The sequence below is a fragment of the Staurois parvus genome, unplaced genomic scaffold, assembly GCF_062004578.1.
Source record: "Staurois parvus isolate SC_StPar_1 unplaced genomic scaffold, SC_StPar_1.0 ptg001221l, whole genome shotgun sequence".
Taxonomy (NCBI): domain Eukaryota; kingdom Metazoa; phylum Chordata; class Amphibia; order Anura; family Ranidae; genus Staurois; species Staurois parvus.
This window is the reverse complement of record NW_028319017.1, coordinates 398,223-469,020: the sequence shown is the minus strand read 5'-3', so window position 1 is coordinate 469,020 and position 70,798 is coordinate 398,223. Positions and strand designations below refer to the sequence as shown.

At 46.9% G+C, this 70,798-nt stretch overlaps 1 protein-coding gene across 1 annotated transcript; it reads left to right on the top strand.

Moving 5' to 3' along the window:
* Positions 1-42,143: 42,143 nt before the first annotated feature.
* Positions 42,144-66,796, top strand: CUNH1orf210 (chromosome unknown C1orf210 homolog). Its single transcript, XM_089660279.1, has 5 exons — positions 42,144-42,275; positions 48,667-48,746; positions 52,144-52,618; positions 60,788-60,931; positions 63,790-66,796. The coding sequence occupies exons 2-5, from the start codon at positions 48,678-48,680 to the stop codon at positions 64,104-64,106; spliced, it is 1,005 nt and encodes a 334-aa protein (XP_089516405.1). The 5' UTR covers positions 42,144-42,275; positions 48,667-48,677; the 3' UTR covers positions 64,107-66,796.
* The last annotated feature ends 4,002 nt before the right edge of the window (positions 66,797-70,798 follow it).

Below are 70,798 nucleotides of genomic sequence, written 5' to 3'. Positions count from 1 at the left end.
ACGCTCCTAAAACGCCACTAACAGCTTTTTTTTTTAGCTTTTCCTTTTTTTTTCCTACATGCACTGTAAAAATGCTAATAAAACATCAATGCTCCTAAACGCTCCGAACCGCTTTTTTTTGCAGCTTTTTCTTTTTTCTACATGTACTGTAAAAATGCCAATAAACCGCTACCGCTCCTAAAATGCTATGAACAGCTTTTTTTGTAGCTTTTTCTTTTTTTTTTCCCTACATGCGCTGTAAAAACGCTAATAAAATGCTAATGCTGCTAAAAAAACAAATTTTTTCCATCATTTTCTTTTTTAACTTAAAAACCGCTAGCGTGGGCGGAGCCTCGGCAGAGTGCGATGGGATGTTATTTCGGATGCACGGCACCGCAGCACCCCAATGCGACAAACGCGTTTTTGGGGGTTTTTTGCACGTTGGGAATCTCCGTTGGAGTCCTCCGGCTCGTCGGGGGTTAAGTCTCCCCTCCATCGTCTCCTTTGTCTCGAGATGTTTTCCTGTTATTGTTTGCAGGACGATGAAGTTGGCGGGACATCCTGACAGGCCGAGCTCGGTGGGCACTCATTGGCTGGCCCGGGGCGGCCCCACGACTGAGGATGTCACCGCTTTGTCAAGGGATTTGATCGGCAGCCAATGGCGCGCCCTCTGCTTCCTGCACCCAGTGCGCGGAGTGGTGATCCGGCAGCTGGATCGGCGGGCAGAGGTCAGCGACGGGATGTGTTATTATTCCCAGATCTCAAGTGGATTCCGCGGGAAGACGCGCGTCGTACCGCCATCTCATCTGCAGTTCACACCTGTGCATTGCGCGTCGGACGCATGTTATCGCGCATTCTGTGGGCATTAGGTTGAGAAGCCCATTCCTTATGAATGGACCGCAATGCGCCAAAGATGACGCACTTTTCTCGACAAGATGCACAGATCGCTCACACCTGCGCGCAGACGGTGGCGTGTTGTAGTGCGTGCTGTTAAGCTGTCATTGCTGCCCCTCCTGAAAAACGATATGCGGTTAATCGCTTTTGAGAGGCGGCGAGGAGACGATGCACGCGGTTAGGAGGCGATGCAAATGGTTAGGAGGCGATGCACGCGGTTAGGAGGCGATACACACTGTTAGGAGGCGATGCACGTGGTTAGGAGGCGGTGCACGCGGTTAGGAGGCGATGCACGCGGTTAGGAGGAGATTCACGCGGTTAGGAGGAGATGCACGCGGTTAGGAGGCGATGCACACGGTTAGGAGGCGATGCACACGGTTAGGAGGCGATGCACGCGGTTAGAAGGAGATGCACGCGGTTAGGAGGCGATGCACGCGGTTAGGAGGCGATGCAAACGATTAGGAGGAGATGCACGCGGTTAGGAGGCGGTGCACGCGGTTAGGAGGCGATGCACGCGGTTAGGAGGAGATGCACGCGGTTAGGAGACGATGCACACGGTTAGGAGGCAATGCACGCGGTTAGGAGGAGATGCACACGGTTAGGAGGCGATGCACGCTGTAAGGAGGAGATGCGCGCGGTTAGGAGGCGATGCACGCGGTTAGGAGGAGATGCACGCGGTTAGGAAGTGATGCACGCGGTTAGGAGGCGATGCACGCGGTTAGGAGGCGATGCACGCGGTTAGGAGGAGATGCACGCGGTTAGGAGGAGATGCACGCGATTAGGAGGAGATGCACGCGGTTAGGAGGAGATGCACGCGGTTAGGAAGAGATGCACGCGATTAGGAGGTGATGCACGCGGTTAGGAGGCAATGCACGCGGTTAGGAGGAGATGCACGCAGTTGCGTCATGGTGGGTTAAAACAGGCAATGGGGAGGCAACGTCTCCTCCTTACCACTCGTTTTGACCCTGAAAATGCCAACCTGCAATGGCGCAGCGGCGTGCATCGCATGTGGTGGTGCTGCAGACCCATTCATTGGAATGGGTCACCTCGGGGAGCAGTACTACCTGCCAAATTGCAAGAAATCATTGAAAAACTTCACAAGTGGCAATAAAGTCATCAGAAATCGCGCCTGAAATTGCATAGAAATCTCGTGATTGCAAATCGCAGCGGTGTGACTGGTGACTTATGCAGGCCATAGACGGTTCGAAAACCGGCCGTTTATGAAAAAAAAAAATCAGTCGTTCAATAGGCTGACGTTACCACCAACGGTAAAAAAATTGGCCGATTTTCGTCCCGCCTACGGCCGGCCTTTTTACTTCTGTCCCTGCAGAGAGCTCCGCTATTATATTTGGCAAGAAAAAGTATAGCGGTTGCAACATCGTATCTATTTGTATCCATTTCGGATACAGATGTTTTTATTCGGATACAAATAGATACATTGTTGCAACCGCAAGACTTTTTCTTGTCAAATATAATAGCGAACTGGAATTCTTTTTCTTCCTTCTCTCTCTTCTTCTTTTTCTTCTTCCTGCAGGTCACGGCTCATGCACAGATTTTTTACCAGTAAAACGATCGGCCGATTTGCCCATCATTGCCGGGAAAATCAGCCGATTGTTTTCCAACTTTACCGATAAAAAAATGTGCCAAAACCCTGAAAAACGGCCGACCAATTAACCCACTAACGGTGCGAAAATCGGCCAATTTCTTTTTCGGCTGAAAAATCGGCCGATTTTTGACCCGTCTATGGCCTGCATTAGTCCATGGTCACACTGGCTGCACCAAACCCAACTTTGAAACTGTGCGATTTACAGTGAAGTCGCATGATTTCAAATTCGGATGGTGTGCCGATTTCAGGTGCAATTTGCAAGATATCTGACACAGCCAGGGGCGGACTGACAACTCATGGGGCCCCCGGCAATAGGGAATCATGGGGCCCCTGTGTCCTCGTCCACACTCAAACCACACCCAAAAAAGCCTATGAAAGGTACCAGGGGCATCTCATGGGGCCCCCTACTGACCCCGGGCCCTCGGGCAATGCCTAAGTGCCTAAATGGTCAGTCTGCCCCTGGATACAGATGTCTATGCAAAATCGCACCCAGAAGTGCATGCACTACTTTAGAAATTGGTGCCAAGTTGGAACCGCGCCGATATGACCGCTGTAATTGCGAATAGGGATGCAACTTGCCATGCGAGTTGCAAGTTGTATGGCGTGCAAATCGCATGGCAAGCCGCACCCTATTGTCCGCAATTACAGCAGTCATATCGGCGCGGTTCCAACTTGGCACCAATTTCTAAAGTAGTGCATGCACTTCTGGGTGCGATTTTGCATAGACATCTGTATCCAGGGGCAGACTGACCATTTAGGCACTTGAGGGCCCGGAGTCAGCAGGGGGCCCCATGAGATGCCCCTGGTACCTTTCATAGGCTTTTTTGGGTGTGGTTTGAGTGTGGGTGAGGACACAAGAGCCCCATGATTTCCTATCACCCGGGGGCCCCATGAGTTGTCTGTGTCAGATGTCTTGCAAATCGCACCTGAAATCGGCACGCCACCCGAATTTAAAATCATGTGACTTCACTGTAAATCGCACGATTTCAGAGTTGGGTTTGGTGTGACCGGGGTGTTATGCAGGCAATAGATAGTTTGTTTATCGGCCGAATTTTCGTCCAAAAGAATAATCGGTCGATTTTCGCGATTCCTCCTCATTTCTTTTATCAGTCATGCTGGAAAATTTACGAAAAACGGCCGATTTTGGTAACCATTGGTGGCAACAGAACGACCGATTTTTCATTTTTCGGCCGAAAATTCGGCCGATAAACGAACTGTCTATGGTCTGCATTAGGCTCCATGAACGCTAGCGTTTTTTGGTGCCACTGTGGGTTAAAACAGGCAATGGGGAGGCAACGTCTCCGCCTTACCACCCGTTTTAACCCCAAAAATGCCAACCCACCATGGCGCACCTGCGTGCATCGCATGTGGAGTCGTTGCAGGCCCGTTCACTTGAATGGGTCGCCTCTGGGAGCAGTACTGCCTGCCGAATGCAACAGGCAGTTTTATTCCATCATGTGCATCTCCTTGTTCAGGTGGGGGAGCGTTAAAACCACGGCTCAACATCTGCTTTTTACTGGCTCCCCAGGCTGTCCATGTGAACAAGCCCTTGGCGTGTTGGTGTGATATTCAAGATGGATGGCAATGCAACCCACCACACTGCGAGGCACATATTGCTGTGCATTTGTGACATGCATGATGAGGTGGGAGGGCCCCCAGCACCCATGCGTTGTGCTAATGCGCCGTAGAAGATGCAATCTGTGCAATGCATTAAGAAAAGTCTGGCATGCAGCATCTCTGGTGCATTGAGGCACATTGAAAATGAATGGGCTTCCCATACGGGCTTTCCCCTTTTCCCCATCTAATAAACCCGACTACCTAAAATAAAACATTCTTCTAACCAAAACTACAAAAAGTCAGCAGTACTTACCTGCTTCCTCCTCCCATGGATTCCCAGGTTTCAGCGCTTGTGCGCCCCCCACCCTGGGCCACCATTGAAGTAAAAAAAAGTCCAATACGATGCATGATGTCATCATTAGGCCCAGAGAGGAGGAAGAATCTGTTGGTGACATCATGAGTCTCATCTCAGGCGTGCGCCCCCCAAGATTTTAGTTGTGCCCCCCAGGCCTCTAGCAGTGCATCCATTGATCCATGAGGTGCTATATAAATACTGTATAATAATGAGGCACTCTGATGGGGACAATTGATGTAAGGGGCAGGGGCGGACTGACCATTCGAGCACTCGGCACTGCCCGAGGGCCCGGGGTCAGTAGGGGGCCCCATGAAATGCCCCTGGAACCTTTTATAGGCTTTTTTTGAGTGTGGGCAAGGAAACAGGGGCCCCATGATCCCCTGTTGCCCGGGGGCCCCATGAGTTGTCAGTCCACCCCTGGTAAGGGGGCACTCTGATGGGGACAAATCATGTAAGGGGGCACTCTGATGGGGACATTTGATGCAAGGGGGCACTTTGATGGAGAACTTTGATGTAAGGGGGCACTCTGATGGGGAAAATTGATGTAATGGGACACTCTGATGGAGACAGTTGATGTAAGGCGGCACACTGATGGAGACAAATCATGTAGGGGGGCACTCTGATAGAGAAATTTGATGTAAGGGGCACTCTGATGGGGACATTTGATGTAAGGGGCACTATGATGGGGACATTTGATGTAAGGGGACACTCTGATGGAGACATTTGATGTAAGGGGCACTCTGATGGGAACATTTGATGTAAGGGGGCACTCTGATTGGGACATTTGATGTAAGGGGACACTCTGATGGAGACATTTGATATAAGGGGCACTCTGATAGAGAAATTTGATGTAAGGGGCACTCTGATGGAGACAGTTGATGTAAGGGGCACTCTGATGGGGACATTTGATGTAAGGGGCACTCTGATGGAGACATTTGATGTAAGGGGCACTCTGATGGGGACATTTGATGTAAGGGGGCACTCTGATGGAGACATTTGATGTAAGGGGCACTCTGATGGGGACATTTGATGTAAGGGGGCACTCTGATGGAGACATTTGATGTAAGGGGACACTCTGATGGAGACATTTGATGTAAGGGGCAGGGGCGGACTGACCATTCGAGCACTCGGGCACTGCCCCATGAAATGCCCCTGGTACCTTTTATAGGCTTTTTTTGAGTGTGGGCAAGGAAACAGGGGCCCCATGATCCCCTGTTGCCCGGGGGCCCCATGAGTTGTCAGTCCACCCCTGGTAAGGAGGCACTCTGATGGGGACAATTGATGTAAGGGGGCACTCAGATTGGGACAAATCATGTAAGGGGGCACTCTGATGGGGACATTTGATTTAAGAGGGCACTCAGATGGGGACAATTGATGTAAGGGGGCACTCTGATGGGAACATTTGATTTAAGAGGGCACTGTGATGGGGACAAGTCATGTAAGGGGGCACTCTGACGGGGACAAGTCATGTAAGGGGGCACTCTGACGGGGACAAGTCATGTAAGGGGGCGCTGTGTTGGGGACATTTGATTTAAGAAGGCATTCTGATGGAGACCGTTGATGTATGGAGGCCCAGGTCCTGTTTACTCATCTAATCTAATGACAGCAGTCTAATAGATATGAGGGCTCCTTGCTCACTCCTTCTGCACTATCTTTCAGATGTCATTTCCAGGATGTGACTCTTGGTAGAGGAATGAAAGGAATTCCAGTCCCCTGCTTCTCTTTCACACTGTTGACATTGTGCCCCCGACTTTTTATACTGTACCCCCAGATCAGATAGCCTAGATCCAGCCCTGGTGCTATGCTGCCCTACCTTAATAGAGGGAGAAAAAGACCCCCCCCCCCCCCCACAAGGTGATTTCTCATCAGCATGCAGAGCTGCACAATGATGTGAATGTTATCGAAAGATGGGAAAGGTCCACATTTTGGCTCCTTTAGCTCCTTTTACCACAATCTCCTGGGCACCCGTAAGCCCCTGGACCCTTAGACACGCCCAGGAGATAGAAGTTTCCCTTTTTCCGCCCCTGGAGTGTTCACACCTGACAAGGCAGAAGTGGTCAGGAGTGTGACCTGCCACCAGGTGTTAGGTCCTCCACTTTTAGTCCTGGTGCATGTCATGCAAGTCCAGTAGCCAGGGCAGCCATCAGAAATCTTACACAGCTTTAGGCCTGGCCCCCCCCCCCCCCCCCCCCTGACCAGGCCTGACCACCAACATTCCCCAAGGCCCACCGAATCCACCCATAATATACACTGATTTGGATAGTAAATACATTTTATTTTTTAAATTTTTGGTCTTTTTACGTTTAGGTAGGGTGACACCCCCCCCTTTTCCATGCCCATTTTACCTCTCCTTCTTTTACATGCCCATTTCACAATGAAATGGGCATGTAAAGGAAAGGTGGAGGATGAAATGGGCATGTAAAGGAAAGGGGTGGTGAGAAATGGGCATGTAAAGGGGGGGGGTAAAATTTTCACACTACCTTTCTTTACATGCCCATTCATTCCCCTTACTACTTCCTTCACATGGCCATTTCATTCTAATCCAGCAAACTTCCCCATAAATCTAGCAAAGGGACATCCCCATATAATCTAGCAAGGAGACAGCCCCATATAATCCGGCAAAGAGACATCCCCATACAATCCAGTAAAGAGACTGCTTCATGCATCAAAGAGATGACCCCATCCAGCAAAGAGACATCTACATCCAGCAAAGAGACAGTCCCAATCCAGCAAAGAGACATCTCCATCCAGCAAAGAGATAGACCAATCCAGCAAAGAAATGTACATTCAATGGGCAGGCTAGCAATCCGCGAAAGCTGCCCCAGACACTCCTTACCCCTCACCGCCATGGCGTTAGCAACCAACTAAGTTCCCTGAGCACACACTACCACTCTGCTTGCCTCTCTGTCTTTTTCTTCCAGCCTCATTTTGAGTGTATCATGCTCTCTCCAACTGGTTATGTGATGACCAACACAATGCCCACCTGCCAGCCAAACAAAGGAAACTGCAGTTGAGAGGAGGAGTCTGTCCATTGAGCTAAGTTCTCCCCTCTGAAAAAAAACACAGTGGACCTGGCAGCCCGGGAGGCTGGGTCCCTGGGGGCGGCCGGGCCTTGGGCATTGGACTCCTAAGGATAGCCCCCTACATGTCCCCCCCGATGGCAGCCCTACCAGTAGCACACGACTTCTATGGAAGACCCAACCTGTGCAGAGAGCACTGTTACAATTGTTTCCAGAGTACTGTTCCCCAAATGGGGTGGTCTTGTGCCTACAGCCATTTTGCTATGTTTCCAGCCCAGAGATGCCTCCAGCCACTCGCCTGTGGAACCAGTCCTGAAATCCCTCCATTCACCTGTATCTATGTACCTTATAGTCATTCACATAGAGGGGGGGTGGGATCTGGGGGCCCCCTTGTTAAATTCAGATTCCAATAAGCCCTCTGCCCACAGACCCCCACAACCACCAGCCACGGTTGTGGGGAAGATGCGCCTGTAGCCATCAACATGGGAACAAGGTGCTTTGGGGGGAGCAACCTCCATGTTGAGGGCATATGGCCTGGTAAGGTTCTGGGGGGCTCGCTCTTCCCTCCCCTTTCCTGACCTGCTGGGCTGCATGCTCAGATAAGAGTCTGGTATGGATTTTGGGGGGGGGGGACCCCACGCCATTTTTTTTTACATTTTGACATTGGGGTTCACCTCAAAATCCATACCAGATTTAGTAATATAACTCATGCCATATTTTAGTAGCTGAGCGGCATGTTCGAAGTTCGCCGTCTAACTTTCGGTAGGTTTCAATGTTCAACTGCGAACTAAACGGGGGGGGGGGGGGGGTATAGCTACCTAACCTGTTTAACATTGTTCTATATTGAATGCATACTCCTTGCCCTTCTGATCCTGTTTGTATTTTTAACCCTTCTCTTCACCTACTCATCTACTCTTCACCTACTCATCTACTCTTCACCTACTCATCTACTCTTCACCTATTCATCTACTCATCTACTCTTCACCTACTCATCTACTCTTCACCTATTCATCTACTCATCTACTCTTCACCTACTCATCTACTCTTCACCTACTCATCTACTCTTCACCTATTCATCTACTCATCTACTCTTCACCTACTCATCTACTCTTCACCTATTCATCTACTCATCTACTCTTCACCTACTCATCTACTCTTCACCTACTCATCTACTCTTCACCTACTCATCTACTCTTCATCTACTCATCTGCTCTTTACCTACTCATCTACTCTTCATCTACTCATCTACTCTTCATCTACTCATCTGCTCTTTACCTACTAACCTACTCTTCACCTACTCATCTACTCTTCACCTACTCACCTACTCTTCACCTACGCATCTACTCTTCACCTACTCATCTACTCTTCACCTACTCACCTGCTCTTCACCTACTCATCTACTCTTCACCTACTCTTCACCTACTCACCTACTCTTCACCTACTCATCTACTCTTCACCTACTCACCTACTCTTCACCTACTCATCTACACTTCACCTACTCATCTGCTCTTCATCTACTCATCTACTCTTCACCTACTCATCTACTCTTCATCTACTCATCTACTCTTCACCTACTCATCTACTCTTTACCTACTCATCTGCTCTTCACCTACTCATCTAATCTACTCTTCACCTACTCATCTACGCTTCACCTACTCATCTACTCTTCACCTACTCACCGTCTCTTCACCTACTCATCTACTCTTCATCTACTCATCTACTCTTCACCTACTCATCTACTCTTCACCTACTCACCTGCTCTTCACCTACTCATCTACTCTTCACCTACTCTTCACCTACTCACCTACTCTTCACCTACTCATCTACTCTTCACCTACTCATCTGCTCTTCATCTACTCATCTACTCTTCACCTACTCATCTACTCTTCATCTACTCATCTACTCTTCACCTACTCATCTACTCTTTACCTACTCATCTGCTCTTCACCTACTCATCTAATCTACTCTTCACCTACTCATCTACGCTTCACCTACTCATCTACTCTTCACCTACTCACCGTCTCTTCACCTACTCATCTACTCTTCATCTACTCATCTACTCTTCATCTACTCATCTACTCTTCACCTACTCATCTGCTCTTCACCTACTCATCTGCTCTTCACCTACTCATCTACTCTTCACCTACTCACCTACTCTTCATCTACTCTTCACCTACTCATCTACTCTTCACCTACTCACCTACACTTCATCTACTCTTCACCTACTCACCTACTCTTCACCTAGGCATCTGCTCTTCACCTACTCATCTACTCTTCACCTACTCATCTACTCTTCACCTACTCCTCTACTCTTCCCCTATTCATCTACTCATCTGCTCTTCACCTACTCATCTACTCTTCACCTACTCATCTGCTCTTCACCTACTCACCTACTCTTCATCTACTCATCTATTCATCACCTACTCACCTACTCTTCATCCACTCATCTACTCTTCATCTACTCTTCACCTACTCATCTACTCTTCACCTACTTATCTACTCTTCCTCTACTCATCTCTTCATCTACGCATCTACTCTTCATCTACTCAGCTACTCTTCACCTACTCACCTACTATTCACCTACTCATCTACTCTTCACCTACTCTTCGCCTACTCATCTACTCTTCACCCACTCTTCATCTACCCATCTACTCTTCACCTACTCATCTATTCTTTATCTACTCATCTACTCTTCATCTGCTCTAGTCCTCATCTACTCTTCACCTACTCACCTACTGTTTATATACTCATCTACTTATCACCTACTCACCTACTCTTCATCTACTCATCTACTCATCACCTGCTCACCTACTCTTTATCCACTCATCTACTCTTCATCTACTCAGCTACTCTTCACCTACTCACCTACTATTCACCTACTCATCTACTGTTCACCTACTCTTCACCTACTCGTCTACTCTTCACCTACTCTTCATCACTCATCTACTCTTCACCTACTCATCTACTCTTCATTTACTCATCTTCACCTACTCATCTACTCTTCACCTACTCATCTACTCTTCCTCTACTCATCTCTTCACCTACGCATCTACTCTTCATCTACTCAGCTACTCTTCACCTACTCACCTACTATTCACCTACTCATCTACTCTTCACGTACTCATCTACTCTTCACCCACTCTTAATCTACTCATCTACTCTTCACCTACTCATCTACTCTTTACCTACTCATCTACTCTTCATCTACTCATCTACTCCTTATCTACTCTTCACCTACTCACCTACTCTTCATCTACTCATCACCTACTCACCTACTCTTTATCCACTTATCTACTCTTCACCTACTCATCTACTCTTCACCTACTCATCTACTCTTCATCTACTCATCTCTTCACCTACGCATCTACTCTTCATCTACTCAGCTACTCTTTACCTACTATTCACCTACTCATCTACTGTTCACCTACTCACCTACTCTTCACCCACTCTTCATATACTCATCCACTCTTCACCTACTCATCTACTCTTCCTTTACTCATCTACCGTTCACCTACTCTTCACCTACTCATCTATTCTTCACCTACTCTTCATTTACTCATCTACTCTTCACCTATTCATCTACTCTTCATCTTCTCATCTACTCTTCACCTACTCACCTACTCTTCACCCACTCATCTACTCTTCATCTACTCATCTACTGTTCGCCTACTCTTCACCTACTCATCTACTCTTCAACTACTCTTCATCTACTCTTCACCTACTCATCTACTCTTCATCTACTCATCTACTCTTCACCTACTCATCTACTGTTCACCTACTCTTCACCTACTCACCTACTCTTCACCTACTCATCTACTCTTCACCTACTCATCTACTCCTTATCTACTCACCTACTCTTCACCTACTCATCTACTGTTCACCTACTCACCTACTCTTCATCTACTCTTCACCCACTCTTCATCTACTCATCTACTCTTCACCTACTCATCTACTCTTCCTTTACTCATCTACCGTTCACCTACTCTTCACCTACTCTTCATTTACTCACCTACTCTTCACCTACTCACCTACTCTTCATCTACTCACCTATTCTCCACCTACTCATCTACTCTTCACCTACTCACCTACTCTTCACCTACTCATCTACTCTTCACCTACTCACCTACTCTTCACCTACTCACCTACTCTTCACCTACTCATCTACTGTTCACCTACTCTTCACCTACTCATCTACTGTTCACCTACTCACCTACTGTTCACCTACTCATCTACTGTTCACCTACTCACCTACTGTTCACCTACTCACTTACTCTTCACCTACTCATCTACTGTTCACCTACTCACCTACTCTTCACCTACTCTTCACCTACTCACCTACTCTTCACCTACTCTTCACCTACTCATCTACTCTTCACCTACTCACCTACTCTTCACCTACTCTTCACCTACTCTTCACCTACTCATCTACTGTTCACCTACTCATCTACTGTTCACCTACTCACCTACTCTTCACCTACTCATCTACTGTTCACCTACTCACCTACTCTTCACCTACTCTTCACCTACTCATCTACTCTTCACCTACTCATCTACTCTTCACCTACTCATCTACTCTTCACCTACTCACCTACTCTTCACCTATTCATCTACTGTTCACCTACTCACCTACTGTTCACCTACTCATCTACTGTTCACCTACTCACCTACTCTTCACCTACTCTTCACCTACTCATCTACTCTTCACCTACTCACCTACTCTTCACCTACTCTTCACCTACTCATCTACTCTTCATCTACTGTTCTACTAGGTCAGTGACAGCGGGTGTCCTGATGACAGGAGGGTGTCCTTGTGACAGGCGGATGTCCTGATGACAGACAGATGTCCTAGTGACAGGCGGGTGTCCTGATATCAAGGGCACTCTGTGCCCAGGCTCGCACTTTCCTTCCATAACTCTTCCTCTGCACAGGAGGGTGTCCTGATGACAGGAGGGTGTCCTAGTGACAGGAGGGTGTCCTGATGCCAGGAGGATGTTCTAGTAACAGGCGGGTGTCCTAGTGACAGGCGGGTGTCCTGATGACAGGAGGGTGTCCTAGTAACAGGAGGGTGTCCTAGTGACAGGCGGGTGTCCTGATGACAGGAGGGTGTCCTGATGACAGGAGGGTGTCCTAGTGACAGGCGGGTGTCCTGATGACAGGCGGGTGTCTTAGTGAAAGGCGGATGTCCTGATGACAGGAGGGTGTCCTAGTGACAGGCGGGTGTCCTGATGACAGGCGGGTGTCCTAGTGACAGGCGGGTGTCCTGATGACAGGCGGGTGTCCTAGTGACAGGTGGATGTCCTGATGACAGATAGGTCTCCTAGTGACAGGCGGGTGTCCTAGTGACAGGCGGGTGTCCTGATGACAGGAGGGTGTCCTAGTGACAGGCGGGTGTCCTGATGACAGAAGGGTGTCCTATTGACAGGCGGGTTTCCTAGTGACAGGCGGGTTTCCTAGTAACAGGCGGGTGTCGTGATGACAGGCGGGTGTCCTAGTGACAGGCGGGTTTCCTAGTAACAGGTGGGTGTCGTGATGACAGGCGGGTGTCCTAGTGACAGGCGGGTGTCCTAGTAACAGGCGGGCGTCATGATGACAGGTGGGTGTCCTAGTGACAGGTGGGTGTCCTAGTAACAGGCGGGTGTTGTGATGACAGGCGGGTGTCCTAGTGACAGGCGAGTGTCCTAGTGACAGGCGGATGTCCTGATGACAGGAGGGTGTCCTGATGACAAGTGCACTCTGTGCCCAGGCTCTCACTTTGCTCCCATATCTCTTCCTCTGCACAGCTGGGTTGCGGAGTCCATGCGGTGGGAAGGCTTGGTGCCGGAATGCCGGGGTCAGGACGGTGGAGAGGTCTCCGCGCAGCAGAATGAAGATAACGAGACAAAGGAAATAGGAGGATGTGCACATTATTCTGAAGATTGATAACTGCACTCCACCTATCGGGCGCTCCGCTTAAAATAGAATATTCAGCAAACAACAAAAGAGCTATAAACAGACAATTCAGCGTATGAGTTATCTAAAATATGTGCTCAGCCAAAACCTTCTTTTTTTTTTTTTTTTTTTTTCTAGATTGGGGAACATGTCACAGGGACAACAGACACCAGATGGGACCGGAGGGAAAGTCTTCAAAGAATGAGACAGAGTGGGAGAAGGCTGGAACCACTGGCAGATTCTCATTGCTTTCTGTGTCCCTGTTGCAGATTTTTCTTCACTTCCTGTCTGGTGAAACCGTTGTCACCCATTCAGGAAGTGAGGAGAAATCACAGAGCTCCACATAGATAGATATTCAACAGAGGTCCTAATTATCCAAAACAAAAAAAAAATTTTTTTCCAAATCCTTGCCACCTAATATCCATAGGTGACCTTGCAGTGTACCCAGGGCTGTGGATAGGTGGGTATCACCAGTCCTCCTGTATGGGACCAAGGCCAACAGGGGGGGCCAGGCAGCTGTGTGTCCCCACCCCCACAATGCTGATGGCTCCCCTCTTTTTTTCTTCCCACCTGAAGCTGCAAGCACACTTCAGGATGGAGAGTGGGGGAAATGTCTGGTAAATATGTCACATTTTCCAGCACCTTCCTTTCCTGAATGAACACAATGAGTGATCGGTACTGATCACTCACTGTGTTCATTCATAACCAAAGCCTAGTAAACTTTTGTGGGTTTTTTTTTTTTTAGGGGGTCCTGTCAGGTTGGCTGTATGGGGCCCCATGGTTTCTAACAGCAGCCCCGAGTTTACTCACGCTGGAAACTCAATACATAACGTTTGGGGTCGGCTTCTATTGGCGACCTCAGTGTGGTACTCTCTTGGATGGCTGGGGGTCCCATCACATTGTTGACGGACAATGACAGGCCGTTTTTAACTTGCATCATGGCTACACTTGTTACACTTTTGTACAATTAGAATGAATCTCTTTATTGCCATCCTGCTCTGTTTTATACCCCTGAGGAAAGAGAATTGCCTGAAACGCGTCTGATTTCCAACGGGTGAATGTCCAGTGAAACAACAATACCAGGTTCACTTTTTATCAGTTAACGCTTCTTCATTCTCTTCCAATGCAGCCATTACATTGTGATTTTTATGGAGCTGACAAATTTGTAGTATTTTATTGTATTAGAATAAAGCTTTTTGTATTTTACCTCAGTATTTCATCTGTTGCCCTTAAAGTCCCGTGTCTAAATATTGGGGGTCTTCTGATCTCTCCAAAAGAAGATCAGTGTCCCCTATCAGTGCCAGTCAGTGCCGCCTATCAGTGCCAGTCAGTGCCGCCTAACAGTGCCAGTCAGTGCCGCCTATCAGTGCTATATATCAGTGCCATATATCAGTGTTATGTATCAGTGCTGCCTTTCAGTGCCCATCAGTGATGCTTGTCGATGCCCATCAGTGCCACCTATCAGTGCCTCCTCATCAGTGCCCATCAGTGCCACCTATCAGTGTCCATCAGTGCAGCCTATCAGTGCCCATCACTGCAGCCTCATTAGCGCACATCGGTGAAGGAGAAAAATCACTAATTTACAAAATTGTATAACAAAAACTAAGAAAAAACTTTTTTTTTCAAAATTTTCAGTGGTTTTTGGTTTGTTTAAGAAAAAATAAAAATCCCAGAGGTGATTAAATACCACCAAACGAAAGCTCTATCTGTCACAAAAAAATGATAAAAATTTCATATGGGTACAGTGTTGCATGACTGCGCAATTGTCATTCAAAATGTGACAGCGCTGAAAGCTGGAAATTGGCCTGGTAAGGAAGGGGGTAGAAGTGCCCGGTAGGCGAGGGGCAGGAAGGGGGTAGAAGTGCCCTGTAGGCGAGGGGCAGGAAGGGGGTAGAAGTGCCCTGTAGGCGAGGGGCAGGAAGGGGGTAGAAGTGCCCTGTAGGCGAGGGGCAGGAAGGGGGTAGAAGTGCCCTGTAGGCGAGGGGTTAAAGAGAATACATAAAAATAATAGTAATATTTTCGCCATGTAGAACAAGTGCATTTGTGTGTTGAGCAGTAGGAGGCGCTGTGCTCCTTATCAACTACAGTCATTGACGTATGAAATAAATAGGGAGTAGTTTTGACTATTTTGATTATAAATACAGTCATGGCCGAAATTGTTGGCACCCTTGATATTTCTCCAGGAAATCATGTATTTCTCACGAAACGTATTGCATTAACACATGTTTTGCTATACACATGTTTATTCCCTTTGTGTGTATTGGGACAAAACAAAAAAAGGGAGGAAAGAAAGCAAATTCGACATAATGTCACACAAACCTCCAAAAATGGGCTGGACAAAAGTATTGGCACCCTTTCACAACTGCGGATAAATAAGAATGTTACAAGCATGTGATGCTCCTGTAAACTCACCTGGGGCAAGTAACAGGTGTGGGCAATATAGAAATCACACCTGAAAGCAGATAAAAAGGAGAGACGTTCACTTAACCTTTGCATTGTGTGTCTGTCTGTGCCACACTAAGCATGGACAACAGAAAGAGGAGACGAGAACTGTCTGAGGACCTGAGAACCAAAATTGTGGCAAAATATCAACAATCTCAAGGTTACAAGTCCATCTCCAGAGAACTAGATTTGCCTTTGTCCACAGTGCGCAACATTATCAAGAAGTTTGCAACCCATGGCACTGTAGCTAATCTCCCTGGTCGTGGACGGATGAGGAAAATTGATGAAAGATTGCAACGCAGAATAGTCCGGATGGTGGATAAGCAGCCCCAAACATGTTCCAAAGACATTCAAGCTGTCCTGCAGGCTCAGGGAGCATCAGTGTCAGCGCGAACTATCCGTCGACATTTAAATGAAATGAAACGCTATGGCAGGAGACCCAGGAGGACCCCACTGCTGACACAGAGACATAAAAAAGCAAGACTACAGTTTGCCAAAATGTACTTGAGTAAGCCAAAAGCCTTCTGGGAAAACGTCTTGTGGACAGATGAGACCAAGATAGAGCTTTTCGGTAAAGCACATCATTCTACTGTTTACCGAAAACGGAATGAGGCCTACAAAGAACAAAACACAGTACCTACGGTAAAATATGGTGGAGGTTCAATGATGTTTTGGGGTTGTTTTGCTGCCTCTGGCACTGGGTGCCTTGACTGTGTGCAAGGCATCATGAAATCTGAGGATTACCAAAGGATTTTGGGTCGCACTGTAGGGCCCAGTGTCAGAAAGCTGGGTTTGCGTCCAAGATCCTGGGTCTTCCAGCAGGACAATGACCCCAAACATACGTCAAAAAGCACTCAGAAATGGATGGCAAAGAAGCGCTGGAGAGTTCTGAAGTGGCCAGCAATGAGCCCAGATCTAAATCCCATTGAACACCTGTGGAGAGATCTTAAAATTGCTGTTGGGAAAAGGTGTCCTTCCAATAAGAGAGACCTGGAGCTGTTTGCAAAGGAAGAGTGGTCCAAAATTCCGGGTGAGAGGTGTCAGAAGCTTATTGATGGTTATAGGAAGCGACTGATTTCAGTTATGTTTTCCAAAGGGTGTGCAACCAAATATTAAGTTAAGGGTGCCAATACTTTTGTCCAGCCCATTTTTGGGGTTTTGTGTGACATTATGTCATATTTGCTTTTCTGCCTCTGTTTTATATTTGTTCCAATACATACAAAGGGAATAAACATGTGTATAGCAAAACATGTGTTAATGCAATACCTTTTTTGTGTGAAATACTTGATTTTCAGGAAAAATATCAAGGGTGCCAACAATTTCGGCCATGACTGTATGTACTATGGTAGATCACAGGCTTCATAATGTCAGCAACGCCAAGCTGCGGGTTCTAAAGAGGCATGGAGGAGATCAGCTATGAGGAAAGATTAGAGGAACTGAATTTATTCTCTCGAGAAGAGGAGATTAAGGGGGGATATGATCTCCATGTATAATACATAAGGGGGGATATGATTTCCATGTATAATACATAAGGGGGATATGATCTCCATGTACAATACATAAGGGGGGATATGATCTCCATGTATAATACATAAGGGGGGATATGATCTCCATGTATAATACATAAGGGGGGATATGATCTCCATGTATAATACATAAGGGGGATATGATCTCCATGTATAATACATAAGGGGGGATATGATCTCTATGTATAATACATAAGGGGGATATGATCTCCATGTATAATACATAAGGGGGGATATGATCACCATGTATAATACATAAGGGGGGATATGATCTCCATGTATAATACATAAGGGGGGGGTATGATCTCCATGTATAATATATAAGGGGGGATATGATCTCAATGTATAATACATAAGGGGGGATATGATCTCCATGTATAATACATAAGGGGGGATATGATCTCCATGTATAATACATAAGGGGGGATATGATCTCCATGTATAATACATAAGGGGGGATATGATCTCCATGTATAATACATAAAGGGGATATGATCTCCATGTATAATACATAAGGGGGGATATGATCACCATGTATAATACATAAGGGGGGGAAATGATCAACATGTATAATACATAAGGGGGATATGATCTCCATGTATAATACATAAGGGGGATATGATCTCCATGTATAATACATAAGGGGGGTATGATCAACATGTATAATACATAAGCGGGGATATGATCACCATGTATAATACATCAGGGGGGATATGATCTCCATGTATAATACATAAGGGGGGATATGATCTCCATGTATAATACATAAGGGGGGAAATGATCACCAAGTATAATACATAAGGGGGGATATGATCTCCATGTATAATACATAAGGGGGGATATGATCTCCATGTATAATACATAGGGGGGGATATGATATCCATGTATAATACATAAGGGAGGATATGATCTCCATGTATAATACATAAGGGGGGATATGATCTCCATGTATAATACATAAGGGGGGATATGATCTCCATGTATAATACATAAGGGGGGAAATGATCACCAAGTATAATACATAAGGGGGGATATGATCTCCATGTATAATACATAAGGAAGGATATGATCTCCATGTATAATACATAAGGGGGGATATGATCTCCATGTATAATACATGAGGGGGGATATGATCTCCATGTATAATACATAAGGGGGGATATGATCTCCATGTATAATACATAAGGGGGGATATGATCTCCATGTATAATACATAAGGGGGGATATGATCTCCATGTATAATACATAAGGGGGGATATGATCTCCATGTATAATACATAAGGGGGGATATGATCTCCATGTATAATACATAAGGGGAGATATGATCTCCATGTATAATACATAAGGGGGGATATGATCTCCATGTATAATACATAAGGGGGGATATGATATCCATGTATAATACATAAGGGGGGATATGATCACCATGTATAATACATAAGGGGGATATGATCTCCATGTATAATACATAAGGGGGGATATGATCTCCATGTATAATACATAAGGGGGATATGATCTCCATGTATAATACATAAGGGGGGATATGATCTCCATGTATAATACATAAGGGAGGACATGATCTCCATGTATAATACATAAGGGGGGATATGATCTCCATGTATAATACATAAGGGGGATATGATCTCCATGTATAATACATAAGGGGGATATGATATCCATGTATAATACATAAGGGGGATATGATCTCCATGTATAATACATAAGGGGGATATGATCTCCATGTATAATACATAAGGGGGATATGATCTCCATGTATAATACATAAGGGGGATATGATCTCCATGTATAATACATAAGGGAGGATATGATCTCCATGTATAATACATAAGGGGGGATATGATCATCATGTATAATACATAAGGGGAGATATGATCTCCATGTATAATAAATAAGGAGGGATATGATCTCCATGTATAATACATAAGGGGGAAATGATCTCCATGTATAATACATAAGGGGGGATATGATCACCATGTATAATACATAAGAGGGAGATATGATCTCCATGTATAATACATAAGGGGGGATATGATCTCCATGTATAATACATAAGGGGGGATATGATATCCATGTATAATACATAAGGGGGGATATGATATCCATGTATAATACATAAGGGGGGGATATGATCACCATGTATAATACATAAGGGGGATATGATCTCCATGTATAATACATAAGGGGGGATATGATATCCATGTATAATACATAAGGGGGGATATGATCTCCATGTATAATACATAAGGGGGGATATGATCTCCATGTATAATACATAAGGGGGGATATGATCTCCATGTATAATACATAAGGGGGGATATGATCTCCATGTATAATACATAGGGGGGGATATGATATCCATGTATAATACATAAGGGAGGATATGATCTCCATGTATAATACATAAGGGGGGATATGATATCCATGTATAATACATAAGGGGGGATATGATCTCCATGTATAATATATAAGGGGGGATATGATCTCCATGTATAATACATAAGGGGGATATGATCTCCATGTATAATACATAAGGGGGGATATGATCTCCATGTATGATACATAAGGGGGGATATGATCTCCATGTATAATACATTAGGGGGGATATGATCTCCATGTATAATACATAAGGGAGGATATGATCTCCATGTATAATACATAAGGGGGGATATGATCTCCATGTATAATACATAAGGGAGGATATGATCTCTATGTATAATACATAAGGGGGGATATGATCTCCATGTATAATACATAAGGGAGGATATGATCTCCATGTATAATACATAAGGGGGGATATGATATCCATGTATAATACATAAGGGAGGATATGATCTCCATGTATAATACATAAGGGGGGATATGATCTCCATGTATAATACATAAGGGGGGATATGATCTCCATGTATAATACAAAAGGGGGGATATGATCTCCATGTATAATACATAAGGGGGGATATGATATCCATGTATAATACATAAGGGAGGATATGATCTCCATGTATAATACATAAGGGGGGATATGATCTCCATGTATAATACATAAGAGGGGATATGATCTCCATGTATAATACATAAGGGAGGATATGATCATCATGTATAATACATAAGGGGGATATGATCTCCATGTATAATACATAAGGGAGGATATGATCTCCATGTATAATACATAAGGGGGGGATATGATCTCCATGTATAATACATAAGGGGGATATGATCTCCATGTATAATAGATAAGGGGAGATATGATCTCCATGTATAATACATAAGGGGGGATATGATCTCCATGTATAATGCATAAAGGGGAAATGATCTCCATGTATAATACATAAGGGGGGATATGATCATCATGTATAATACATAAGGGGAGATATGATCTCCATGTATAATACATAAGGGGGGATATGATCTCCATGTATAATACATAAGGGGGGATATGATCACCATGTATAATACATAAGGGGGAGATATGATCTCCATGTATAATACATAAGGGGGGATATGATCTCCATGTATAATACATAAGGGGGATATGATATCCATGATAATACATAAGGGAGGATATGATCTCCATGTATAATACATAAGGGGGGATATGATCTCCATGTATAATACATAAGGGGGGATATGATCTCCATGTATAATACATAAGGGGGGATATGATCTCCATGTATAATACATAGGGGGGGATATGATCATCATGTATAATACATAAGGGGAGATATGATCTCCATGTATAATACATAAGGGGGGATATGATCTCCATGTATAATACATAAGGGGGAAATGATCTCCATGTATGATACATAAGGGGGGATATGATATCCATGTATAATACATAAGGGGGGATATGATATCCATGTATAATACATAAGGGGGGGATATGATCACCATGTATAATACATAAGGGGGGATATGATCTCCATGTATAATACATAAGGGGGGATATGATCTCCATGTATAATACATAAGGGGGGATATGATCTCCATGTATAATACATAAGGGGGGATATGATCTCCATGTATAATACATTAGGGGGGATATGATCTCCATGTATAATACATAAGGGGGGATATGATCTCCATGTATAATACATAAGGGGGATATGATATCCATGTATAATACATAAGGGGGGATATGATCTCTATGTATAATACATAAGGGGGGGTATGATCTCCATGTATAATACATAAGGGGGATGTGATCTCCATGTATAATATTGATCCAGGGAATATCTGATTGCCTCTCGGGGGTTCAGGATGGAATTTTATTCCCCTGCAGGAGCAAATTGGATCGTGTTTTGCTGGGTTTTTTTGCCTTCCTCTGGATCAGCTGTGGGTGTAGGGTTATAACTTTTTTTTTTGGTTGAACTGGATGGTCTTTTGTCTTTTTTTCATCCAGACTAACAATGTCACTATGTAACTATATTTCCAATCCCTTTAATTAGTTAGTATATCTAAGCTCTGACAATGTTGATGTGATTATATAATAATAATTTATAAATTAGTTATATAAATTAATATTAGCTATAATAATAACAATAAACACAATGCTCAAAGAAGCAAACTTCTTATATATAAACAAAGAAAGTAAAGCACTAACACAGACATCTAAAAGAATATTATATAGCATATAGAAATAAAGGGGCAGAGATGATACGTTAGTTAAGTCCTGCCCGAAAGTTCAGTATCATGGCCGGGGTCCAGGAAGAAAGAGAGGAGACCATGGCTGGCCATGCATCTCATACCGCTCACACACAACACCCATTCAATGCCCTCTGCCCATCCTATATCATCCTCTGCCCATCCTGTATCATCCTCTGCCCATGCTATATGTCCTCTGCCCGTCCTATATCATCCTCTGCCCATCCTATATCATCCTCTGCCCATCCTATATCATCCTCTGCCCATCCTATATCGTCCTCTGCTCGTCCTATATCGTCCTCTGCCCATCCTATACCGTCCTCTGCTCGTCCTATATCATCCTCTGCCCATCCTATATCGTCCTCTGCCCATCCTATACCGTCCTCTGCCCATCCTATATCATCCTCTGCCCGTCCTATACCGTCCTCTGTCCGTCCTTATATCATCCTCTGCCCATCCTATATGTCCTCTGCCAGTCCTATATCATCCTCTGCCTGTCCTATATGCCCTCTGCCCGTCCTATATCATCCTCTGCCCATCCTATATCATCCTCTGCCCGTCCTATATCATCCTCTGCCTGTCCTATATCGTCCTCTGCCCGTCCTATATTATCCTCTGCCCATCCTTTATCATCCTCTGCCCATCCTATATCATCCTCTGCCCGTCCTATATTGTCCTCTGCCCGTCCTATATTATCCTCTGCCCATCCTTTATCATCCTCTGCCCATCCTATATCATCCTCTGCCCATCCTATATCATCCTCTGCCCGTCCTATATCGTCCTCTGCCCATCCTATATTATCCTCTGCCCGTCCTATATTGTCCTCTGCCCGTCCTATATCATCCTCTGCCCATTCTATATCGTCCTCTGCCAATCCTATACCGTCCTCTGCCCATCCTATATCGTCCTCTGCCCATCCTATATTATCCTCTGCCCGTCCTATATTGTCCTCTGCCCGTCCTATATCATCCTCTGCCCATTCTATATCGTCCTCTGCCCATCCTATACCGTCCTCTGCCCATCCTATATCGTCCTCTGCCCATCCTATATCATCCTCTGCCCATTCTATATCGTCCTCTGCCCATCCTATACCGTCCTCTGCCCATCCTATATCGTCCTCTGCCCATCCTATATCGTCCTCTGCCCATCCTATATGTCCTCTGCCCATCCTATATCATCCTCTGCCCATCCTATATCGTCGTCTGCCCATCCTATATCATCCTCTGCCCAATGAACAAACATCCATAACTTATAAGGAGCTGTCTTCATAAGTACGGTGCTCCCTGAGAGTATAGTGCTTTCCTCCACCAGATGGGACTATTACATTACAGGCAAATGCTTCAGCCCAGGCCAGCATTTTAGCAATTTCTAGTCCTTTGATGTTTGGTTGAAAATGAGGCAATTTGGCAGTTTAAACTTCACATCACCAGGAGGTCTGAGTCCATGTTCTCTCCTTCCCATTCCCTTCCGCCATGGCGTATGTGTGATGTAAAATCCAGATTTGCGCTCTTCTGCTATACACACCCTGCTATATAATCTAGTTTTACTAGCATTCCAAGACCTCCAGTAGACCAGATGGCTTAGGTATGTAGCACTACCCCCTTCGGAGTTACTGAAGTTTTGGGTCCCCCCTATAGTCCTGCACAGCCAGGCAACACGCAAGCTTCCAGGAGTCAAAAACCAGTCCTTGAGCTTGTTTTGATGTTTTATTAGGGGATTTTAGAACTTGAATGGGGTAAGGGGTGTAGGGGATACAGCAACAGTCTCTTTTGGAGAGCTAGACAACGTCTCCTGTAGTACCACCCCAGACCCCAGATGCTCCTCTATCTGGCTGCTTGGAGGAATTCCTGAGTAAGGGAACCAGTGCCTGTGCTCCTTCCCCTATCTGGCCCAAGGGGTGCAGGTCTACTCACTCAGTCCTTCTCCTGTGTTTCTGATGAGTTAGTGGCTGCTACCAGGCCTTCTAACTGGGCTGCTCCTTCCCTGCCTCACAGGTGGTCCTCTCTCAGGGGGCCCGTGAAGTCCCAAACTTTCCTCCTTCCAAGGTCCTCTGCCTGTAGGTGAGCTCCTCTCTATCTGGGCCCCCTCACAGGCTCCTTCCTCCAGCCTTACATCTCCCTCCACTCTCTTCCAACTCCTCTCTGCCTCTCCTGCAGCTGAGCAGGCTCAGTTACTCTTAAAGGCTGTCCTGGCCCCTTGCCAAGCCTCCTGCTAGGGAATGGCCAGGATCCGCTATGAGTACACACCAGCCATTCCTCACCTCTGCTCACTGCTTCTAGACCTTTATCCAAAGTTCTAGAGCAGGGGGAAATTCCAGAAGGCTGGTCTGCAGAGCCTCTCAGCCTTGACCCAAATTTGACCCCTGCTAGCTATCACACCCAGGCTACCCTCCTGGCTAACAGTGAAACTAGAGCTCCCCCTAGCTAACAAGGAGGGCTCTACAGGTATAACCTGATCTCAACAGCTCAGCAATTTCTGATATAGAGTACATTATTAAAAAACAAATGTTGTCTTCCAACCCAAATAATAGAAAACTTGTTACAATTTGCAACAATTTTGCACTTAATTTCCCTGTTGCAATTTCTCTCTGTTCTACCAGTACTTTACTGGGACCAATATATATTCTGTGATCGGGCTGTTACCTCTGCCATCAAGTGAAAGTGGTCACGCTGCAAATAAGAGTCATGTGTTAGGCTTGCAATGCAGTAGGTTTGCAATGTGGTATTCCCTTTCAGAAATTCAGTAGGTTTGCAATTCAGTAGGGTTGCGATGTGGCATTCCCATTCTGAAATGCAGTAGGTTTGTGATGTGGTAGGATTGCGATTCGGTATTCCCAATCACAAATGTAGTGGGGTTGCAATGCTGTAATCCCACTCAGAAATGCAGCAGGTTTGTGATGTGGAAGGGTTGCGATTTGGTATTCCCATTCAGAAATGCGTTAGGGTTGCAATGTGGTAGGGCAGCGATGCAGTATTCCCTTTCTGAAATGTAGTTTGTGATGCAGTAGGGTTGTGATGTGGTATTCCTGTTTAGAAATATGTGATGTGGTAGGGTTGCTATTCAGTATTCCCATTCATAGGGCAGTGATGTGGTATTCCCATTCTGAAATGTGGTAGGTTTGTGATGCTGTAGGGTTGCTATTCAGTATTCCCATTCATAGGGCAGTGATGTGGTATTCCCATTCAGAAATGCTGTAGCTTTGCGATGCTCTAGGGTTGTGATGTGGTATTCCCAGTCAGAAATACGGTAGGATGGGATGTGGTAGGGTTGAGATTTGATATTGCCATTCAGAAATGCGGTAGGTTGTGATGTGGTAGGGTTGCAATGCGGTCTTCCCATTCAGAAATGTGGTAGGATTGTGATACGGTAGGGTTATTATTATTATACAGTATTTATAAAGCACCAATAGTTCGCTCAGCGCTGTACATTACAAAGGGGGACAGAACATGCGACAGTACGATAACAATACAATGTGATACACGAGGGCTTCGAGGGCCCTGCTCTTTCAAGCTTCCAATCTAGGAGGGAGGGGATATTGGCACAGGAGGGAATGGCTGTGGGGGATGGAGTGGTAGGAAGAGTGGAGGAGGTCAGCAATTAGCAGGGGGTGGGGTAGGCTTCCCTGAAGAGGTGGGTTTTCAGGGTGCGCCTAAGGGAGAGGAGAGTAGGTGATAGTCTGATGGATTGGGGTAGGGAGTTCCAGAGGATGGGTGACGCCCTGGAGAAGTCCTGGAGGCGGGCATGGGAGGAGGAGACCAGGGAACTAGAGAGAAGGAGGTCTTGTGAGGAGCGGAGTGTGCGTGTTGGGTGGTATTTAGATATTAGGTCGGTGATGTAGTTTGGGGCAGTGTTATGGACAGCTTTGTACGTCAGTGTTAGGATTTTGAATTTGATCCATTGGGCAATCAGAAGCCAGTGGAGAGATTGGCAGAGGGGGGTGGCGGAAACGGTTGGTAAGGTGAATGAGTCTGGCTGCCGTATTCAGGATGGACTGAAGCGGGGATAGCCAGCGGCGAGGCAGGCCAGTGAGGAGGGAGTTGCAGTAGTCGAGTCGTGATATGATGAGGGAGTGGATGAGCTGCTTAGTGGTTTCTGGGGTTAGGAACGTGCGGATTTTGGCGATGTTGTGGAGGTGGAGTCTGCATGAGTTTGTTAGTGATTGGACCTGGGGCTGGAAGGATAGATTGGAATCAAGTATGACCCCAAGTACTCTGGCTTGTGGGGCGGGCCTGATGGTGGCATTGTTGGGCGTGATGGAGAAGTCAGTGGGGGGTGGTGTCTGGGCTGGGGGGAAGACGAGGAGCTCGGTTTTGGAGAGGTTCAGATTAAGGAAGTGGAGTGACATCCAGTCTGATATGTCGCTCAGTAGGCTTGTGATTCGGGCGGAGACTGAGGGGGTGAGGTGAGGGGTGGAGAGATAGATTTGCATGTCGTCGACATAGAGGTGATAGTAGAAGCCATGACAGTGTATGAGTTGGCCAAGGAAGGAGGTGTAGATGGAGAAGAGAAGGGGCCCAAGGACAGAGCCTTGAGGGACCCCAACAGAGAGGGGGAGTGAGGGGGAGGTGGTAGCATTATAGGTAACACTGAAGGAGCGTTGTGATAGGTAGGACGAGAGCCAGGAGAGAGCGGAGTCTCTGAGGCCAGGGAGTGTCGTTTTTTGAGGAGGAGGGGGTGGTCGACTGTGTCGAAGGCCACGGAGAGGTCGAGGAGTAAGAGGACTGAGTAGTGGCCATTAGCTTTGGCAGTTAGCAGGTCTTTGGATAGTTTGAGTAAGGAAGTTTCGGTGGAGTGTAGGGGACGGAAGCCAGACTGTAGGGGATCGAGGAGGTTGTTGTGGTTGAGCTGGGAGCTTAGGCGATTGTAGACTAAGGAGTTTGGATGTAAATGGCAGCAGGGAGATGGGTCTAAGGTTGTTCGGGTTGCGATGCGGTATTCCCATTCAGAAATGGAAGAGGGGTGCATGTGGTTATCAGGGGGAGCAGATGAAGAAAAATCACAGATGCCACTTGCTTTATCTTTTTCTTCAGCACCTACATAGAGCACCTATAGAGCACTTACATAGAGAACCTACATAGAGAACCTATAGAGCACTTAGAGCACCTACATGGAGAACCTATAGATCACTTACATAGAGAACCTATAGAGCACCTTTATAGAGCACCTACATAGGGAACCTATATATAACCTACATAGAGCATCTAAAGAGCACCTACACAGTGCACCCATAGAGCATCTATAGAGCGCCTGTAGAACACCTACATAGAAAACCTTTAGAGCACCTACATAGATCACGCACAGAGCACCTACATAGACCACCCATAGAGCACCTACATAAAGCAACTATAGAGCACCTACACAGAGCACCTACACAGAGCACCCATAGAGCACCTACATAGAGCACCCACACAGTGCACCCATAGAGCACCTACATAGAGCAACCATAGAGCTCCTACACAGAGCACCTATAGAGCACCTATAGAACATCTACATAGAGAACCCATAGAGCACCTACAAAGATCACGCACAGAGCACCTACATAAAGCAACTATAGAGTACCTGCATATAACACCTACACAGGCCACCCATGGAGCACCTATATAGAGCACCTACACAGAGCACCCATAGAGCACCTACACAGATCACGCACAGAGTACCTACATAGAGCACCCATAGAGCACCTACATAAAGCAACTATAGAGCACCTGCATAGAGCAACTATACAGAGCACCTACACAGAGCACCCATAGAGCACCTACAAAGATCACCCACAGAGCACCTACATAGAGCACCCACACAGAGCACCCATAGAGCACCTACATACATCACCCACAGAGCACCTACATAGAGCACCCACACAGAGCACCCATAGAGCACCTACATAGAGCAACCATAGAGCACCTACATAGAGCAACCATAGAGCACCTACACAGAGCACCTATAGAACATCTACATAAAGAACCCATAGAGCACCTACAAAGATCACGCACAGAGCACCTACGTAAAGCAACTATAGAGTACCTGCATATAACACCTACACAGAGCACCTATGGAGCACCTACATAGAGCACCTACACAGAGCACCTACAGAGCATCTATAGAACACCTACATATAAAACCTATAGAGTACCTACCTAGAGCACCCATAGAGCACCTACATAAAGCAATTATAGAGCACCTGAATAGAGCACCTACAGAGCACCTACACAGAGCACTCATAGAGCACCTACATAGAGCAACTATAGAGCACCTACTGTACATAGAGCACCTACATAGAGCACCCATAGAGCACCTACATAGAGCAACTATAGAGCACCTACATAGAGCACCTACATACATCACCCACAGAGCACCTACATAGAGCACCTACACAGAGCACTCATAGAGCACCTACATAGAGCACCCATAGAGCACCTACATAGAGCAAATATAGAGCACCTACATAGAGCACCTACATAGAGCATCTACATGGAGCACCCATAGATCACCTACACAGAGCACCCAGAGAGCACCTACATAGAGCACCTACATGGAGCACCCATAGATCACCTACACAGAGCACCCAGAGAGCACATACATAGAGCACCTACATAGAGCACCCACAGGAGCACCTACAGAACAGATAAGGTTTTATTTTCTGTTTCATAAAAAGCCAGAAACTAATTTAGTAAAATTTACCTGATAAGTCAGAACATTTCGATATTGTGAGCATTATATCTCTCAGGCCATAACACCATTTCCTAGAGAACCCATATAATAAATAATGGAGAGACACTGAAATATGGAGGAGAAAAACTATGTGCACAGTCTGTGTACCAAGTGTCTGCAGAGTATCCTCTCTACAATGCTGCCATCTTCTGGGATCCCTCTGAAATGCAGCGTTCATTCTATTCTATTCTATTATATATTATTTTATTGCTGGATATGTTGTTTATGACATATGATATATTCAGCAGCAGTTCAGGTGGATTATTTTACCTTTTCCATCTCTGCACCACAGGAGTTTACATTCAATTTTCTCATTGCATTGTATACATTTACAGTATATAGCTCTGACATATACCGCAGTGCTGTACAGAGAACACTGAGCCAGTCACATTAGTCTCTATACCAGAGGAGCTGACACTCTAATGTCCCAACACAGTCACACACTATTATTATTTATATAGCTCTGACATATACCGCAGTGCTGTACTTTGCCCTCGAAGCCAGTCACATCGATCTCTGCACCACAACAGCTGACACTCTAATGTCCCCTCCCCCACAGTCTCACACTATTATTATTATACATGTATATAGCTCTGACATATACCGCAGTGCTGTACAGAGAACACTGAGCCAATCACATTAGTCTCTGTACCAAAGGAGCTTACACTCTAATGTCCCCTCCCCCCACAGTCACACACTATTATTATACATTTATATAGCTCTGACATATACCGCAGCGCTGTACAGAGATTACTGAGCCAATCACATCAGTCTCTGAAGCAGATGAGCTTACACTCTAATGTCCCCTCCCCCGCAGTCACACACTATTATTATTATACATTTATATAGCTCTGACATATACCACAGCGCTGTACAGAGAACACTGAGCCAATCACATCAGTCTCTGAACCAGAAGAGCTTACACTCAAATGTCCCCTCCCCCACAGTCACATCAGTCTCTGTACCAGAGGAGCTTACACTCTAATGCCCCCTCCCCCACAGTCACATCAGTCTCTGTACCAGAGGAGCTTACACTCTAATGTCCCCTCCCCCACAGTCACATCAGTCTCTGTACAGAGGAGCTTACACTCTAATGTCCCCTCCCCCACAGTCACATCAGTCTCTGTACCAGAGGAGCTTACACTCTAATGCCCCCTCCCCCACAGTCACATCAGTCTCTGTACCAGAGGAGCTTACACTCTAATGTCCCCTCCCCCACAGTCACATCAGTCTCTGTACCAGAGGAGCTTACACTCTAATGCCCCCTCCCCCACAGTCACATCAGTCTCTGTACCAGAGGAGCTTACACTTTAATGTCCCCTCCCCCACAGTCACACACTATTATTATTATACATGTATATAGCTCTGACATATACTGCAGCGCTGTACAGAGAACACTGAGCCAATCACATCGGTTTGTGTACCAGAGGAGCTTACGCTCTAATGTCCCCTCCCCCACAATCACATCAGTCTCTGTACCAGAGGAGCTTACACTCTGCACCAGAGAGGTTGTGCTGCAGGTGCTCTCCCTCTCCAGACACTAGGGGGCCAGGCCTGCTCGCCTGGCCCCAGAAACATGGCCTCTTCTGGGCTAGGCTCAGACCATGCTCCCCCTGAGGGACCCAGCTTGCCTTCCCATACTTCACCAGCACCTGAAGACCTTGGCTGTGGCCCTAAAAGTGGGGAATCCCTCCCTGTCTTCAGAGAGCGGGTTGCTGATTATCTGGTGAGAATCGCAAAGGAGGAGGAAAAGTTGGTGAGTCTGAAAACTGACTACAAGAAAAAGAAAGTTCTCCATGACAAGTCATGGAGCAGCAAGAGGCAGAGTATGAAGCCGGAGATGAAGGGTTTGGAGGTCGCCATTAAGAAGCAGCAGAATCTGGTAAAGACGCTGAAGGAGAAGAGCGGAGCTTTCAGAGAAAAGTTCCGGAATGAGGAAAGGTTCAGGAAGATGAAGGGAGACTCCGGTAAGGATCCAGCATCGGCGGTGGCAGTACGGGTGGAGAGTGAGGAGGGGGTCCTGGATGCTGCCCCTGCTATCCCATCCACCTCAGGATCTGCTTCCCTGGAGGAAATGTCAGCCTCTGCTTCCCTCCCTCCACAGCAAGCTGGAGGAACAGCACAGGAGGTAGAGGAATATGGCGGAGGACTGCTAAAATACATTGAGGAATTGGAGTCTTCCCTAATTGGAAGAACTTTCCGCTTTTCTGAGGACTCTGAGGATGAAGATGACGGTGAGGACTCTGTACCTGGTCCTGTAAAGGAGAAAAAAACAGAAAAGCCGCGCTTTATTAAAAGTGCCATTTTGGACTCCAGTGTGGACAGCCATGTGCACTGCAGTGTTTTGGAGGGAAATCCTCCTGTGTGTGCACAGAGCTCTGCGGGGAAGATGGCTGCTGTGCCTGCAGGACTGCACTCTGCTGGGACTGAGGACTCTGATACCAGGAACCCTGTGACTGTGGACTCTGCTGGGGGGAAGGTAAAGGGGGGATCTGACACACTTGCTGGACAATCCCTGCTGATGGCTGCAAATGCAGCAGAAAATGGTGGGAGGGAAATTGTCAGCAGCACTCTGAAAGGTGTTGCTGAAACCCAGGGGAGAGTGACCAGGAGTGGAAGGCTTTTGCCTAAGAGGAGTATGTTGGGGGAGGGGGAGACAGGAGCATCTGGTGTGAGTGAGTCTGCTGGGAGCAGTAGTGCCACGAGTGAAAGGAAACATATGGATGATAAGAGTGCTTGCAATGCTGGAAAGGGGAATGCCTGTGTGTTGGTGGATGGAGTGACTGCTGCTGCCTCTGATGGTGGTTTGCAGAGCGGGGGCTCTGAGGTTCCTGCAACCAATGGGCAGGGTGCAGCTTTAAGGTCCACTACAACTAATGCTGCAAATAAGACCTATGCTGGGGCTCTGGCTGGGAGGAGGGGGTCACATCATGCTGTCAGCTCTGGGGGGAGATCTGCTGCAGGCCTGCCATCTGCACCCCTGTCCTTCAGGAGGAGGAATTTGGTGCAGCTCAGATGGGAGGGTGGGGGTGCTCCCCCGGTCAGGATGTCGGTGGTGGACAGGATTTTGGAGATGGGGTTTAGGGCGGATGACATCTTCGCCTTGATCAGCCCTGTAGGATCCTATGACTATGATCTGTCCTTTGTGCGCCCCGAGTCTCTGGATATATTCTGGGAGAAGTATGAACACATGTATAAGGGTCTGCCGGAGTGGAGGGGACTCGTCCCAAAGGTGGTCTCACGCCAACCTCTAGTGAAGACGGTCACCATTCTAGTACGGAATGAGTCCATTCCTTCGGCTGACTTGGCTGTCTGGCTGAGGAGATTTGGGGAGCTACTTGCACCCCTGAGGAAGATTGTGGATGAGAGAGGGATATGGACTGGTGGGTGGTCGGTGCAGATGAGGTTGTATGTGTGTGGGAATGTGGTCCAGCATCTGCCCTCCTCAGCCTTCATTGGGAAGGACAGGATTGTGGTGTTCTACCCTGGACAGCCCAAGCTCTGCAATAAGTGCGGTTCTCGGGGTCACTTCGCCTCCTCATGTCCAGAGATGAAGTGCTCCCTATGTCAGGATCTGGGGCACCTGGCTAAGGATTGTAATATCATCAGGTGCAATCTGTGTGATAAGGTTGGCCATTCGTACAACCGGTGCCCTGAGGCCATGCACAACCAGTCAGCTTTGGTGGAAGAGTTTTTTTCGTCTGGACATGGAGGAGGCAGAGGAGAGGGGGGCTGGGCCAGGGGTCCCCAATGTCTCTGTCCCTGTGGTCCCAGTGTCTGATGGTCCCTCTAATGTGTCATCTCCTTGTGTTGTGCCCCCTGAGTCAGTGTCCGTGGATGTTGTGTCTGATCCTCCTGTGTCAGTTTCCCCAGAGGTAGTGGGGGCTGTGGAGGGAACTGGACCAATGTGTATGGTTGCACCGACCCCCCCTCCCCGGCGTCGGAGGGTCAGAGCGCGTGAGGCGCTGGGGGGTGGAGTGAATGATGGTGGGGGTATTGGGGTGAAGGTTGGGGGGACTGCTGTGGTGAGTGGAGAGAGTGGGGTGGATGATGTTGTTGGTGATGGTGGAAGGGAAGGGGAGGGGGCTTTGTGGTCCGGTTTATCAAATGATGATATGGAGTGGTTGGAGGCAAAAAGGAAGTCTGGGAAGAAGCGGAAGAAGGATGTGCTTGTACCTGACCCTGGGAGGGTGGAGGTGTCAAATACATTTGATGTGTTATCTGAGGTGGAGGATGAGGGATCTTCAGGGGATGAGTCTCTGGTTTCCATGGAGGAGGAAACACAGAGGACTATGAAGCGTGTAGGGTCTCCAAGTAGGGAGGGGGGTAAGCAGGCTAAGAAACGTGTACCTCGATCATCCTGATGGCGGTTCCCACTCCTTTGAAGGTGGCGACCATTAATGTCGCCAGCATAAAATCAGTAAGCGCTCGTAACATGGCCTTATTTTTGCTCAGCAGGTTTGATGCTGACATTTTCTTTTTGCAGGAGACCAGGTTGTCCAGTTTGGGGGATGTTCATATGGCGAAGAAGGAGTGGAGGCGCGGCCCCTCCTTCTGGTCTCTTGCGGCCGAGCCTTACACTGGAGTTGCGGTACTTTTTTCCGGCATGGTAACCTGTCGGCGGATTATTGAGGTAGAAATGGGGAGATGCATGGTCTTAGACGTCTCCATGGGGGGGCAGGACCTGCGCCTGATTAACATCTATGGGCCCCAGACAAAATGGGACAGGAAATGCCTCTTCATGAAGATCAAGCCTTTCCTTTTTACAGCCCAGCAAGTTGTCTTCGGTGGTGACTTTAACACCGTCACTAGGACTAAGGACAGGAGAGGGACCGGAGTCAGGCTGGACTGTGACGGGTTTTTTTTAAACAAAATAGCTAGAGAGGCAGGTCTGGTTGATGTGCACATTCATTGCTGCCCAGACGACACGGGATTCACTTTTCAGCGAGGTTCTAGTCAGAGTAGAATAGATAGGTTTTTTTTAAAGGGGAACTCCGCCTTCTCGGCACCAGTGTGTCAGGCGGTGGAGTTTTCCGATCACTGTATTCTGTCTGTGACTCTGAGTGGCCCCGATACACCACCTAAGGGGAGGGGTACCTGGAAGCTGAATTCGGCACTCCTGGACGATGAGAAGGTGAGTCAATCCTTTGAGGATTTTTTTCAGGCACAGGTATCAATCATGGACGTTTGCAGCAGTAAGTCCGAGTGGTGGGAGCTTACAAAACGAAGGATCGTTGGGTTTTTCAAGGCCATAGGAAGGAATAAACAGCTTGATAAGTATGTCACCTACCAGCGTCTGCGGAGGAAGCTCGATCGGCTTGTCTCCAATAATGGAGATCCAGAAGCGATCTCTGAGGTCAAACTCTTGCTCAGGCAGTGTCAATATGACAGGCATGCCTCTTTGGTTCTGGAAAGGGATTATGGGAAATATCACTCGCCCGACCCTTACCAGAACTGCAAACAAGGTAGAGCAGTTAAGTCAGTTGTAGGCCTGGTTGACAGTACGGGTTCCCTGACAAAGTCCAAGTCAGGGATCCTGGAAACCTCCAGGTCATATTATGCTGACCTCCTGGGTAGGAGGGACCTCGATCGGGCGAGCATGTCGGGTTTTCTGGACTCTACTCCACGACTGGGAAATGGCAGTTCTCTTGTGAGTTTGACAGAGGACATCACGGCAGATGAGGTGGTGAAAGCTATTGATCAGCTTGCCATGAAGAAGTCGCCTGGGCCAGACGGATTGACAGCTGAGTTTTATAAGCACTTTAAGGTGACTCTGGCCCCATATTTGGTGGAGGTGTTTAATGGCTGTCTGAGAGAGGGTTCGCTCTCTCCCTCCATGCGACAATCTGCAGTGATTCTTCTGTCAAAGGGTAAGGATTCCTCGAGAATTGAGAATTGGCGGCCCATTAGCCTTCTCAATGTTGATAGGAAGATATTGGCAAAAATTATTTTCTGGCGTTTATCATCTATTGCGGGCAATTTACTTTCTCGCCATCAGCACTGTTCGGTTCAGGGAAGAAGCACTTTTTCAGCGGTGTTAGCTGTCCGGGAGGCCCTGGAGCGGTGCAGGGCTGCAGGCTGGGGAAAGTTCCTGCTGGCATTGGATCAGGCCAAAGCTTTTGATCGAGTCAATCATGAGTACCTATGGCTGCTTCTTGGCAAGTATGGCCTGGAGGGGGGCTTTATCGATTGGCTAAAGACCTTATACAGAGGGGCTGAAAGCTTCATGCTTGTGAATGGTTGGATTGGACGACCCTTTGAGGTTGGCTCAGGTGTGCGTCAGGGATGTCCTTTGAGTCCTCTGCTATATGCGTTTGTAATCGATCCCTTCATTCGGAGGTTAGAGAGCGGACCGTTGTGTGGAGTTCCTTTGGGCATTCCTGGGGAGCCCGCTCTGAGGGTCGTGGCCTATGCTGATGACGTGTCTGTTTTCATCTCCGGGACGCAGGAGGCGGAGGAGGTGGTCTCGGTGATGGAGCAGTATGCTGAGGCAGGAGGTGGAGGAGGTGGTCTCGGTGATGGAACAGTACGCTGAGGCAGGAGGTGGAGGAGGTGGTCTCGGTGATGGAACAGTACGCTGAGGCAGGAGGTGGAGGAGGTGGTCTCGGTGATGGAACAGTACGTTGAGGCAGGAGGCGGGGAGGTGGTCTCGGTGATGGAACTGTATGCTGAGGCATCTGGCTCAAAGATCAATCAGGATAAGAGTGAGGTTTTCTGGATGGGAGAGGAAGGCGAAGGCTTTACCCTTCCGGACGCCTTCCCAGAGCCCCAGCAGGAAATTAAAATTTTAGGCATCAGATTTGGTCCCGGTGATTACGGCCTTGCAAATTGGGTAAGCAGGCTACAAGATGCCGATGCCAAGGTTGCCAGCTGGAAGGATTGGAAACTCTCTTACAGGGAAAGGATTGACCTGATTAAAACTTACCTGATCCCGGTATTTCTGTATGTCAGCTTTGTCTGTGTTTTGCCAGTGTCTCTCTATGCGAGGATCTACAGTTGTTTCTTCCAGCTGTTATGGGGGCACAAACTGAACCTCATTAAGAGGTCTGTAACCTACCTTCCCAGGCGGATGGGTGGCCTAGGTATGGTCAACCCGGTGGTTTTCTTTTCTCTGATGTTTTTGAAACATAATTTTGGTAGCATGCTGGCAGAGGAACCGCCTGGGTGGGTTGGTATTTTTCAGTCCTGGTTTAGGCCTTTTCTACGGAGCTGGGAGAATGGTGGGCCAGTGAAAAGCCTGAGTGTCCAACATGGTAAGCTCCCGGCTTATGTTGCCCCATGTCTGAAAATGCTTCGGTAATGGCGAGTGACGGCGGAGGAAATTAAATCTCTTCCTAGGAAGGCCCTGGAGAGGAGGGTTGTTGAATCTGCCTTTAGCGAGCCATTGGCCTTGAGGGATTGCCCAGGCCCGGTTATGAGGGAGGGTCTGCGTTTGATGAATCTGGAGAGAATCCCTTTAAAGTTTCGGGATTTGGCCTGGATCTCGTTCCATGGCAGACTCTATGTGAAGGGCAACCTGAAGCATCGCTCTGTGGAGAACCGTGGTTGTCCAAGAGTGGAGTGCGGTGGAGTGGAGGAGACGATGGACCATTTCTTGCTTCAGTGCCCCTTCAATATAGAAGTCTACAAGCGGGTGGGTGGGGCTCTGGGGATCCCTTTCCTTTCCTGCTTGAGTTACGCGGAGTGGTCTTACGGAGCCTTTCAGACTCACCGGGATTTTGATTTTGAGACACTTTTTCTAGTTGGCTTAGTAGTCCGTTACCACACGTGGAATGCACGGTGTCAGGTTTCCATTCGCAAAAAAGTCCTTCCTGTCGAGGTGGTGGTGAACAACATTCTGGGTGAGGTTGGGAAGATTCGGGGTCTTGAGAAGGACAGGTGGCGGCCGGGAGCCTGGACAAAGGCGTGGAGGAAAGTCAGGTCCCCGTAGCTGCTGTCTGTCAGTCTCTGGGGGCGTGGCTTCTCTTTCTGTCCTTTCACGTCCCCTAGATTTTGTAACATCAGATTTTTGAAGAAAGGCTGCATGCATGGGATCGATGTATGGGATGAATGTATGGGATCAATGTATGGGGTGAATGTTTAATCGTTTCTTAGCCTGAGGGGGTGTTTAGGTGACGGTCAGGATTTGTTATTTTGCTGAAGTAAGCTGGTTTTGTTTAGTTATACATATTTTTATACTGTATATATGTAAATATGATTTTTATGATGTTTTTTGTTTGCAAGATTTTAATAAACAAAAAATTTACACTCTAATGCCCCCTCCCCCACAGTCACACACTATTATTATTATATATATATATATAGCTCTGACATATACCGCAGTGCTGTACAGAGAACACTGAGCCAATCACATCAGTTTGTGTACCAGAGGAGCTTACACTCTAATGTCCCCTCCCCCAGTCACACACTATTATTATTATTATACATGTATATAGCTCTGACATATATCGCAGCGCTGTACAGAGAACACTGAGCCAGTCACATCAGTCTCTGAACCAGAAGAGCTTACACTCTACTGAACTCTCCATGGTCACTGTTCTGTGTGACTTTTCATGGATTTTTTCAGGCAGCAATAGCATTTTATGAATGATCCGTATGATATTATGCATAGTTCAGGCACCATTCAGGCTGCCATGAAGGTAACTAGTCAGTGTCAGTCAGGGGCGGACTGACAACTCATGGGGCCCCTGGGCAATAGGGGATCATGGGGCCCCTGTGACCTTGCCCAAACTCAAAAAAGCCTATGAAAAAGGTACCAGGGGCATCTCATGGGGCCCCCAACTGAACCCGGGCCCTCGGGCAGTGCCCGAGTTTCCAAATGGTCAGTCCGCCCCTGGTGTCAGTGTGTCTGGTCTGACCCATAGAGATCAGGCTGTGCTGACTGATGCAGCGCAGTTTGATGGAAGCAGCGGATTGGCTGTTATGGGTCATGACTCTTCTAGAAATGTCTCCATATCATACAATGCACGTCCGTCAGAATATTCTGTTGACTGTAAATCTTTCTTGTCATTTAATCAACGACAAGATGAATTTCCATGACCAGCCGTTGTGAGTAAACAATAAATCTGATGTCTGCATTGTTTGATTGTCAGCTCTGTGGTCAGCAGACACTCCCTGTGTAATGATCTCCCTGTACACCGCACACCCCTCCAGGATCACATTCCAATCAAACACAGAGCTCTATAAAGCCGTCCTGGGTGTGTCGGTGTCACGTTCCCCGCACTGCGCCTTCTCCATCTCCTCCATTGTTCTCTGAAGTCAGATCTCAGTGTTCTACATGAGCGTGTTGATGTTAGATCCGTGTTCAATAAAAAGGAATCACTCCTCCTTCATGCTGGGCAATGTCACTGCAATGGATGTAACATGTAAAAGTTGCTTTGTCTCAATGTTCCCTAAAATATGGCGCTCTTACTCCAAATCCAACCAAAAATGACAAAAAAAAAAATAGTGGCTCGGTAAAAGATAAAAATGACAAAACCATCTTATGCTGCAATATTCACCTTCAGTGAGACTTCTCCTGCAGTACTTTTTTCTGCCACTAGATGCCCTCAGTCTGATAGCCAGCATCTCTCACTTCCTCTAATCTCAGGTCATCCCGGACCAGCCCCCAGTCTGTGACTGGACAGTGAAAGGAGAAGCAGCACAATCATGATCTCATCCTTATGTCTCTCTGCTCTCTCCTCCCACCAGCATGCTTATTGGCAGCTCTGCTCGTCATGTTTCTCCATCTCATGCCTCAACCCTGCTGTACAGGGACTGTATTTAGTAACGGTTACATTTTTTTTTCCTTCTAAAATAATAAACATGGAGGAAAATTCTTTCCAAGGGAAAAAAAGGGGGACTTTAAAGGCTTATTACTGAAAATATAGCAACACAATTCCATATATGGGCAGCACAGAGACTAAATGGTTAGCACTTCCGCCTGGCAGTACAAGGGTTGTCGGTTCAAATCCCAACAACGGCACCACCTGCCTGGAGTTTGCATGTTCTCCCTGTGCCTGCGTGGGTTTCCTCCGGGTACTCCAGTTTCCTCCCCCACTCCAAAGACATGCTGGTAGGTTAATTGGATCCTGTCTAAATTGTCCCCAGTATGTGTATGTATGAATGTGAGTTAGGGACCTTAGATTGTATGCTCCTCGGGGGCGGGGACTGATGTGAATGTACAATATATATGTAAAGTGCTGCGTAAATTGATGGCGCTATATAAGTACCTGAAATAAATAACATAAAACAGTTATTTTATAAACCCATTAAAAGTAGATAGTGGGATAATATACAACCACTAGTGATGGGCCGAACGCCCCCCTGCTCGTTTTGCGGTCGAACATCCGAATCTACTGCATGTTCGACCGTGAACTTCAAACATGAACCGAACAACTGAGTGGTTTTCAGTGGCGGACTGACAACTCATGGTGCCCCCGGGCAATAGGGGATCATGGGGCCCCTGTGTCCTTGCCCAAACTCGAAAAAGGTACCAGGGGCATCTCATGGGGACCCTACTGACCCCGGGCCCTCAGGCAATGCCTGAATTTCCAAATGGTCAGTCCGCCCCTGGTGGTATTTTACCGCATCTGAGTATGTGGTGAGATACGGCTCAGCTACTAAAATCCGGTATGAGTTCTATTATGAAGTCATGCGATATTTTCATGCATATCTCAGCTGTCAGTGGGGTTCCCCGCTGACAGCTGAATGTACAAAGAATTGCCGGCATTGCCTGACAATTAATTTTTGGCAATTCGGCAATAAAACCCTTCGGGTAGGTATGGATTTTGAGGGGAACCCCCATGCCAAAATCTTATAAAAATGGTGTGGGGTTCCCCCCAAAACCCATACCAGATCCTTATCCGAGCATGCAGCCCAGCAGGTCAGGAAAGGGGTGGACGAGCGAGCGCCCCCCCCCCCCTCCAGAAGCATATCAAGCTACATGCCTTCAACATCGGGGGACTGCAACATGGGGGGGGTGCTCCTTCCTCCCAAAGCACCTTGTCTCCATGTTGATGTTGACAAGGGCCTCTTCCCACAGCCATGGCCTGTGGTTGTGGAGGTCTGTGGGCGGGGGGCTTATTGGAATCTGGAAGCCCCCAGATCCCACCCCCCCATGTGAATGAGTATGGGGTACATAGTACCGCTACCCATTCACAAAAAAAAACTGTAGTGTAAAACAAGACAGGAGACATAGTTACATAGTTAGTCTGGCTGAAAAAAGACAAAAGTCCATCCAGTTCAAGTCATTTATTAAAAATAAAAACGTAAAAAAAGTCCCCCGAAGTAGATCCAACGTCAATCACAATGCCCACCGCCGCCGCTACCCGAAAAAAGAAAAAAAACCCTCTCTGCTCTCCACACCGGCTCCCACCGTCTGGCAGCTGCGCCGCAATGACAGCAAACACACGAACGGTCCATGTTCGAGTCGATCATTCAGCCCATCACTAACAACCACCATACTCTGGCTGCAAACAGTACAGTACATAGTACAAGCAATTCAAATGCATAAATCACAAATCGGATGCTGATGTATTCGGCTGGTCTGTATCGACGCGTTTCGCAGTCAAAAGCAGCTTCATCAGGGAAACCGCAGAAGCATCTGGAAAGTTAGAAGAGCAGGGGCGGACTGAGAACTCATGGGGCCCCCGGGCAATAGGGGATCATGGGGCCCCTGTGTCCTTGCCCAAACTCAAAAAAGCCTATGAAAAAGGTACCAGGGGCATCTCATGGGCCCCCTACTGACCTCGGGCCCTTGGGCAGTGCCCGAGTTTCCAAATGGTCAGTCCGCCTCTGGGCCAGACATCATTGCACTTGAAATATACCAGATTACATCACCGTGTGTACAGTTGTCAATCCCAGCCACTGGAATCAGTAGATTCTTACTGCAGGGATTGCAGTGTGGCAAAATGCCCGTGTGAATGGCGCCTTACAGATGTATTGGTACCGTGTGTAAAATCGTGTTCAACTGCATCTGGGGTAAACGAGCCTTAAAGCAGGAACCTCTACGACCGGCACATGGTGGAAGCACAAAATCGCACGCTTTCCTCGCAACGCTCCTTCGCAGACACGTGGCATTGCAATTTATTCTTAAAGGAGCCCTCATGCGTCTTGCAGATGCGCACACAAATACCGCAGTGCCATGCAATCTGGTGTGGCGTGACCTTGAAATCACTGGGTTTCCCTAAACATGATGTGCAGAAGTGCGCAAAAAAAGAAAACATGCGTGCTCAGGCAGACCTCTGTGGTGTGAACTAGACGCTGGAAAACAGTCACCTCAGAAGCATACATTTAGAAAAGCCAAATAAAAAGTATTGTCCGTGAATGTAACCTTCTCCTGGGGATACAATGTAACCTTCTCCTGGGGATACAATGTAACCTTCTCCTGGGGATACAATGTAACCTTCTCCTGGGGGATACAATGTAACCTTCTCCTGGGGATACAATGTAACCTTCTCCTGGGGGATACAATGTAACCTTCTCCTGGGGATACAATGTAACCTTCTCCTGGGGGATACAATGTAACCTTCTCCTGGGGGATACAATGTAACCTTCTCCTGGGGATACAATGTAACCTTCTCCTGGGGGATACAATGTAACCTTCTCCTGGGGATACAATGTAACCTTCTCCTGGGGATACAATGTAACCTTCTCCTGGGGGATACAACGTATCCTTCTCCTGGGGGATACAACGTAACCTTCTCCTGGGGGATACAATGTAACCTTCTCCTGGGGATACAATGTAACCTTCTCCTGGGGGATACAATGTAACCTTCTCCTGGGGGATACAACGTATCCTTCTCCTGGGGGATACAACGTATCCTTCTCCTGGGGGATACAACGTAACCTTCTCCTGGGGATTACAAGGTAACCTTCTCCTGGGGGATACAATGTAACCTTCTCCTGGGGATACAATGTAACCTTCTCCTGGGGATACAATGTAACCTTCTCCTGGGGATACAATGTAACCTTCTCCTGGGGATACAATGTAACCTTCTCCTGGGGGATACAATGTAACCTTCTCCTGGGGATACAATGTAACCTTCTCCTGGGGGATACAATGTAACCTTCTCCTGGGGATACAATGTAACCTTCTCCTGGGGGATACAATGTAACCTTCTCCTGGGGATACAATGTAACCTTCTCCTGGGGGATACAATGTAACCTTCTCCTGGGGGATACAACGTAACCTTCTCCTGGGGATTACAAGGTAACCTTCTCCTGAGGGATGCAAAGTAACCTTCTCCTGAAGAATACAATGTAATGTTCTCCTGGGTGATACATTGTACCTTTTTCCGTTTGCTGCTCTCAGCTGCGCCCTCTAGTGGACACTGTGCTCAGTCCCCCATGTTTATCTATATACTCTGTATACTCATACTATGGATAGTCTGTATTCTTTCCTGGCGCTCTGCAGATGATGAGATCTACAATCCGGCACACTGCCAGACTCCTCTCCCCCCTCACTAAGACTAGGTTACACTTTAACCAGCTCTGCCACCTTTGTACCTTTCCTGGTGCCAGACTCCACCCCTCACCTTCAGGAAGAGAGGACAGGTAGGAGACAGTGTGCAGGCTGCTCAGCATGGTGCTCACCTAGGAGAGGCAGCGACAAACAGGTGAGCAGTCAGGGAGGGGGGCGCACTGGGTGAATGGGGCTCACCTAAGAGAGATGGGGACAACCAGGTGAGCGCTCAGGGAGGGGGGCGCACTGGGTGCATGGGGCTCACCTAGGAGAGATGGGCACAACCAGGTGAGCGCTCAGGGAGGGGGGGCACACTGGGTGCATGGGGCTCACCTAGGAAAGAGAGGCACAACCAGGAGAGCGCTCAGGGAGGGGGGCACACTGGGTGCATGGTGCTCACCTAGGAGAGATGGGGACAACCAGGTGAGCAGTCAGGGAGGGGGGCGCACTGGGTGAATGGGGCTCACCTAGGAGAGATAGGGACAAACAGGTGAGCGCTCAGGGAGGGGGGCTCACTGGGTGCATGGGGCTCACCTAGGAGAGGCAGCGACAAACAGGTGAGCAGTCGGGGAGAGGGGCGCACTGGGTGCATGGTGCTCACCTAGGAGAGATAGGGACAAACAGGTGAGTGCTCAGGGAGGGGGCGCACTGGGTGCATGGGGCTCACCTAGGAGAGGCAGCAACAAACAGGTGAGCACTCAGGGAGGGGGGCGCACTGGGTGCATGATGCTCAAATAGGAGAGATAGGGACAAACAGGTGAGCAGTCAGGAAGGGGGGTGCACTGGGTGAATGGGGCTCACCTAGGAGAGATAGGGACAAACAGGTAAGCGCTCAGGGAGGGGGGCGCACTGGGTGAATGGGGCTCACCTAGGAGAGATAGGGACAAACAGGTGAGCGCTCAGGGAGGGGGGTGCACTGGGTGCATGGTGCTCACCTAGGAGAGATGGGGACAACCAGGTGAGCGCTCAGGGAGGGGGGCTCACTGGGTGCATGGGGCTCACCTAGGAGAGGCAGCGACAAACAGTATGCTGTATGTAGAAAACACTGGAGCATGTATGTTTGATGAAGCATCCTGAGCCTTCTGTGAGAGTGCTACAATCAGGATTTGTATGGTCACGTTTCTGGTTTGTATGGTCACGTCTCTGATTTGTATGGTCACGTTTCTGGTTTGTATGGTCACGTCTCTGATTTGTATGGTCACGTTTCTGGTTTGTATAGTCACATCTCTGATTTGTATGGTCACGTTTCTGGTTTGTATGGTCACGTTTATGATTTGTATGGTCATGTTGGTATCTCTAGGCAGTTTTGTGCCTCAGTGGCTACCTTGTATTTAGGGCTTGGACTGGGTCAGACAGAGCAGGAGAATGGGCTTTGGTTTAGGATGCTGGAAAGATCTATTGATATGTATAAGGTCTCTTTCACATAGCCGTGCCGATTAAAACACGCTTGTTGTTGAGGCCCCTGGAGGCCACAGCTGAAGAATTTTTTTGCCCATACTGTATATATACATTAAACATGTTTTATGCCACCCGTGTGAGAACAAAACACAGTTTACTATGCTTCAGCTATGAATGAACAGAGTGGGTGATCAGTACCGATCACTCATTGTGTTTGTTCAGGAGAGGAAGGGGCTGGTAAATGTGACATATTTACTGGACCCTTCCACCACTTCCCATCCTGTAGGATCCTATTGTGTGCCTGCAGCTGCTGGTGGGAAGGAGAGAAGGGAAGCTGGCAGCACTGCAGGACTCACTGGGCAGCAGGGGGTAACGTATGGTGCAAAGGCAGGGGCGGACTGACCATTTGCGCACTCGGGCACTGCCCGAGGGCCCGGGGTCAGTAGGGGGCCCCATGAGATGCCCCTGGTACCTTTTTCATAGGCTTTTTTGGGTGTGGGCAAGGACACAGGGGCCCCATGATCCCCTATTGCCCGGGGGCCCCATGAGTTGTCAGTCCGCTCCAGTGCACAGGGATGGTGAATGGTGCACTTGGGGGGGGGGGGGAGTTACTGGAAGCCAGTGGGACTGAGTGGAAAAGAAGCCAGTCTTCAGTTGCTCCAGGGGATTGGTTCCAATAATTTCCCCCCTGCTGCCCCAATCACCCAGCCCACATCTGATTCACCCAGCTGCCTGGGCCCCCTTGCTGGCCTGGGCCCCCTACAGGAGTACTGGTAGTACCCTTATCCACGGTCCTGCCACCACACCATTGCAGTGTTGCCTCTGCCTGTACTGACCCTGGACTGTTTATTGACCAGGTTACTACCTGTTGCCTGCACTGATCTGTTGCCTGTTTGATGACCATGTTTCTGCCTCCTACCTGAACATCTGCACACCCAACTGACTACATTCCTGCAAGACATTAGTCCCAGACATTCCCTGCAGACATCTGCACTCCTGGAACCACAGGAACTCTTTTGTTCTTCCGTTCTTCAGCCTCCTGTACTTCCTGGCCAGTGAACATGGCATTCCTGGGGGCAGCCACTTACCAGTAGGCTAGGCTTGCTTGGCATATAGGAATGGGGACTGCTATAACTAAACAATATTCCCTGACCACTCGTATGGAGGCAACTATTACAGTACATTGGTTTTGATATAATGTTGGTTGATTTGTGTGATACACAAGATACAATGCCCGGTACATTATCAGTCCAAACTTTGAAATATTCACACATGCGGTATATTAGTGTAAAAAAAATAATTTTCTTTTTTTCTCCTCATTTTCCAAAAACTTGTGACAAAAAATAAAGGATTCAAAAGACTCACCATAACTCTTAGAAAATGCCTTGTGGTGTTTGCTTTCCAAAATGTGGTCATTTTGTGGATGTTTCCACTGTCCTGTTGCTTTAGAGTTTCCAAAAATGCGATAGGTAGTAAGGAAATTGAATGAGTAATTTATGCTCCTGGAATGCTCCAAGATGCTCCTTGGATTTTGGTCCTCTCTATGTGGCCAGGCTGTGAGAAAATTTCCCCATACTCAAGAGGAGTAGCAGAATGTGTTTTTGGGTGTAATTTTAAGTACACCTGTGCTGTGTGTTGGAAATATCGAATTAATTGTCAACTTTTTATAGAAGAAATACATTTTAATTTTCTTTTCTACATTTTCCAAAAAAAAAAACTGTTGCAAAAGATGAAATCTATAAAAGACTGACTGTGCCTCTTGGAAAATACTTTTAGGTGTTTGCTTTCCGAAATGTGGCCATTTTGCGGGTGTTTCTCATGTCTTGGCATGTCAGGAGCAGAAGGCATATGATAGGTAGTCAGGAAATTTAATTTATGCTCCTTTAAAGTCCAAAGGTGCTCCCTGGATTTTGGGCCCCTCTATGCATCTGCAGGCTGTGAAAAAGTCTCACACATGAGGTATCCCCATACTTGGGAGGTGTAGCAGAATGTGTTTTGGGGTGTAATTGTAAGTATGGCTATCCTATGTGTGAGAAATAGATTATTGAAATGACAACTTTGTGAAAAAAAAATTATTTAATTTCTTAATTTTCCAAAAAATTGGTGACAAAATATTACAACTTCAAAAAACTCACCATGCCTCTTACTAAAAAACCTTGGACTGTCATCTTTACAAAACAGGTTCATTTGGGGTTATTTGTACTGTTCTGGAATATTAGGGCTTCAAGAAATTATACAGGCCATCAGTACATCAGGACTGATCAATTTTTACATATACATCCCATAGTTTGAAGACTCTATACCAAGGGTGTCAACCAACGACCCTCCAGCTGTTGCCAAACTACAAGTCCCATGAGGCATGGAAAGGCTGAAATTTACAAGCATGACTCCCAAAGGCAGAGGCATGATGGGACTTGTAGTTTTGCAACAGCTGGAGGGCCGCCAGTTTGACACCCCTGATCTATACCTTTCATGTAGACTATTATTATCATACAGGATTTATATAGCGCCAACGGTTTGCTCAGCGCTTAACATTAACAGTGGGAGACAATACAGCAACAATACAGTTCAATACAAGAGGGATTTGAGGGCCCTGATCCTGGGAGCTTACAATCTAGGAGGGAGGGGTGAGTGGTACAAAAGGTAATAACTGTGGGGGATGGAGTGGTTGGAAGAGTAGAGGATTCCAGTATTAGCAGAGGGCGGGATAGGCTTCCCTGAAGAGAAAGGTTTTCAGTGATCGCCGAAAGGCAAGTAGAGTAGGTAATAGTCTCATAGATTGGGGTAGGGAGTTCCAGAGGATGGGTGACGCCCTGGAGAAGTCTTTGAGATGAGCATGGGGGGAGGAGATAAGGGAGCTAGAGAGTAGGAGGTCTTGCAAGGAGCGGAGTGTACGGTTGGGTGGTATTTAGAGATAAGATCGGTTATGTAAATTGGGGCAGTGTTGTGGATGGCTTTATATATCATTTTTAGTGTTTTGAATTTTATGCATTGGGCAACTGGGAGCCATTGGAGGGATTGGCAAAGAGGGGTGGAGGACACTGAGTGGAGGCCAGTGGAGGGATTGGCAGAGAGGGGTGGAGGACACTGAGTGGAGGCCAGTGAAGGGATTGGAAGAGAGGGGTGGAGGACACTGAGTGGAGGCCAGTGAAGGGATTGGCAGAGAGGGATGGAGGACACTGAGTGGAGGCCAGTGGAGGGATTGGCAGAGAGGGGTGGAGGACACTGAGTGGAGGCCAGTGGAGGGATTGGCAGAGAGGGATGGAGGACACTGAGTGGAGGCCAGTAGAGGGATTGGCAGAGAGGGGTGGCAGATACAGAACGGTTAGTAAGGTGGATATGTCTGGCAGTCTGGCAGCAGCGTTCATGATAGACTGGAGGGTGGATAGCCTGTGATGAGGTCGGCCAATGAGGAGGGAGTTACAATAGTCAAGGTGTGACAAGACAAGGGACTAAATAATATACACTGATCTGGGAATACATTTTGGCCTTTATTCATGAAAAAAGATTATTTAGTTGCTAACAAATGGCCTGGTTCCTCCAGGACAAGACACATGCTCATACTACTCAACGCACTACGTACACGTTATAGCAACTCTGCTGGGAGGTATTGCCACATCCCCCAAGTTATTTTCTCCAGTTTGGACCCTTTAAAGAGTTCCTCGGAGGTCAGCATTTCAGCTGTGATGACAAAGTGAAGCCGTCTGTCCTAGGAGGGTTCACATGAAATCTTTCTATGCTGAAGCTTTCCAAGCATTCATTAAATGCTGGGATAAGTGTATAAATGTAGCAGGCAGGGGCGGACTGACCATTTGGAAACTCGGGCACTGCCCGAGGGCCCGGGGTCAGTAGGGGGACCCATGAGATGCCCCTGGTACCTTTTTCATAGGCTTTTTTTAGTTTGGGCAAGGACATGGACCGTTCGTGTGTTTGCTGTCATTGCGGCACAGCTGCCAGACGGTGAGAGCCGGCATGGAGAGCAGAGAGGGTTTTTTTTTTCTTTTTTCGGGTAGCGGCGGCGGCAGCGGGCATTTTGATTGACGTTGGATCTACTTCGGGGGACTTTTTTTACGTTTTTATTTTTAATAAATGACTTGAACTGGATGGACTTTTGTCTTTTTTCAGCCAGACTAACTATGTAACTATGTCTCCTGTCTTGTTTTACACTACAGTTTTTTTTTGTGAATGGGTACTATGTACCCCATACTCATTCACATGGGGGGGTGGGATCTGGGGGCTTCCAGATTCCAAAAAGCCCCCCGCCCACAGACCTCCACAACCACAGGCCATGGTTGTGGGAAGAGGCCCTTGTCAACATCAACATGGAGACAAGGTGCTTTGGGAGGAAGGAGCAGCCCCCCCCCCCATGTTGCACTCCCCCGATGTTGAAGGCATGTGGCTTGATATGCTTCTGGAGGGGGGGGGTGTGCTCGCTCGTCCACCCCTTTCCTGACCTACTGGGCTGCATGCTTGGATAAGGATCTAGCATGGGTTTTGGGGGGAACCCCCACACCATTTTTATAAGATTTTGGCATGGGGGTTCCCCTCAAAATCCATACTACCCGAAGGGCTTGGTATGAATGGGAGGGGTGACCCCACGACGTTTAAAAACAAAAATTAATTGTCAGGCAATGCCGGCAATTCTTTGTACATTCAGCTGTCAGCGGGGAACCCCATTGACAGCTGAGATATGCATGAAAATATCGCATGACTTCATAATAGAACTCAGGCCGGATTTTAGTAGCTGAGCCGTATCTCACCACATACTCAGATGCGGTAAAATACCACCAGGGGCGGACTGACCATTTGGAAACTCGGGCACTGCCCGAGGGCCCGGGGTCAGTAGGGGGCCCCATGAGATGCCCCTGGTACCTTTTTCGAGTTTGGGCAAGGACACAGGGGCCCCATGATCCCCTATTGCCCGGGGGCCCCATGAGTTGTCAGTCCGCCCCTGGTAGCAGGGGAATATGTTGAAAAATAAATGCAGTTTCCATGCCATGAAATGTGTGCTTTTGTTATATAAACTCAAAAGTCCTGATTTGACTTGAACGCCCACCAAAAGAAAGCTCTGTCTCAAAAAAAAAAGACTGCCCCATATCTGTGAATGGTTCTTTTCATCATGGTGTGTCTTTGTCTTCCTATGACAGGTTCATTCATCATGCTGCTCCTCTACATCACACTCCTCCTTCCTGCCACCTCCGCTCACCCCTGCACCTTCACCAGCCAGGTAAGATCACTAAAGGCTGACCATTTACCACCAATCTCATTAGGCAACATCTGTAACAATTGGGTACTATCAGTCCAATTAAAATGAATATTTTAGTATGTGTTAGATGGTGGAGAGCTAAAGTGGAACTAAAGTCAAAATATATATGTATTGGACATAACCTCTGTGAGGTTTTGTTTTTACATCCATGTCCCATTGGGGACATTTCTCTTTACTTCCTGTCCCATAACCACAACAGGAAGTGATAAAAATCCTTCCAAAGTGAGCAAACCTCTAGTTATCTCCAGGATCCAGTACCCCTGGCAAGGTTCCTCCACATGTTGTGGCCTGGCATGGTTTAGGAGGAAGGGGACCGCATAATGTTTTCACTTGTTCTCTAATTAATGGCCAGGCTGCATGCTTGGATAAATGTCTGATATGGATTTGGGGGGGGGGGGATTTTTATTTTTTTTTTTGCATAGGGTTCCTCTTTAAAATTCATACCAATTCCAAAAACAGCTTTTGCTGTCTTTACGATGGAGTGGCTGCCCCCAAATTGCATTCCAGAGTTGTAGTATCTGGTATGAAAATGGATGGGGGAGCCCACATGTATGTATACATTTCGCTGATGGCCAGAATTCCCCAGCTGATAGCTGATAGTCACTGGTCAACCAGTCTGGGGGGAATCCATCACCTTTAACAGCAGTAGTAATATTGCTGCTAAATGTTATCATTTCCTGCTACCACTGGAGGTTCGACACCAAGTAAGTTGGCCCATTTGCCGAACCTCTGGAAAAGCAAAATCTGCTCTGAACCTAGGTTTGGATGAACTGGCAGCTCATCCCTACTGCTAATGAGGGGCCTTGGTGCAGGTTTATGACCATTAAAAGGAGCTTCTGTATCCCTCTGGCCCATTACACTCCTACAAATCACCAAAACTCTCTTCAATTTCACCTTCTTCATTTACTCCAATGCACCAAAATGGGAACATTTCTGAAAGCTGTCCTGATTTTTCACTGAAATTTCCCACATAATCCGTAATCACTGCTATTACAGACCCTTTTATTAATTAATACTCCCACTAATGACTGCTGGGGCCGCAGGGGCACACAATAAGTTCCAAAGAGCTTCATGTGGTTCTCTGGCCCTAGGTTGGGCACTTTGGGCCCTCTAGGGGTGATTTAGTCTTTTACTTTATAGTGTGAAGATTGTGTCTCTGAGGTCTCTATCTCTCTCCTCTTTGGGATGGGTAGAAGGCCATCTCAGAAGGTAGGAGGCCATCTCAGAAGGTAGGAGGGCATATCATAAGTTAGAAAGCCATCTCAGAAGATAGGAGGCTATTTCAGAAGGTAGGAGGCCATTTCAGAAGGTAGGAGGGCATATCATAAGTTAGGAGGCCATCTCATAAGGTAGGAGGCAATTTCAGAAGGTAGGAGGCCATTTCAGAAGGTAGGAGGCCATTTCAGAAGGTAGGAGGGCATCTCAGAAGGTAGGAGGTCATTTCAGAAGGTGGGAGGCGATCTCAGAAGATAGGAGTCCATTTCAAAAGGTGGGAGTCCATTTCTGAAGGTAGGAGGGCATATCATAAGTTAGGAGGCCATCTCGGAAGATAGGACGCCATTTCAGAAGGTAGGAGGCCATTTCAGAAGGTAGGAGGTCATATCATAAGTTAGGAGGCCATCTCATAAGGTAGGAGGCAATTTCCAAAGTAAATTTTTCTTAGCAAAGATTAACTGGTAATATTTGAACACACATTAACTGAGACCGCTGAAGCGTGAAATGTCTGCTTTCCATTTGTAAAGATGAGTCATTCTGGGACATTTTTCATTAGACATCCAGCAAACACTGTAAAACCTTTTTACCAGCAGTTTATGGTGTTAGTGCGAGGTGTCCAATCAGAGTGAAGAACCGTACACCATGTTTTGACATCATCTTGCTTTTAAACAATAAACAAGCCTGCCAATAAATCCTACAATGACAGTGCTTCTGAGCAGTGCTCATATGTCAGACCTACCTAATGCTGAATGATAGATAAAAATGGCCATGTACATGGACATTTTCAGGAATTTCAACAAAATTTCTATTAAAAAAAAAATTACAATAGATTAAAGCAACCTACAAGACCATCCAAAGCCCTATTGCCCAACCTGAGAGTAGGTGCATCGTGGTGCGGCGACATTAAACACCCTGAATCTGGTTTTAAATAATAAGGTTTGTGTTGAAGAAACGGGCCAAATATACAAACAGAAAGGCACCGTGCTGGGAACCACTCACAGTTCTGTGCAATTAGTAGAATGGAACAGGTTCAGATGCACCCACAGTGTTTGTCTCCGAGGGCGGAATGCAACCTAGCCAGTCTGAGCCCAAAGGGGAGGATTCCGATCTAGGTTGGTGTGTCCATAGCCTGTACCTACTTGTCCGGAACCTTTCCCTGCCGCTAATCACTTTACCTAAAAGATGGGTGCTCTGTCCCTACCCTATCCACTGGCAAATGCATGCCAAATCCTTGGGGCAGGCACTTAAAAGGCTCTGCAGACCCAAAATGGCCTGCTAGGGTTACCTGAATGCAGAATAGCCAACCAGAACGCTGCTTCAGGGGACCAGGAAACCACAGAAAAATCAGGTTTCTCTTTGCTTCCTCTCCAGCCACAGTACCACTCTGGTCCATTGCCATCTACAGTGGAGAAAGCAGACTGCACCTGCCTACAAACCCGTGACCAGAAGGCCACACTTGGCCCTTTAGTATTTGTTGTGCTTCTTCAGGACCGTCAATAGTGGGAGGCGGATCATTGTTTTGCAAAGGGACTGCAACGGTCATGATCTCTAGTAGTCCTACATTCCTAGTCTCTGTCTATGTCCTGTGCTATGTCTCCATCTCGAACCACACCTGTCCACGGTCTCCTACCATCTTCTTCTGTAGCATTTCATGTACTGAACGTTGGCTGTGACCTCTTTGATAATGTCAGGAGCCATAAATGAGCCCCCCCCCCCCCCCTGATACTTCATAAGTTGAACACCACTGATGTAAAGTGTTGGTGGTAGGTTGCCTTGATCCATAAGTTTCTCTCATCAGAGGCTGCCATTGCTGCCCCCCTTTTTTAAAATATGAGTTGCCTGGACGTGTCTGACTTTAGTGCCTTTGAATCTCAGACCTGGAACAAGCATGCTGTAAAGTATTCCTTATCTCTATACTTGTTACAGAGCAGGGACTCAGAGAGCATGGAAGTGAAAACATCTACATGAGAGCCAAGAAGATAGCATTCTCAAAGGGCAGCTCAGCAATGGCAGCCCCCACAATTCTCTAATGATTGTGTTCCTTTAAAAGCTGAGTAACATTTTCAGGCAATTTTCAAGTTCATGTGGTCAAAATGAGAACTGAGTAAAGAGAGTAATCCTGTCTTGCTTGCTGTTTGTTCAGGTGAGTGTGGACTGCCATCGTAAAGGCCTCACTGACATCCCACCTAGGCTTCCTGGTAATCTCCGGTACCTGGACCTGTCCACTAACTCCATCCATCTATCTCAACCCTTGCCTGAGAGGTTCTCAGAGCTCCTCCACCTCAATCTCTCCAACAATCCATTACATATCCTTCCTGCAGGGGCCTTCAAGAACTTGCCCCACCTACAGACCTTGGATTTAAGCAACTGTGGAATCTCTGAACTCCATCCTGATGCCTTGAAGGGTCTAACGAAACTCCAGAGGTTGTTTCTGAGCCGTAATAATCATCTCAGGACTGTTAATGTAGAGAATCTCAGAGAGCTTGTGAAACTGGACCTAACGGACACCTTGATAACATCTTCTGGCCAACCAGGAAAAGACTTCCTCTTACAGTTAGACAGTCGAGGATTCTGTGACTGCTCCTCAGGAACACATGTGAGAGGAACCCTGGAACATGGTAATGAGAACCTTGTTGAGTGTTTGGGGATCTCAAAAAATATTTGGGTGACTGTGAATAACTTAAGCAACACGTTCTTAAAGTTCAAATTCTGACAAAATGTTTGCTTTAGATTTGGAGAGAGTTGGGATAAGTCAACATTTCTTCCAGATTTTATTTCTGTCTGAGACCCCATTAGGGAATTTTTTTCCCTCGCTTGCTGGCCCTATGATACCCATACAGGTCTTTGTCCCCATTACAGAGATTCCCACCCTTTCTTGTCCTTACTGAAAGTGAGACGAAATCTATCCAATCAGGACACAGACAGCAATAAAAACCCAGTAGAAGCTCTAAATATTTCCCATTTTATTCAATACAAAAGAGAGTTTGGAGTGGAAGGAGAAAAAAATTAAGGAATCCCTTACCCTGAATTCACTGCACACTGCGAACATCTCACAATGTGCATTAAATGCTGCAGCAAGTCAGTCAGAGCCCGCTTCATTTCCTGGCTGGAGGACGTCCAGCATCATCTAGTGCTTTCTTCTTCAATCATGGAGGCTCAGAATCCCATGTGGGTGGTCTTTATGAAAATACAGCCTGCCTATGAGCACCCACTCATCCAGACTGACCTCTACCGACCCAAGGCATTTTGATATTTGCATAACTCCTCCCAAGAGCCAGCCCACTGCTTGCATTAGCAATGAGGGCTATTGGGAGGAGTACTGAGGCAGGGTGCTGTGATGTTTTCAGGAAGCTATGTACAGCCCCCTGCTGCCCCCTCCTACCAGCCATGATCTGCCCACCTGCAGCTCCAGGACCTCTCCTTTTCCTCTCACCTCCATTTGTTTGGAACGAGCCCTGCACATTAGTTGTAATCGTGTACCCTGATCTATGCACACTACACACCCCCAGTTCAGAGTTTAGGACCTTTTGCAATGTGTCCATTCCCAGACTTTCATTGACTTGAACTGACAAGTTAGTCCTCATGCACACGGGACGTTCTTACAGCGGCTGTTTTTGGCTTTTGTCGTTTTTTTCTGCAGCCAGTAAACCCCCCAGCATGTTATCCTATGTGTCCATGCACACAGAATGGAATGTTTTTTTGGCAAGGACGTTTTTTGGCTGGAAAAAAACCCCAGAACTAGTGGGTTTCTAGAGGAGTTTTTTAGCTGTAAACGCGCTCTAACGCGTTAAATCGCGGCAAACCGCCATTTCTGAATGCTTTTTTGACCAAAGCGCTGCTAAAACAACGCAAACGCGAAAAGACATGGCAAAACAACGCCAAACACTAATGCAAAAACACTGAAAAACTCACATTTTTAACGTGACTTTACACAGCTAACATGTGCATGGAGCCTTACAGAGGCTGTTTTTGGCTTTTGACATTTTTTTCTACAGCTAGTAAACCCCTTCTCTCTCTCTCCTCTCTCTTTTTTCTTCTCTCTCTCTCTCTTCCCTCTCTCTCTCTCCCTCTCTCCCCCCTCTCTGCCCTCTTTATCTCTCTCACTCTCTCTCTCTTATCTCCCCCCCTCCTCTCTCTCTCTCTCTTATCTCTCTCACTCTCTCTCTCTTTCCTCTCTATCTTCTCTCTTTCTCCTCTCTCTTTCCTCTCAATCTCTCTTCCCTCTCGCTCTCTTCTCTCTCTCTTCTCTCTCTTCTCTCTCTCCCCTCTCTTCCCCTTTCTCTCTTCTCTGCCTACCCCCCCCCCCTCTCTCTCTCCCCCCTCTTCCCCCCCCCTCTCTCCCTCCCCCTCTCTCCTCCCTCTCCCCCTCCCCCCCCCCTCTCTCTCTCTCCCCTTTTCCCCTCTCTCTCTCTCTCCCCTTTTCCCCTCTCTCTCTTCTCTCCCCTCTTTTTTCCTCTCTCTCTTCCCCCCTCTCTCTCTCTTCTCTCCCATCTCCCCCCCTCTCTCTCTCTCTCTCTCTCTCTCTCTCTCTCTTCTCCCTCTCTCTTCCACCCTCTCTTCCCCCTCTCTCCCTCCCTCTCTCCCCCCCTCCTCTCCCATCTCTCTCTCTTCCCCCTCCTCTCCCCCCCTTCCCCCATCTTCCCTCTCTCTCTCTCCCCCCCCCCCAGATCGTATGGGGCTGCACACACACACCTCCTCCAACGACTGCTGATCTCAGGGCAGCAGGAAGGAGGGAGGGGGAGGTGTGTGCAGTCCCATATGATCTGTCAGTGTAGGGAGGGAGGCAGGGAGATCTCACAAAACAGCACAGCTCACCTCCTCCTGGCTCTTTCACCTCCGCTTCTCCTCTCCCTGCTCCAGGCTGTCCCCTGGTCCTGGCTCGTCAGCTGCTGGAGGGAGAGGTACACGAGCATCGCTCTGCAACTGCCCTCCCCCACATCGATCCTCCTGCTGTCTGGGCCACTGGAAGAGTACCAAAGGTACCCCTCTGATGGTGGCCCTGCATGACTCTGTCCGCCGCTGCTCAAAAGTTCCCTTCTCCCAGGAGGCGGTGACGCCCCCCTAAAAATTGCCACCCTAGGCAAACCCCTTGTTTGCTTCGTGGTAGATACACCTCTGGCTGCCCCCATCCCTGTAATGTTGCCAACTTCCCTTCTCTCATTCCCATCTGCAAGCATACAATAGGATCATTCAGGAGGGAGAGTGGGGGTAGGGTCTGGTAAATATGTCACATTTACCAGCCCCCTTTCTTTCCTGAATGAACACAATGAGTGATTGGTACCAATGAATCACTGTGTCCATTCATAATTGAAGTATAATAAACTGTGTTTTCTTGTGGGAATGGGATGGCTTGTCAGGTTGGCTGTATGGGGCCCCGTGGTTTCTAACAGCAGTCCTGCATCAGAGTACTCTGTTCCTCCTTTACATCAGAGACCTCAGACCTCATTCAAATATGAGTCCTCAGTCCCTCCCTCACATCAGAGTCCTCATTCATATAAGAGTTCTCAAACCCCCTTCACATTGGAAACCTTAGTCCCCCTTTACATAGGAGTCCTCAGCCTGCTCTGCACAGTAGTGTCTTTAGGCCCTCAGTCACCTCTTCACATCAGTGTCCTTCAAAGACACTCCCTAAGACTGCTTCCACATGACAGTCCTTAGTTTTATTTTCACATTGGAGTCCTCATGATAGTACTCAGCCCCCTCTTCACATTAGTGTCCTCAGTCCTTCCTGTGCATCAGAGTCCTCAGACCTCAGTTACATCAAAGTACTCAGTCCCTCCTTTACATCAGAGTCCTCAGACCTTATTCAAATAGGAGTCGTTATACCCCCTTTACATTAGAGTCCTCATTCACAAAAGAGTCCTCAGACCCCCTTCACATTGGAGTCCTTAGTCTGCCATCACATAGGACTCCTCAGCCTGCTCTGCACAGTAGTGTCTTTAGGCCCTCAGCTCCCTCTTCACATCAGTATCCTTCAAACATTAGAACCCACTCTTCTTTACACCAGAGTCCTCGGCCCCTCTTCACACCAGAGTCCTCGGCCCCTCTTCACTTCAAAGTCCCCTCTACTTCAGAGTCTTTAGTCCTCCCTTTACAACCAAGTCCTCAGTCCTCCTTAACTTACCATTTTCTCTACATTGCAGCTACAGCAGCATGGCAGAGGGTGGGAGACAAAGTAGGTGTAGATGGAGATGGACTCCAGATACAGAGAAATCCTTCTGTCCTCTTATGAATGCTGGAGGCGGCCCTGGATACCATCAGCCCTGGAGAAGCGCCATATATTTCCATGGTGTGGCCCTGGATACCACCAGCCTTGGGTCTCCATACCACCATGCATTTCCATGATGATGGATGGTCGGCCACCAGCAATGTAGCAGCTAATGACCCCAGTCCATTTGCACCATAAAAACACATGACAATGTTAAGTACAAACTGTGCCCCACATTAAACAGGGCTGTTTTAATGCATGGGCACCCCTCGGTACTGCCCAAGGGCCCCAGGTGCATGGGGGCCCCACAATAATCTTGCATTGCATCACACTTGCCAACTGTCCTGGATTTGCTGGGACAGTTATGCTTTTTACTAAGATGTCCCAGAAACTATACTGTGCCTTCCTGATCTGAGCATTTTACTATTTATTTCAAGTACTTATATAGCGCTCAGGGGCGGACTGACAACTCATGGGGCCCCCGGGCAATAGGGGATCATGGGGCCCCTGTGTCCTCGCCCACACCCAAAAAAGCCTATGAAAAAGCCAATGAAAAGTACCAGGAGCCTCTCATGGGGCCCCCTACTGACCCCGGGCCCTCGGGCATTGCCCGAGTGCTCGAATGGTCAGTCTGCCCCTGATAGTGCTGTCAATGTACTCCGCGCTTTACATATATATATTGTACATTCACATCAGTCCCTAACCCTCAAGGGGCGTACAATCTAAGGTCCCTAACTCACATTCATACATACACATACTAGGGACAAATTAGAAAGGTGCCAAGTTACCTCCCAGCATGTATTTGGCGTGTGGGAGGAAACCAGAGTTCCCAGAGGAAACCCACGCAGGCACAGGGAGAACATGCAAACTCCAGGCAGGTGGTGTCATGGCTGGAATTTGAACCAACGACCCTAGTACTGCCATGCGGAAGTGCTAACCATGTAGCCGCTGTGCTGCCCGTATATTTACGCTTTGATTCTTGAAGATAGGTGTGTAAACTGAGGCAGGCTGGTAGGGGCCCCAGTACATTACTTTGCCCAGGGGCCCATGATGCTATTAAGACATTAATAGCAATAGAGAACATAACAATTTATTCTGAAATTTGGGACGATCTTGCATTATAAGAGATAGGTGGCATCCCTACTCAGAATTGTCCGTGTCTTCATGTTTGGGTGTTTCTACATTGTGGATATGCATTTCGCTGACTTTTTATAGGGTTAATGCTAATGCTAGCCATACATGTAGCAATTTGATACAGCCACTGGACTTTCAATGAATTTCACTTTTCAATCACAAATTTCATTCAACTTCTCATTCTTTCAGTGAACTTTGTTGAAGCTGCAATTCCAACTCTATTGACAGGGATGTTGGTGTTTCTCAAACTATTGGCCTAAAAACCATCAATAGATTTAAGATTTCATGCGTTGAAAGGCGCATATAATTGGCACACCAGTTTAAAAAATCAACTAACCTCCGGTGGTCAAAAGGACTTGTGAGCAGTACATTGCTAAGTTTATGGAAATTTCTTTCAAACTGAGACAAATGGCAACCAACCCAACCTATTATAATTATTATTATACAGTATTTATAAAGCGCCAATAGTTCGCTCAGCGCTGTACATTACAAAGGGGGACAGGACATGTGACAGAACAATACCAATACAATGCAAAACATGAGGGGATCGAGGGCCCTGCTCCTTGGAGCTTACAATCTAGGAGGGAGGGGATGGTGGCACAGGAGGAGATAGCTGTGGGGGAAGGAGTGGTAGGAAGAGTGGAGGAGGTCGGCAAGTTAGCAGGGGGTGGGGTAGGCTTCCCTGAAGAGATGGGTTTTCAGGGTGCACCTAAAGGAGAGGAGAGTAGGTGATAATCTGATGGGTTGGGGCAGGGAGTTCCAGAGGATGGGTGACACCCTGGAGAAGTCCTAGAGGCGGGCATGGGAGGAGGAGACCAGGGAAGTAGAGAGAAGGAGGTCTTGTGAGGAGTGGAGTGTGCGTGTTGGGTGGTACTTGGATATCAGGTCAGTGATGTAGTTCGTGGCAGTATGGTGGATGGCTTTGTACGTCAGTGTTAGGATTTTGAATTTGATCCGTTGTGCAATCGGAAGCCAGTGGAGGGATTGGCAGAGGGGGGGTGGCGGACACTGAGTGGAGGCCAGTGGAGGGATTGGCAGAGGGGGGTGGCGGAGATGGAGCGGTTGGAAAGGTGAATGAGTCTTGCAGCCGTATTCAGGATGGACTGAAGCGGGGATAGCCAGCGGCGAGGCAGGCCAGTGAGGAGGGAGTTGCAGTAGTCGAGTCGTGATATGATGAGGGAGTGGATGAGCTGTTTAGTGGTTTCTGGAGTTAGGAACGTGCGGATTTTGGCGATGTTGCGCTGGATGTTGGACTTTGCAGCAAGCAGCGCATGGAAGGGCGACGCATGTCCAAAAACTACAAACTAAAATTCCCAGTTTACTTACCATCCAGCCTGCAACAAAACCGAACCAACCCTATCTAACGGTTCCCATTAAAAACAAGGGGTTTAGTTTGCACACATTTGTAAATATATGCGGAAGCTGCAGAGGCCACGTCACGGCACCCCAGTGCACTGCAGTCCTAACTCTATAAATTTTGAGTGTCCCTCAAGTATATAGATTATGGGAAGGTATGCCCGGAGGGAGCCCACCCCCGATTAAAGGTGTTGCTCTACCCTCGTGAGAGCTGCTGTGTTGTGGGTACGGCTAAGCTCTGCACAGCCAGGCAACACACTTTGTTCTTCCACACTTTGCACTCGGTGTCAGTGAACGGTCCATGAGATTGGTTTTTGTTATTTTATTTGGGGAAATAACTTGGATAGGGAAATAGAGATTATGGGATGCCCAGTTTGGCTTGAATCAATGAAGGGGGACAACGTCCTTCCTATGTACAGAAACAGACCCTGGACTGTTCTTTTTCCTTAAAAGCCATCAGTCTTTGCAGATCAGTAGTAACAGCCCTTTATGGACGAGGAACTAGCAGCCCCTCAAAAATCAGCTTATCTTCTTGTAACTACATACTGAGGTGGCTCCTCTCCCCTGTAGAACTGCTCCCAGCTCCACAGCCTTCAGATACTATCAGCCCTTTTGGCTTCTCGGAAGATCTCCCGGGACAAGGATAAAGGATTGAGCCCAGTGCTGTCCTTTGAAAGCTTGCTACATGTCAGCCTGACTCAGACTGACATATTTATGGGCCAGTTCATCACGCTATCAGGGCCTCCAAACCTGGGATTGGCCAGACACCCATAAACATGCAAATTAGGTTTCCACCCCCTCCTGCCTACTGACATCTGGAAGGTTCTATGGTCCTCCAGAGTCAGGAGGAGGCGATAGAGTCACAACCTGTTAAGTCATTTAGCTGACCTGCAGTAACCCGACCTCAATCCAGACTCACACAGTTACCATGAGTTATACACAATGATTTCACCTGCAATACACTACACTATTCTAGTAGCACACTAGAGGGAGCTACAAAGGTACAGGGACAAGCTGGACACCCAGCAATAGGCAATGGCAGCTGAAGGTATCTAGTAAAGCCCCAGTGGCTGAAATTGGTTGAACATTGGCACATGTACTGTATGGCCCTGTTAAGGCAATGTTCCACCAAATCATTAGCTTTGTTGTGTTTTATATTTTTATAATGTCAGCTAATGGTCAATAAATGCATATCACCCAATGTAGAGTTTGATGGAATATTTTTAAAGTACTGTATGTGTGTAATGGATTCCTTAGAGCTTGCGTACATCTATGTATACCCGGACACCACCTGTCCCCAGTTATCTGGAAGTCCTTCAGGGAAACCTGAGCTTAGAATCAGAACTTTACTGACTCTCATCTTAAACTTGGTCAGTTCCGACAAACATACAGTATCTAAAAACATAATAAATAGTTTTAGTTTTGATTTTGTTGCTTAGCTAAGCCAACCTATCTATTAGGCCTACACCATGTTTGAGGTGTGAGCATTGGGGAGGTCACTGGGGGTTATTATTATTATATTTATTATAATACAGGACTTATGTAGCACCAACATCTTACGCAGCTCATTGCAATATAAAAGGAGACAGTACATTTATAACACAATTCATGACAAGAAGGTTGAGAGGGTCTTGTTCATGAGAGCTTACAATCTAAAGGGAAGGACAAGTGGTACGAAAGGTGATAACTGTGTAGGGAAGAATTGACGAAGAAAGAAAAGTTCACTTCTTAGGTGAAGGCAGGATAGGCTTTGGTGAAGAGATGAGTTTTCAGGGATCACCTAAAGATGAACAGAGTAGGAGGTAGTTGAACAGATTGGGGTAGAGAGTTCCAAAGGATGGGAGAGGCTTTGGAGAAGTCCTGGGGGTGAGCATGGGAGGAGGAGACAAGGGAGCTAGAGAACAAGAGGTCCTGGGAGGAGTGAGGAGGACGGTTTGGGTGATATTTTGAGACCAGGTTAGTGATGTAGTCGTTGTAGTTAGCATTCTCAATTTGATTTCATGGGCGATTGGAAGCCAGTGGCTGGATTGGCACTGAGTGGTTGATAAGGGAGATGTTAGAATACTAATTTCCTGCGTTATTTCTACAGTATCTGGTTTGTTCTGCTCCTGCAAGTCACTGAGAGAGGAGACAGGTCATCCTGTACAGAGAAGCAACCATGACTTTGAGGTCATTAGGCGCTTTGTCCGTGATGTCCCTGAAAAGCCAGAAAACGGAACATCGCTAAACAACAGTAAGTCATTTGTCACTTGATGTAACGTAGTCATGTCATGCCATGTTACATGGAGCTTAGAACACCTAAAATGTAGAGTTCAGAACATCAAAAAATTGGCTGCTGAGAATTTCCAGAACTTCCATAAGGCTACTCATAATGACCAATCCTTGCCCTTCATTTTTTCTTTCATTTGTCCCTTCTTTGTCCTTCCCTTTCATTTCCTTTCCAATCTATTTTCAGTACTCAAGTATCTTGAGTATTGATCAATTGATTGACTGCTAGTAATGGACAGGAACCTTCTAATATGCTTTCTCCATGAGAGCAGCCGTTTCCAACCAGGGTTCCTTCAGAGGCTGCTAAGGGGTTCCTTGAGCTGTGAATGATTGATCTCCCATTTGACTGTACCTGCATAGTTCCAGGGCCAACACCACTTGGCATAGCCAGCTGCATGACACCAATGATCTTTTTAGTTTTCTGTAAGAGTGGCATTTTGATTACCAGTGTAAGGGGCACGGGCATTCATTTCAATGACTACCAATATAATGGGTATTCTTCCCAAGGCCCCCTAATGAATTGGTTATAGCAAGGGTGCCTAAAGACCTGAAATTATCTCAAGGGTTCCTCAGAAGTAAAAAGGCTGAGTAAGGCTGAACAGCGCCCAGGGTTTTCTATTGATAATGACTTCTTCTTCTGCTCAATACATTTCTAATAATAACTCCGTGTTTTGCTCAACAAAACCAATATTTTTATCTGTGGTACGAAACTGGTTCTTTTAGCCTCCAGGAAGGAGGAAGCGGAGACCAATGAATGTTTTGCCAACAGTAGATGAAGTGGCTGACTCACCGTGACTGTTTTCTGTTTATGTTGCAATCATGTCTAGGTTCATCCGATCTCCTCTGAGTGTTTGTAGAAGATTTTATTAATGTCACAGTGTACACACAACACACATTGGACACCCAGCTACAGCTACTAGTGCCTGCCCACTCCTCGTACATTGGGAGTCTTTAAATGGCCCTTCTCCACCAAGATGTCCTCTTCTTTGGGTGTCATGTCACCACATTTTCACTTCTGTTTACTTACATAGTAAAACACTTCAGAAGCAAAATTCGGGGCCTTGATTTTTTTTTGAACCATGACATAAGTATGATTAAAGTTATTTGCAGGGTTAGGGTTATTGGTTTGATTATGGTCAGGATTATGTTTTGGGGTTACATGTTGGGTTGACCGGTGCTGGTGCGATTAGAGCAGGCATGTCCAAAGTCCGGCCCGCGGGCCATTTACGGCCCGGGGGTCGGTTTAATACGGCCCTCCAACAGCCCTCCCTGCTCTGTGTAATGTGGCCCTCCCACAGCCCTCCCTTCTATGGCAGACAGTCTTCTGCTTGAGAGCAGAGGGCAGTGCGCATGCCTGACTGCGGCGCATTCTCCCTGGTCTGTGTAAATGCGGCTGTCGCACGGCCCTCCCTTCTGTGGCAGACAGTCTTCTGCTTGAGAGCAGTGCGCATGCGTGACTGCGCCGCGCTGGGAGCGACAGAGGGCGGTGACGTCAGGGCCGGACTTCCAGCGTGAAGTGTGTTTCTCTTCCCCTCCCGGCTGATGAGCAGAGACTTCAGCTCCAGCTACCTTTTTCACCCTTCACATTAGTGCAGGTAAGTTTTTTTTTTAATTTATTTTCAATACATTGTGAAAACTCAGCTGTCAGTTGATCTTAATGTTATGAAATGAAAAGTATGTCGTTTGCAATTAACTTGGCATAAAATAATTTATTTGCATTTAATTGTAATGGTTCAAAGACTGTTCGGAAAAATGTTCGGCCCTCCACCATGTTCACTTCATCCAATCTGGCCCTCTTTGAAAAAAGTTTGGACACCTCTGGATTAGAGCCATACAAAATGTACGGCTCCATTCGCACCGCACAAAATCTCATGTGATTTGAACAGGAATGCGGTGCGGTTCCTGTGCGAATCAAATGCGATATACCGCACCACATATATGTGAACCCGGGCTAAAGCTGAACTCTTGGCTCAAAATCTTTCATCGAAATATATTCCTTAATAACCACAAAGAGAATAAATCCACTTTGTGTTCAACAAATGCTTTCGCAAACCCTTCTCTGCAGCATGCTGGCCGGGGACAGGCTTTTCTATTCAGGTCGTGGCTTCTTTCTAAAGAAATCAAACTCTAAACGGATGCAGGGGCGGACTGACCATTCGAGTACTCGGGCACTGCCCGAGGGGCCAGGGTCAGTAGGGGGCCCCATGAGATGCCCCTAGTACCTTTCAAAGGCTTTTTTTGGGTGTGGTTTTAAGTGTGGGAGAGGACACAAGGGCCCCATGATCCCCTATTGCCCAGGGGCCCCATGAGATGCCCATAGTACCTTTTCATAGGGTTTTTTTGGGTGTGGTTTTCAGTGTGGGTGAGGACACGGGGGGCCCCATGATCCCCTATTGCCCAGGGGCCTCATGAGATGCCCTTAGTACCTTTTCATAGGCTTTTTTTGGGTGTGGTTTTAAGTGTGGGTGAGGACACAGGGGCCCCATGATCCCCTACTACCCAGGGGTCCCATGAGATGCCTTTAGTACCTTTTCATAGGCTTTTTTGGGTGTGATTTTAAGTATGGGTGAGGACACGGGGGTCCCATGATCCCCTATTGCCCAGGGGCCCCATGAGTTGTCAGTCCTTTGCTGAACGGATGTATTGAATGTATTAAAACCTGGGTTTTCAAAGAAATGGAAGGATTCTTCTATTATATTTAAAATATTATATTATAAAAAATTATTATAAATTATATAAATTTCCACAAAGCACTGAAATAAAGTTACTACAAAATTATTAAGAATGTTGCAAATTATTTTCTCTTTTTTTTGTGTTCCTCAGCTTCCCCCTCACCCCCATCTGTATCTCAGAGCAGAAGCTGGCCGTATCTAGTGGGGTTTGTGCTCATTGCCGCCACTTTGTCTCTTCTAATAGCCGCTGCCGCCAAGTGCAAGTTCTTCCATCGATATTTCCGCAGCTACCGCCATCGTCCTTTGCCAGAGAATGAGTGGACAGCTGAGTCACAAAGCGAGCTACCTGGGGTCCCCATCCCTCACCAAGATGACGAAGATGGCTTCATAGAAGACAATTATATCCAGCCGGAGGACCATCAGAAAGAGGAGGATGAGGAGTCTCATGAAGGCTTCTACAGTATCTGATGACCAAAGATACTTCTTCTGGAACAAACCAGGAGCATCTACGGCATCCTACAAGAAATAAAAATAACTGGTACAAAAATAGAGGCAATCAACTAGCTGTTGATAATTGCTTGGAAGACCATGAAGGCCCAAAGTTACAGTAGGCCTGGCTACCTGCCACCTTTCAGTTGCCAGAGAGGTTGATTTGAAAGGGAGGGACGTTCAGCTGGTGCAACACTCCTGTGGGCTGCTCACCTTTGGTCAGTTAAATTTTAATATTAATATTTAATTCTGTGGAGTCTTTACTCCAAACACATAAATGTTTAACTCTGCATAGCAGGGCAGGGTTGATATTCAGCTCTCGGACACAAGTAAAACATGAAGTCTCTTCACTGATATATCTGTAAGTGACCTGGATTTTGCCAAGTTGGCCAGAGACTCTGCCTCATCATTTCCTTGAGATAGGGCTCCAGGTCTGAGGCCCACTACCATAAATAAAGAATGTCCACACAAGATTCTTTTCCAATAGGGCTCCAGGCCTGAGGTCCATCACCTCGAATAAAGAATGTCCACACAGGGTGCTTTTCCAATAGGGCTCTAGGCCAGAGGCCCACGACCTTAAATAAAGAATGTTCACACAAGATGCTTTTCCAATAGGGCTCTAGTCCTGAGGCCCACCACCTCGAATAAAGAATGTCCACACAGGGTGCTTTTCCAATAGGGCTCTAGGCCAGAGGCCCACGACCTTAAATAAAGAATGTTCACACAAGATGCTTTTCCAATAGGGCTCTAGTCCTGAGGCTCACCGCCTCGAATAAAGAATGTCCACACAGGGTGCTTTTTCAATAGGGCTCTAGGCCTGAGGTCCACCACCTTGAAAAAAGAATGTCCACACAGGATGCTTTTCCAATAGGGCTCCAGGCATGAAGTCCTCCACCTCAAATAAAGAATGTCCACACAGGGTGCTTTTCCAATAGGGCTCTAGGTCCAAGGCCCAGGATCTAAAATAAAGAATGTCCACACAGGGTGCTTTTCCAATAGGGCTCTAGGCCAGAGGCCCATGACCTTAAATAAAGAATGCTCACACAAGATGCTTTTCCAATAGGGCTCTAGTCCTGAGGCCCACGACCTCGAATAAAGAATGTCCACACAGGGTGCTTTTCCAATAGGGCTCCAGGCCTGAGGTCCACCACCTCGAATAAAGAATGTCCACACAGGGTGCTTTTCCAGTAGGGCTTTAGGCCAGAGGCCCACCACCTCGAATAAAGAATGTCCACACAGGGTGCTTTTTCAATAGGGCTCTAGGCCTGAGGTCCACCACCTTGAAAAAAGAATGTCCACACAGGATGCTTTTCCAATAGGGCTCCAGGCATGAAGTCCTCCACCTCAAATAAAGAATGTCCACACAGGGTGCTTTTCCAATAGGGCTCTAGGCCCAAGGCCCAGGATCTAAAATAAAGAATGTCCACACAGGGTGCTTTTCCAATAGGGCTCTAGGCCTGAGGTCCACCACCTCGAATAAAGAATGTCCACACAGGATGCTTTTCCAATAGGGCTCCAGGCCCTTATGTGCATCACCTTGAATAAAGAAAGTCCACACAAGACACTTTTCCAACTTTTTACTGTGAAGGACAGATTGAAGTTCTTCACAGCCTTTTCTTCATGCCACTCATCAGACCGACAGCGCAAATCAACTTCATGCAGTTACCTCAGAACTCAGAAAGTTCAGCCAATTCTCCCACATTGTCTCCACTGTGAGTCCCCCTACTGTGGGCCTTCATCCAGAGCCTCCAACCATTCCAGCTCCAAAGGGCTCTCTCTTCTGCTAGGGTCACAAACCTCCATAATGTAAATCAGGGGTGGCCTGTTTCCATGCTCCTTTCTAACGAGAGCTCCACTCACAAAGGTTTATAAAATGGGTACTGACTCCACCAACCTTTACTAAAAGGGAAATTAACCCGCTTACACTCCATAGAAGTTGTGTCTAAGCTGAACTCCGATGTCTCAGCATTTGCATAGCCATCTTGTATAATCCCATAATAATATGTTTAATGTGTGCTAAATGTCATGTTCATTTTATTTCCTATGATCACCAGCTTCATCCAGTGGCCATAATTGACACTGTAAGTAAATAAAGGGTTACCTGTTTCTTAGAGAATGTCTTTAAATAATGAAAATGAGCTGTAGTCAGGGCTGTGGATAAGGGGGTACCACCAGTCCTCCTATACGGGGCCCAGGCCAGTAGGAGGGCCCAGGGAGCTGGGTGAATTGGATGTGGGCATCCCTTCCATTGATTTTCAGCTGCTGCAGAGAGAACCATGCAGGGGATCAGTTCCGGAAATTGCCCCAACCATGCCGATCGCCCTCCCTGTGCACATTTGATTCACCCAGCTGCCTGGGCCCCCACAGTGCCGGCTTCCCTTCTCTCCTTCCAGCTGCAAGCACACAATAGGATCTTTCAGGACAGAGAGTGGGGGAAGGGTCCCATAAATATGTCACATTAACCAGCCCCTTCCTTTCCTGAATGAGATTGTAAGCTCCCAGGATCAGGGCCCTCCTAACCCTCTTGTACTGAACTGTATTGTTGCTGTATTGTCTCCCGTTATATTGTAAAGCGCTGAGCAAACTGTTGGCGCCATATAAATCCTGTATAATAATAATAATAATAAAAAAAGTGATCAGTACTGATCACTCACTGTGTTCATTCATAACTGACGCATAGTAAAACTGTGTTTTTGTGGGGGGTTTTTAAGCAGGCCCTGTTAGGTTGGCTGTATGGGCCCCGTGGTTTCTAACAGCAGCCCTGGCCGCAGTGTAAAAACATTTCTCATGACTGTTCTCGGCTTGTTCTTTGTAATGATGTACACTCCATTAAAGCTAAACTTCAGACAGATTTAAAGAAAGCTGAATGCAATTCTGTGATCACTGATACATCATTAACCACTTGCCGTCCGCCTGCTGTTCATAAACGGCCTCCCTGCACCCTGCTTGTGCGCGCTCCCTGGGAGCGCACAGCACCGCAATCCGGTGCCCGCTGTGTCCTCCGGACACAGTGAAACACCGATCGTCGGACGGGTCCTGATGATCATGTGATCACTGATTGGCCAATCAGTGATCACATGCAAAGTAGTAAGCAAGATGTCACTTGTGACATCATTGCTTACTACGTGTGAAATCTGTGAATGATCACAGAGGTCACATGGTACAAGGCTGTCACAAGGCATGTGACAAGCTGTGACCAATCACAGCTCACTCAGTACTTCTCAATGACTGCAAGAATGCAGACAGAGAGAAAGAGAAATGATTGCTTTTACATCCTATATGGGTGTAAAAGCAATCAGTGTAAAAAAAAAAAAAAAAAAAATCTTCATCACCCCCCACAAGTAGTACAGTGTCACCATGGTGACACTGTACTGCTAGGGTGACAGTATGTAAAAAAAAATAAATAAATAATATAAAAAAATAAAATAAAAATGTAAAAAAAAGTTTAAAAATTATAATTTTTGGTTATAAACTAATTTAGATTTTTTTTTTTTTACTAAAAAAATAACGAAATAAATTTTGGCCAAGATTTATGATGAAATAGCATTTATTTGCAAAATTTTATTTAAAAAAACACTTTTTTTTCAAAATTTTTAGACATTTTCATTTACATAGCAAAAAAAATAAAAATCCCAGCGGTGAATAAATACCACCAAAATAAAGCTTTATCTGTCTCAAAAAAATGGTAAAAAATTCATATGGGTACAGTGTTGCATGACCGCGCAATTGTCATTCAAAGTGTGATAGCGCTGAAAGCTGAAAATTGCCCTGGACAGGAAGGGAGTAAAAGTGTCCGGACAGGAAGTGGTTAAGGAGTCTATTAATGCCTATCCTTTGGCAGGTGAAGCTGCCCCCCATGTTTGTCTTCCTCTGCAGTTCAGATACAGAAAAGCAATTACAGGCCAAAATCAAACAGCGTCTGTGTGTTTAGGGCCGTACACGGGCTCTGCAGCTGATCATGTGCAGGTAAGACGTCGGCTAAAACAAATGAATCACAAATATTGTGTAACTAAGATATGTCAGTTATTAAAGGCGTGGTCGGCCACACATGCGTGCTGAACGATTAGGAACTATTTTACCGATCGTCATATACTGTACACCGATCAGACCACTGACAGGTATAGTGAACACTGATTACCTGGTGACAGTGGCACCTGAAAGTGGGTGGGAAATATTAGGCAGCAAGTGAACATGGTGTCCCTGAAGTTGGTGTGTTGAAAGTAGAAAAAAATGGACAAGTGTAAGCAGGGGCGGACTGACAACTCATGGGGCCCCCGGGCCATAGGGGATCATGGGGCCCCTGTGTCCTCATCAACACCCAAAAAAGCCTATTAACCGCATGCCGCCCAGCCACTGTACATATACGGTGGCAGGGCGGCACTCACAGGCAAAACCACGTTTTAAGACGTGTGTTTTGTAAACAAATAGGAGGCGCGCCGCCGCCCTATTTGTCCCGCGGTTCTCTGCCGCAGATGTCGGTCACCGGGTCACAGCCGCTCCTTAGCGGCTATGTCCCGGCGATCGGCGGCAAACAGTGACAGACAGCACAGCTGCAGTAGCTGTGCTTTCTGTCACTTCCCTGACAGCTCGAGGATGAGCTGATCGAGAAAGAACAGTTTTTCTTTCTCGATCAGCCTTGTCCCGCCCAGTACACACCCCCGCCCCCTAGTAAAACACTCCCCCTCACTCCTATAACCCTTCCCTGCTAAATAAAGTTAACCCCTTCCTCCCCAGTGCCATTAGTACAGTGTCAGTTTTTTTTTTTTTGCACTGATCACTGTATTAGTGTTTTTGGGGATGTCAGTGACCCCAAGTCAGTACCCCCCAATGTCAAAATGTCCGCCGCAGTCCTGCAGTCCCGCCATAAGTCGCTGGTCGCTGCCATAAGTCGCTGGTCGCCGCCATAAGTCGCTGATCGCCGCCATAATTCGCTGATCGCCGCCATTATTCGTATAAAAAAACCCTAAAAATCCCAGTATCTTTCCCGCCATTTGTAAACGCTATAACTTTCACGTAAACCAATTACACGTATTGGGTTTTTTTTTTTAGCAAAGACATGTCGCAGAATGCATTTTGGCAGAAATTTATGACTAAATTTGATTTTTGCATTTTTTTTTACTGGACATGTTTTATAGCAAAAAGTCCAAAATATTGTTTTTTTTCCTCAAAATTGTCAGCTTCAAAATTGTTTGAAAGAAAGCTCAATTTGTGGGGAAAAAAAAGGATGTAAATTTCATTTATGTAACATATTGCATGACCGCGCAATTGTCCGTTAAACTAGCGCAGCGCTGTATAGCAGAAAAATGGCGTAAATTGCAGTATCTATACCATAGTTTGTAGACGCTATAACTTCCACACAAAGCAATCAATATACACTTATTGGGATTTTTTTTACCATAAACATGGAGCAGAATACATTTTGGCCTAAATGTATAACCAACTTTGAGTTTACTATATATTTTTTATAGCTGAAAATAAAAAATATTGTTTTTCTTCAAAATTTTTGGCCTTTTTTTGTTTATAGCGTGAAAAATAAAAAGTGCACAGATGATCAAATACCACCGAAAGAAAGCTCTATTTGTGTGAAAAAAAAGGACGTAAATTTCGTTTGGGTGCAGCATTGCATGACCGCGCAATTATCAGTTGAATTAGTGCAGCGCCGAGTAGCAAAAAGAGGCGTGGTCATTAAGGGGGGTAAATCCTCAGGAGCTCAAGTGGTTAAAAAGCCAATTAAAGATACCTGGGGCATCTCATGGGGCCCCCTACTGACCCTGGGCCCTCGGGCAGTGCCCGAGTGTTCAAATGGTCAGTCCGCCCCTGAGTGTAAGGATTTGAGCAACTTTGACAAGGACCAAATTGTAATGTCTAGACGACGGGGTCAGGGCAACTCCAAAAGTGTAGTTCTTGTGGGATGTTCCTGGTCTGCAGTGATCCAAAGTGGTCCAAAGAAGGAAAACAGGAGACGGGGTCATGGGCAGCCAAGGCTCATTGATGCACCTGGGGAGCGAAGGCTGAAGTCAATCCAATAGAAGAGTTACTATAGATCAAATTGCTGAAAAAGTGAATGCTGGTTCAGATAGAAAGGTGTCAGAACACACAGATCATTGCATTTTGTTGTGTATGGGGCTGTGTAACCGCAGACCGGTCAGGGTGTCCATGCTGACCTGTGCCCACAGGCAAAAGTGCCTACAATGGGCACGTGAGCCTTAGAATTGAACCACGGAGAAATGGAAGAAGGTGGCCTGGTCTAGTGAATTCAAGAATGCTTTGAGGAACACAACGCTTTCAAGGTGTTGACTTGGCCTCCAAATTCTCCAGATCTCAATCCAATCGAGCATCTGTGGGCTGATCCATGGAGACCCCATCTCACAAATTCTGAAAAAAAATGCAAAACACAGCAAAAATTTAACCTGCATACATGTGAACCTAGGTTAACTCAATCCCAAAATCACCACCTGACAAGAACACCCCAAAAACCCATCTATGGTCACTCCAACAGCGACTGATCATTCCCCTAAATATACACTCATAGCCAGACATATCAAAAAAGGGACAGAATGTTCTGAAATGTAGGGTAGTGTAGGTAAATCTATTGTGTAGGACTCATGGTAACTGTGTGAGCCAGTGATTAAGGTTGGGTTACTGCAGGACAAGCTGGATGGCTCAACAAG

Bases quoted from the DNA above. Each gene is read 5' to 3' on its own strand.
- CUNH1orf210 (XM_089660279.1), top strand. From the start codon at position 48,678: ATGCTGCTCCTCTACATCACACTCCTCCTTCCTGCCACCTCCGCTCAC. The intron at 48,747-52,143 runs GTAAGATCACTA...CTGTTTGTTCAG, and splicing joins CCTGCACCTTCACCAGCCAG to GTGAGTGTGGACTGCCATCG. The intron at 52,619-60,787 runs GTAATGAGAACC...TTATTTCTACAG, and splicing joins GAGAGGAACCCTGGAACATG to TATCTGGTTTGTTCTGCTCC.